Source organism: Perca flavescens, chromosome 22 (assembly GCF_004354835.1).
Source record: "Perca flavescens isolate YP-PL-M2 chromosome 22, PFLA_1.0, whole genome shotgun sequence".
Lineage (NCBI taxonomy): Eukaryota > Metazoa > Chordata > Actinopteri > Perciformes > Percidae > Perca > Perca flavescens.
In genome coordinates, this window is record NC_041352.1 from 3841826 (window position 1) to 3913914 (window position 72089).

General features: G+C 36.7%; 1 protein-coding gene and 15 non-coding genes across 16 annotated transcripts in view; all 16 read right to left on the bottom strand.

Annotated features, from left to right (window-relative positions):
• Positions 1-13323: 13323 nt before the first annotated feature.
• On the bottom strand, positions 13324-13405 carry trnas-gcu (transfer RNA serine (anticodon GCU)). Its single transcript has one exon. It is a non-coding gene; the product is annotated as a tRNA-Ser (tRNA).
• Positions 13406-15049: 1644 nt separating this feature from the next.
• Positions 15050-15131, bottom strand: trnas-gcu (transfer RNA serine (anticodon GCU)). The gene has a single exon. It is a non-coding gene; the product is annotated as a tRNA-Ser (tRNA).
• Positions 15132-19935: 4804 nt separating this feature from the next.
• Positions 19936-20015, bottom strand: trnas-gcu (transfer RNA serine (anticodon GCU)). Its single transcript has one exon. It is a non-coding gene; the product is annotated as a tRNA-Ser (tRNA).
• Positions 20016-25146: 5131 nt separating this feature from the next.
• On the bottom strand, positions 25147-25229 carry trnas-gcu (transfer RNA serine (anticodon GCU)). The gene has a single exon. It is a non-coding gene; the product is annotated as a tRNA-Ser (tRNA).
• A 1613-nt stretch (positions 25230-26842) lies between these two features.
• On the bottom strand, positions 26843-26925 carry trnas-gcu (transfer RNA serine (anticodon GCU)). The gene has a single exon. It is a non-coding gene; the product is annotated as a tRNA-Ser (tRNA).
• A 1615-nt stretch (positions 26926-28540) lies between these two features.
• On the bottom strand, positions 28541-28622 carry trnas-gcu (transfer RNA serine (anticodon GCU)). Its single transcript has one exon. It is a non-coding gene; the product is annotated as a tRNA-Ser (tRNA).
• A 3452-nt stretch (positions 28623-32074) lies between these two features.
• trnas-gcu (transfer RNA serine (anticodon GCU)) lies at positions 32075-32156 on the bottom strand. Its single transcript has one exon. It is a non-coding gene; the product is annotated as a tRNA-Ser (tRNA).
• Positions 32157-33765: 1609 nt separating this feature from the next.
• trnas-gcu (transfer RNA serine (anticodon GCU)) lies at positions 33766-33847 on the bottom strand. Its single transcript has one exon. It is a non-coding gene; the product is annotated as a tRNA-Ser (tRNA).
• Positions 33848-35161: 1314 nt separating this feature from the next.
• trnas-gcu (transfer RNA serine (anticodon GCU)) lies at positions 35162-35243 on the bottom strand. Its single transcript has one exon. It is a non-coding gene; the product is annotated as a tRNA-Ser (tRNA).
• Positions 35244-36884: 1641 nt separating this feature from the next.
• Positions 36885-36966, bottom strand: trnas-gcu (transfer RNA serine (anticodon GCU)). Its single transcript has one exon. It is a non-coding gene; the product is annotated as a tRNA-Ser (tRNA).
• Positions 36967-38784: 1818 nt separating this feature from the next.
• Positions 38785-38866, bottom strand: trnas-gcu (transfer RNA serine (anticodon GCU)). The gene has a single exon. It is a non-coding gene; the product is annotated as a tRNA-Ser (tRNA).
• Positions 38867-42328: 3462 nt separating this feature from the next.
• trnas-gcu (transfer RNA serine (anticodon GCU)) lies at positions 42329-42410 on the bottom strand. The gene has a single exon. It is a non-coding gene; the product is annotated as a tRNA-Ser (tRNA).
• A 1827-nt stretch (positions 42411-44237) lies between these two features.
• Positions 44238-44319, bottom strand: trnas-gcu (transfer RNA serine (anticodon GCU)). Its single transcript has one exon. It is a non-coding gene; the product is annotated as a tRNA-Ser (tRNA).
• A 3547-nt stretch (positions 44320-47866) lies between these two features.
• trnas-gcu (transfer RNA serine (anticodon GCU)) lies at positions 47867-47948 on the bottom strand. The gene has a single exon. It is a non-coding gene; the product is annotated as a tRNA-Ser (tRNA).
• Positions 47949-50160: 2212 nt separating this feature from the next.
• trnas-gcu (transfer RNA serine (anticodon GCU)) lies at positions 50161-50242 on the bottom strand. The gene has a single exon. It is a non-coding gene; the product is annotated as a tRNA-Ser (tRNA).
• A 17723-nt stretch (positions 50243-67965) lies between these two features.
• Positions 67966-72089, bottom strand: part of c1ql3a (complement component 1, q subcomponent-like 3a) — an 18859-nt gene continuing 14735 nt past the window's right edge. The window contains exon 2 of the mRNA XM_028569860.1: positions 67966-68478. Coding sequence (XP_028425661.1) covers positions 68299-68478 — 180 coding nt within the window. The 3' untranslated portion in view covers positions 67966-68298. The remainder of the gene's footprint in view (positions 68479-72089) is intronic.

Consider the following 72089-nt stretch of genomic DNA (forward strand, 5'->3'; position numbering starts at 1 on the left):
CTCAGAGTCAGGTACTGCCTTAGAATTGGCAGTATAGGGTTCTTTAAAAGTGTGAAAAGTCTTAGCACAAATGTAATGTTAAGAACAATTTTAATGAGGTAAACTATAGTTACCTATTCAAGTGGAAAAGTTTGAACAAATCTGCTGTTCCATAATATGTGATGTAGAATGACACGATGAGCTAAGTTGCTCTGCTGGAAGAGAGAGTGAGAAAGTAGAGCGAGCGAGAGAACGAAAGAGAGAGAGAGAGAGAGCGCGAGTGTGACAAATGTGCTTTTGCGATCAAGTGCCTGCTGAGCGAGATGAGTCTTTTTACACCCTGACAACAAATGGAGATATCACTGATATTAAAAGAGACAAGCCCCCCTTTAACCTACTTGGCACAATTTGCTTGGAGTTAATAGTCTGTTGTTGGAGATTTGATCAGCAGTGAGCCAAGTGGATCGCATCCAGTCCAACGAGTCCACAGTGGCTGTCACTTCTCATCACATCAGCACCACTGCTATACCAGGCTAACTTAGAGAGGAAAACTGCTGCTAAAGGAGGGAGTGTGACAGTGTGCGTGTGTGTGTGTGTGTGTGTGTGTGTGTGTGTGTGTGTTTTTTCAGGAAGGTCTGTATGTTTGTAACCCGATGTGTCAGACGGTTTGCAAAAGAAAATATCAATATATTATACAAATATAACTTTTCATTCATCCACGTGATGTTCACTACACTTTCAAACTAGGCCACACCCATTCAGGAGACAGGAAGTGTGTACCCTTTCGGACCACCGGCGCCGCTTGAAATTCATATTCATTATAATGACTTTACATGGTTAGAATATGTGAGTGTGTACTTGTTTTGGATATGTACACTCTATTTATTGTGGTTATTCTGTATTTATCTCTTGTATCAAGTTGTTTACATGAGATTTAGCAGATTGGCATCAAACGTTCATTCTGTGTGTTTGAAGGCGATGTGTACTGTGACAGTTCTGTCACCTTCCTGCAGGGCCTGAACACATCTCAGCTCCAGCTTATCTCCTGCACAGTGCAGTCATGTGCAGCTATTTTAAATTAGCAAACGACCTGTTGGAGGTAACATAATGCTGTATGTTTCAATTAGATATTCCTTCAGTATTTGTGTTGCTGCTAAAATGGTTAAGGCTCATTGTACATGTTGGTACATTTTTACTGATTTCCCAAAAAAAAATCCCTAGAATTTCTAAAAGGAGCCCCATAGTCAATAAAGTAAATATTTAACCTATTTTTCATGAGCCACATTCTGACACTAGCATGGCATTTGTCAGATGGACACATCAGAAGAAAATAAATTTTGTTCCAGACCCGTTTTCTGTCTCAGGACCAAACTCTCGCGAGATCTGCCGACACAGATAAGCTAACGTCCTAACATTCGCCAACAGCCCTAATAAAACAAATTTTTGCAATGCTAAATATGTCTTTTAGCTGTGTAAATATATAATGGTAGCAAAAGAAAATATCAATAACTTATTCAAATATAACTTTTCATTCATCCACATGACGTTCACTACACTTTTAAAAGTGGCCACACCTATTTAGGAGACAGGAAGTATGTACCATTTGGGAAACATTGGCGCAGCTTGAAATTCACACACATCTTAAGTTAGAGAGAATCTTGCTTGCATTTTTTTATTACATTTTGTTTTAAACACAGATAAACTACTGATTTAATATTTTATTACACTGTCCTTTTTAAGAAAGTATTCAAATGTCAAAGCCATCTAGCAGTCGTAGGAAATTTGATGGAACCACAGAGGGAGGTGACGAGGATGGGTTGGATGAATGGATCAGCAAAACATCAGGCTTTAACATGTGAAGCATGGTCATGAGTTTTCTATAACCTTAAAAGTAATAATCTGGCGGTTGGTTCGCCAGAAAGGGAAGGCGGAGCTAACTCAACAGACTCGGTCTTCAACTGTCAACTGGCTGACGTGGGAAGTGAGATCCAAAAAACACGTCTGCAGGTACCGCTTAGTTGCTGCCAGGGAGAACGAAACGGATATCTTCAAAATTGTAACTTTAACCCTGTGGTTACACATATCACATGTTTATCCCGTGTTGTACCTTTGCACATGTGAAAAATTTGGTTTTCAGATCACCAATTAACGGTTAGTCTTTATCCACGACGTTCAACTTTCGGGATTGCTCCGGTGCCACTGAAAATTCCGCCAGATGTCCTTTTTGGCCAGATGTCCGTCCCCTTCCTCTTTCTTTCAGTTGGTGTTCTAAATTCTGGTGGATTTCTGAGGACTATGGTTAACTGCTCCTCAATCTGAGTTTTCTGTTGCACGACTAAAACTGCTTTTGAACGTACACATGTTCCACCAAAACAAGTTCCTTCCCGAGACTATTTTGCAGCGGCACCGTTATTGTGTCCGGAGCTTAGTGCCGCCCAATACGATTGTGTTTGGTTTAAAGAAATGCTAATGAACCAGAGCATGTTTTTCTTCCATCCCAGAATGCTGTGTGGACTAGCCAGACTTTCCTTCACAGCGCTGCGGAGGAAGGTCTGGCAAAGCGAGACTATATAACAGTAAATCAAATACATCATGTTGAAACATCAATTTTATATATCACGTGATATTTCTCATGAAACATTCATTTCGTATGAGGTTTTTGCCATGAGTCCTCGATTCAGAGTTAAGAACTACATTCTTTCAGTTAGATTTTAGATACTCATTTTTGAAAGCACTCAACACAGATTTTGTACGTAGTGACCCAGTGAGATATCCAGTGGCCTCAATGCACAGTCTTGGAGCTGCCTTTGCAGGCAGATACAGGATGCCACACTCAAGAGCTTTCTTTCTCATGGATTCCCAGGTACACATAACAATACACAAAGTGGCAGGCCTATTATAAGCAGCACATCATCCATCACAGAAAAAAATCCCAATGTGGACCACCACGTGAAACCCTCAGACCAGATTTATGTGCATTTTAGAAGTGTGTCTCAGAGGGTCAGAAAGGCCCTTCTGTCTTGTATGTATCGCATTGTATGCTGGATTATCTCCAACTTTTATCTCATTATCAGCAGTTTAAAACGGTTGCCTTCTTGCTGTTTCACATATTTTACTTGCCACAGGATATGCAGCAACTATAAAAGATTTTGGCTTGCTCAAACCTTGTGTGCCAGCCCGTACCCCACAAAAACCTGTTTAGTTGAGGTGGTCCAATAATATAGTGAGTAATCTGAGAAACACGACCACTCCTTTTGTCAGGTGTTGGCTTTTTTGTCCAGGAAGGCTTTCATTCTATTTCCCACTTGCCAGGACGCCATTGTAAATAAGACAATGACTTGCCTGGGAAATAAAGGTGAAATAAAAAAAATAATAAAAACACTTGCACATTTTATGTCTCATTTGATCTGCTTAAGTTGTATCTAAGAATAGACGTGCACTAAACACTGTGCACCAAGTAGAGAGAAGTTTTTTTGGCCTCTATCTCGATCCAAGTTTTCTAAAATATTGGCTATCTACCAATACCAAATCCAAACCGACACTTTTTTACCTAAGTGTTGATTAAATATGTATCTTACATATTGAAATAACTGTAGCCTTCTAAATTATGCTTACCTTATTTTTCACAAGCTACTTCATCTTGGTTCAAAACTATCAAGTTAATCAACTTAACTTACAAATTTTAACTGGGAGAATGTGGCTCCTGAAACTGCTGTGATCCGATCTGCTAGAGGGACAATGTCTTACACTGTTTGAGTTGTTCGGAACTACAGAAACACTCTGGTTGTGTACTGTTACAGAGTGATGCCTTCGAAACAATCTTTGGCTAAGAGTGTCATTTCCGCCTGTTGCCCACTTACTCACTTGATTGGAAAATATTTTTCAGCTAGTGGGGTTATCATTGTCTAACTTCAGAGCATGTGAAATGAGTGAAGTTCCTGCAGTAATGGCTCAGTGGTGGCCAATGGCATCAATCACAAGTGCCTATGGCAGAATTCAGCATGCAGATGAGAGGGTACTTTGCACCGCCATTAAAATGGACTTCAGTACGTCCAAAAGTAACTGAATGCATCACCATTCATATAGTCTGGCATGGCCAGACCTTCCTCCACAGCGCTGAAGAGGAAGGTCTGGCTATTCCAACATACATGGAGGGGAGAAAAACTGCACTACTGTTCTCTATTCTTGTCACCAGTTGGGTCACAATTTGAGAGCAATTAATCAGGCAAAGTGAGTGTGACGAAACCAAATTTTAAAACTGGTGAGGATCCCTTTAGTTAGGCTAATGTAGTCTAGCATTCTGTGATGGGAGAAAAATGTGCTCTAGTTTATTGGCATTTCTTTAAACCAATTACAATCATCTTGGGCAGCGCTAAGCACCGGACGGAGCCACGGTGCCTCTTCAAAATAGCCTCGGGAAGGAACTTGTTTTGGTGGAACGTGTACGTTCAAAAGTTGTTTTAGTCATGCGAGAGAAAACTCAGATTGGACAGATAGTCTAGCTAGCTGTCTGGATTTACCCTGCAGAGATCTGAGGAGCAGTTAACCATAGTCCTCACAAATCCACCGGAGGTTAGAACGCCAACACAAAGAGAGAGGAAGGGGACGGACATCCGGCCAAAAATGAGGGACATCCAGCGGGAATTCCAGGCGGCAACGGCGCAATCCTGGAAATGAAACTTTGTCGATATTTAGACTACCATTCATACAGCTGCAATGCTCAGCGCTGATTCTGATTTGGACTGACTAAACTTTGAATGGAGGCGGGACGGTGAGAGGTATAGGGAGAGAGTGTAAAGAGAGATGGAAAGGTAAAAAAAGAAATAGAAGTTCAGAAGATAATTGGAGTTTCCTCTATGTTTTCTCCTCCTGTCTGGATTAGAGGAGGGAGTCAGGCAGGATTTGGGACACATGGTAATTATCCCATCTGAGATCCCATCTGCGCCCCCTCCCGTCCCCAGCCTCTTTTCTAAACCCTCCCCTGTCCTCTCAGCTTAAGCAGGATTGTCTTTCTCTGCTCCAGAGTCTCTGAGGTTGCTAAAAACAAGCCGGGCCTTTGTGTCACAACAACAAAGGATTCCAAATGGAGAAGCAGATACCTTTTAACTCCCTCTGAGAGGAGCAGCCACTTGTTTTGCCGCCTTAACAATTTCAGCAATGCTAGAGTTTTGTGTTTTGTGAGGGTTGTTGCTTGCCTGATGTACTTAAAGAAAAAAACCTGAATATGTAGTTTGACTCTTTAGTTTCCATATAGATGAAGATGAAGACTGAGAATCATTTGGGTATTTGAATCAACTACAACAATACAGTAGGTCTAGTTTTTTTTCTTTTCTTAAACTGATTAGGTTTTACAGGTTACCACACTGCTATTAACTCACTTTACTTACAGTAACATTCAAACTCACTGTAAAGAGAAGGACCGGATAATAAGAGACAACTGGATTTAAAACATAAAAGAAATATTGTAACAACTGGAATGTATGTTTATGTATACAATTGTTCAATAAACATAAAGTTGAAAAAAAAAAAAAAAAAAAAAAGATTCTCTTATCACATTTCAGCCTGTGTGTGGACACTACAGAAACCCTGCATTGCAAACTGGGGACATGAAGTTTAATTGACATGGGCATATATCCGTCAGGAAAGGTATATAATGAAATATGCTATTGAGTTGCGTAATGGGAATTGTAGAATCCAGTGACAGGACATCTCAGCCTCAGCTGTATAGATTCCAATCATTCTTTCATCTAATTTGTCTCATTCAAGTCCCCCAAATAAATGTAATACTAAATTGCTGGAGTCCTAACTTGAATCAAAAAAACTGATTGCAATAAATCCACAGTCAACCCAGGTAAAAGAAGGCTTGTGATTGGGGATGGGGATCGTTCATTTTTATTGATGTTGATACCATTTTTGAGACTGCCTAACGATCCGAGTCTTTATCAATACCATTATCGATCATTTTCTATTATTTGGTGGAAAGACGAGACGACAAATTCTTAATCTTAACGGAACTATTATTGCTTTTATTGCAAACACTGTGAGTCTGTGACTGATTTCTTCTCTCTGTCGCTGATGAAGTGGTCCACAGAGCGCTGCTCTCCGCAGCCAGTCCGACTATGCCTTGAATGATTTCCAGTGGGGGGGCTAGTCTTTACCCATGGTCTTCACGCACACACTGTGATTGTAAACAATTGTTCCGGTTCGCGCATGTATCTATTTTTAGACACCACGTCATATGATCCACTAGTCTCCATAGCAGTATCGATAAGCTCAGACCTTATTCATTTTCATGTTTTGTGAAATTTGGAACCAGGTCCTTTATAGAACCGGGTCTTGAGACCCATCCCTACTTGTGATAGGTTGACCCTATTGACCAAGAAATGCTTTATGTTTTCTCAAATCCACTTCAGGATCTGATGTTAGGACACTGATAGGGACACAGATGTTTGCTCCTAGAATGCTGTCGACAAACTGAAATGTGCTTACTGCATCTTTCTTTAATTATGCCTGTACCATGTTCCATGACTTCTCCATGTTTTGTAACAATATGTGTAAAACTGTCTGATTAAAGGTACGCTATACAGATGTGCCAAGTGGGAAGAAGAAGCTCTTATAATGTCTGGCTCCATTTTATTTTTTTTTTTTTTGTGATCAACATTTTTTTATTAGAAAAGATTGAAATGAATGTCTGTCTCCATGTTGTCGTTATTTATCCAGCTGCCAAGCCAGAGGCAGCAGGCTGCTTTCTGGGACATAGGAGTTGGAATCCAGGCTAGTGATGTCTGCCTCAAATATTCAGTTCATGCATCATACAGACACACTAAAATAGAACAAGTAACAGGTTCACTGTCAATACTGAGCTCTTTGTCTACTTCACACACTGCCATGTCTCCAACACTGACTTTTCTTCAAACAAAAAACTTCCCAACATGACCACAGTCTTCTGCTCGGGGGGAATTCATAAAAAAAAGTTGAACTATAGCCGATGTTTCTAGGAACAGTTTCTAGGCAAATAATAAAATACCTTCTAATTTAATAAGTTCGAAATTTCAAGACATTTCACTTTTTTTGAAAACATTGGATCGTGCAATAAAGCAGGCCTGCTTGATTCCTTCAGGGTTTTGTAAAGATTTACAAAGAATATGTTTGATTGGTTGGTGGGATTGCTGTGGACGAAGTACACACAGAGATACACTGGAGACAATGAGGTTTAACCATGTATCCAGCTAATTTAAATAGCTCACGTTACTGTATTGTGTGAACAGTTAACTTAATTTATGATTGTATGTGGCATTTTGTTTTGCGGCCAAAATGATTGTGATTGGTTTAAAGAAATGCAAACAACCCACACCTTCTTTTCTCCTATCCCAGAATGTATCTGGGGTGTAGCCTGACCTTATTCCACGGTGCTAAGGAGATAGGGCGGGTTATGTGAGACTAATAGCATTATGCAAACAGATTCTTAGCAAATAAATAGCAACATAAATGCATTTACAATAAATGTAATTATATGAATGAAGACTTTACCAACAAGCTAGTCTTTTATATCTGGAGGAAAACAATAAATGACCGCAGTGTAATTTGCTCCATACACTCTCTCTCTGCTCTACAGTCCACTCAGCTGAAACATTTATTCTCACATGCATATGTGTGTTTGTGTGCGACGTTCGAAGAATCCTTACCATTTATTTATGTGCACTGGGGTTATGGCCTCAAACAAATCTCAAGCACATGCACATGTACGTATATGTACTTGTACTTTTGGAAGAAACAAGGTATACGTGTCTGTAATCACCCCTCATAGAGAGAGAGTGTGTATGTGTGTGGGTGTGTGTGTGCATGTGTGTGATCTGATTGGTTTTTGCCTGTGAATACAGAACTTAGTTGTAGTTTTAAAGACTAAATCAGTATTTTTTCATGATTCAAGAGGTTTATTGTCATATGCACAGTAAAGACAACTTACACCATGCAATGAAAAGCTTTTTTGCCAGTCTTCCTTATACAATGTTGACTATATGCATTACAATAATATTCACTTGACTTACTCTTGACTTGCCATGCTACTGCAACACAGGGGAAGCTTACATGTAAGTGGTGGAGAGAGAGAAGGAGAGAGGAGAGAAAGAGAGAGAGATAACTTTCCTATGTGATAGTGACAGAGACAGACAGAGGGGTCTGAAAAGGGAGAGAGAGGTGAGCCTGTGAGTGAAAGAGAGCTAGAGTGTTAGGTGATGCGTGTCTCCTGGAGAGACAGTCTCAATAATATTGCACAGCACAGGGTGCACTAACTGTTCTCTATTCTTGTCACCAGTTGGGTCACAATTTGAGAGCAATTAATCAGGCAAAGTGAGTGTGACAAAACCAAATTTCAAAATTGGTCAGGATCCCTTTAGTTAGGCTACATGTAGTCTAGCATTAGTGTAGTCTAGCATAGTCTAGCAAAACTGCCACTTTTAATAAAATTGCCATCAAAGATATTATATATTAGAGTGCTGTTTTTGGTCAGACATGCATGTTTTCTACAGTTGATTTACTTTGTAAGCACTCTATATTGTTTTTTGTATAACTGTGTGTGTTGGTGTGTGAACAATGCATGATAAGGCCAAGAGAACATAACCCACTACATGTTTATTGGCTTTAGCAGAGACTCGCATAGTCTTTTCAAGTCAAATCAAGTCAAGTCAAGTTTATTTCATCCATAAAAAATGGAAATTACAGTGCTCATACCCGCCTTAATGCCCATTCGGCGTGTTTCTCAGCAGTTCTGCATTATAAACCTGTGTTCTGGGGGATGACAGGTGTTGGAGGGGGGATGGGCTGCATTTTCAGCAAAATGAGTTGTTCAACTTTACGCAGGCCCCTGTGCTGATGCGCTGTCAGCCGGGCCCCAGCCTCCATCTGGAGCACGACTGGAGGTGTGAACATTGTCTCCAGCAGTCTCCTTCACTGCCCTTCACCACTGGTTACAGATGCTATGTAGCTGTTATGGCAACTTTTCTCCCTCCTTGCTTTGGCCTTAGCGAGTTAGAACACCTAATGAACAAAATCCTTATCTTCGTCAACCAATCAATCAGTCAATCAATCAATCAATAAAAAATCAACCAATTGATTTTACTTGTCACATGAAATCGTACGAGGTACAATTCCATTTAGGTAGTCGTATCGTAGTGGCCTGAGGGTAGTGGCCCTTCCTGAGCGTCTCAGTGCTGGCTTGGTGTATCCTGTACCTTCTGCCCTACCTCAACAGATTCTCCTAGCCTTTTTCTTGCAGCGCCTGGTGTAAATATCCTTTAGGCAGTGTAGGGCACCGCCTATTGCATGTTCAGCCAAACAAACCACTGTTTGCACCTTCTTTAAACCAGTGGTTAGCACTGCGCCAACAGGCAACCAGCAAGTAGTCACTGCAGACTCTGACCCAGGTACAATTCCCAGTCCGGACAGGCCCTTTTAATGACTTATTTTGAAATACAAGACTATGACTTTATCACCTATTTCGACATACTATACAATGACTTCTTTTACATGCAATACGATGCCTTGTAAATCACTTTTTTAATTAACTATACTATGACTTATTTTGTATATTATACTATGATTTTTGTATGCTTTTTATGACTCTTTTATGTCTGTTTTTCAACATACAATACAATAACATGACATTTTCTCACTTTTCGACATACTATGCTATGACCATTTTTCATATACTATACTATGACTTTTTTCACATACTATACTATGACTGTTTTTGACATACAAACTGACTTCTTTATGATTTTTTTGACATACCATACTATGACTTTTTAATGGCATTTTTGACATAATTTCTTGTTGGCATAGTGGCCCAGTGGTTAGCACTGCACCAACAGGTAACCCCCAAGTAGCCACTGTGGTCTCTGACCAAGGTACGATTCTGGGCTGGCCATTTCCATGACATTCATGTGTGTGATTTTTTTACATACTATTACTTTTACTGAAACTTTGTTTCAACATACTGTCATATGAGTTTTTTATCCCTTTTTTTACATGATATACTGTACGATGGCCTTTAAATAACTTTGTATGACTTTTTTCAACATACTATGCCATTACTTTTTTTTATCACTTTTTGGACATACCATACTTTTTTTTCTTTTTTCAACATACTTTACTCTGACTTTGTTATCACTTTTTTTGACATGCTATACTGTCAAATTTTTTCGATAGACCATACTATGACTTTTATATCACTTTTTTTGACATACTATACTATGACTTTTTTATGTATTTTTTCAACATACAATACTTTGACTTTGGTATCACTTTTTTCAACATATGAATTCCCGTGGTTTGACCTCTGCCTGTTTTTGGATTACCCTGTTTGCCATTTACTATGGAGGCGCTCTTCACTACCGCCCTCTACGCTGGCAAATGCTTCACGTCTGGCATCGTCTGGTGAACAAAAACACTGTTTCTACCTGTCCCTCTCACCCTGTTTCTACAGAAACTCTCTCCTTCCCATGTTCTTCCTCTGTTTAGGTGGTGATTGTGGATTCAGGGGCGGATGCTAATTTCTGCTACCGTCCTCACTAGGGATCTATGCCTGGACTCATTGCCTCTTCCTACTCTGGCCACCACACCACCCCTGTGACTTAGCTTTCCTGACCAACACACTGAAACTATTGAATTTGATATTGTCAACTCTCCCTAACACCCGCATGTTCTCAGATTTCCCTGGCTTGTTAAGCAATTCAATTTAACTTGATTTATACTATCAAATTATAACAAGATTTATCTCAAGACACTTTACAGATCGAGTAGGTCTAGACCACACTATAATTTACAAAGACCCAACAATTCCAATAATTCCCCCAAGTGCAAGTATTTAGTGCAACAGTGATGAGGAAAAACTCCCTTTTAGGCAGAAACCTCAAGTGGTGAGGAAAACTTCCTTTTAGGGAGAAACCTGGCACAGACCCAGCCTCTTGGTAGGCGGTGTCTGACGGTGCCGGTTGGGGATGTGATGAACAGTGGCAATTATAGTAACAGTAAAGATAATGGAACTATGACAAGAAATAGTAGTTGTAGTAGTTCATGGCGTAGCAGGGCACTGCAGGGCATAGAAGGGCGTAGCGAGAAACTGCAGGGCGTAGCTGGGTGCTGCAGGGCATAGCAGAACGTCGAGCTGGACCACGGCAACAGCTGCAACCATGATTTTGGTGCCACCCTAATCCAAGGAAAACTGCGGGGCAAGAAAACATAAGGACTTCGGGGATTAAGCTCCCCAAAGCTTTCTGGGACATTAATGCACACAGATGGAAAGAGAGTGTGTGTCAAAGGAAGTCCCCTGGCAGTCCAAAACTATAACAGCATAACTAAGAGCTGGTCCACGGCAAACTTGAAGGTTGGTAGATAAATCTAACAACTATGAAGAGATGCAGAGAAGAAAAGGAGTGCTGTGTCCGCCGCAATTCACCCTCCCCCGTCGGCACAACCCTCAAATTAACTGGTCGTCAGGGGTTGTGAAGGGGTGGTGGGAGAACTGCGCCCAGACAGGTTTTCAGTCTGAAGGCCTGGACACATAGAGCCGATAATCAGCCGTTGGACATTCTGGCGAGTACAGTGAATAAAATCTGTTCAGTGTGTTCCGTTGAATAAATGTAAGTCTGTCTTTGAATTTCTGGAGAAAACAGACCCACGTGATGCGTTTGTCCAATCAGCTGCCGGTTTTCATTTTTTGGGCAAAAATACAGATTAGCGGCGCCTGCTGGTAACAACACTTCTGTTCCTGTTACTTTCTCTGTGAACACTGTGGTCACCGCCGAGAAAGACTTCCATGATCTCTACTGTGTTCCCTTCTGTTATCTGGATTTAACTTGTTTCCATGCTTTTTGGTCTAATCAGCATACCCAAATTAAAGGTGGTACAGCTCCTATATACTTTGACACTCTGTGGTGTCCTTGATATCATTGGAAAGGTAAAACTCAAGACAAGTTTTTTTTTAAGTTTAATCTGAAAGCCAAGTTTAAGCCATAGTATAGTATTCAGAAAAAAGTGATGAATGAAGCCATAGTATATTATTCAGAAAAAAGTGATGTTATATTATAGTAAATTAGGCTGATAAAACCAAGACACATTTGCAGGTTTGGTGCATACTATACTATGGCTTTTTGTCATTTTTTTCAACATACTATACAATGGCTTTATTCATCACTTTTTTTGATATACCATACAATGACTTTTTCAGTATATCAGCGTATAAGCCATAATATAGTATGATGAAAAAAGTACAAAAAGACATAGTACAGTATGTCGAAAAAAGTGATGAATGAAGCTACAGTATAGTATGGTAGTACAAAAAGTACAAAAAGACATAGTATAGTATGTTGAGAAAAGTGATGACTAAAGCCTTAGTATATTATGTCGCGAGAATGTATAAAGGCATAGTACACTATACTATACTAAGCCATAGTATAGTATGATGGAAAATTGACAAAAAGACATAGTATAGTATGTTGAGAAAAGTGATGTAAAAAGCCATAGTATAGTACGTCGCAAAAATTTATAAAGGCATAGTATACTATGTCAAAAAAGTGATGATGAAAGCCATAATATAGTATGATGAAAAAATTACAAAAAGCCATAATACAGTATTGTTAAAATATGTATAGTATGTATTGTATAGAATGTTGAAAACATCATAGTATAGTATCTTGAAAAAGTCATATTATAATATGTTGAAAAAGTCATAGTATAGTATGTTGGGAAAAGTGATGAATAAAGCCTTAGTATAGTATGTTGCAAGAATTTATAAAGGCATAGTATACTATACTATACCAAGCCATAATATAGTATGATGAAAAAAGTACAAAAAGAGATAGTACAGTATTCTGAAAAAAGTGATGAATGAAGCCATAGTATATTATTAAGAAAAAAGTGATGTTATATTATGGTAAATTAGGCTGATAAAACCAAGACACATTTGCAGGTTTGCTGCATACTATACTATGGCTTTTTGACATTTTTTTCAACATACTATACAATGGCTTTATGTCATTTTTTTCAACATACAATACAATGGCTTTATGTCATTTTTTTCAACATACTATACAATGGCTTTCTTCATCACTTTTTTTGACATACCATACTATGACTTTTTCAGTATATCAGAGTATGTCTTTTTTCGTCATACTATACTATGACCTTTTCAACGTACTATATTATGACTTTTTGCAACATACTCTACTAAATATATTTCATTGAGAAATTATCTGGCAGAAACTTACAACAATTTTTTAAGAGTGGCGTGACTGCAGCCAGTTTTGTTATCGAGAAGAAGTTGTTGCAGAAGAACAGACTATGGTTCAACAAGGATGGGATTCTAACCCACGCGTGCAGAGCACAATGGATTAGCAGTCCATCGCCTTAACCACTCGGCCACCTCGTCTGCAAGTGCCTTGTTTTTCAGATTAAAAACACAGATACAGTTCATGAAAGGAACGTTTCAATAGGCCTTTTAAGTCTAGAAAAGCATGGCATGGAGTGGATGAGGAAAACAGCATCTACACAGAGCTACACAAATAAATTTCATAGGGGAATTAGCTCAAATGGTAGAGTGCTTGCTTAGCATGCGAGAGGTAGCGGGATCGATGCCTGCATTCTCCAAAGGAGTTTACCTTCTTCTCTTCTACTTCTGCCACTGATTAAACACAAACCTGCAATTGTTTATCAGTTACAGTCTTGTTGAAATATCTATAGCATGTTGAAAACATCATAGTATAGTATCTTGAAAAAGTAATATACTATGTTGAAAAAGCCATAGTATAGAATGTTTAGAAAAGTGATGACTAAATCCTAGTATGTTGCAAGAATTTATAAAGGCATAGTATACTATACTATACTAAGCCATAGTATAGTATGATGGAAAAATGACAAAAAAACCTACTACTATATATACAATGGCTTTATTCATCACTTTTTTTGATATACCATACAATGACTTTTTCAGTATATCAGCGTATAAGCCATAATATAGTATGATGAAAAAAGTACAAAAAGACATAGTACAGTATGTCGAAAAAAGTGATGAATGAAGCCACAGTATAGTATGGTAGTACAAAAAGTACAAAAAGACATATTATAGTATGTTGAGAAAAGTGATGACTAAAGCCTTAGTATATTATGTCGCGAGAATGTATAAAGGCATAGTACACTATACTATACTAAGCCATAGTATAGTATGATGGAAAATTGACAAAAAGACATAGTATAGTATGTTGAGAAAAATGATGTAAAAAGCCATAGTATAGTACGTCGCAAAAATTTATAAAGGCATAGTATACTATGTCAAAAAAGTGATGATGAAAGCCATAATATAGTATGATGAAAAAATTACAAAAAGCCATAATACAGTATTGTTAAAATATATATAGTATGTATTGTATAGAATGTTGAAAACATCATAGTATAGTATCTTGAAAAAGTCATATTATAATATGTTGAAAAAGTCATAGTATAGTATGTTGGGAAAAGTGATGAATAAAGCCTTAGTATAGTATGTCGCAAGAATTTATAAAGGCATAGTATACTATACTATACTAAGCCATAATATAGTATGATGAAAAAAGTACAAAAAGAGATAGTACAGTATTCTGAAAAAAGTGATAAATGAAGCCATAGTATATTATTCAGAAAAAAGTGATATTATATTATAGTAAATTAGGCTGATAAAACCAAGACACATTTGCAGGTTTGCTGCATACTATACTATGGCTTTTTGACATTTTTTTCAACATACTATACAATGGCTTTATGTCATTTTTTTCAACATACGATACAATGGCTTTCTTCATCACTTTTTTTGACATACCATACTATGACTTTTTCAGTATATCAGAGTATGTCTTTTTTCGTCATACTATACTATGACCTTTTCAACGTACTATATTATGACTTTTTGCAACATACTCTACTAAATATATTTCATTGAGAAATTATCTGGCAGAAACTTACAACAATTTTTTAAGAGTGGCGTGACTGCAGCCAGTTTTGTTATCGAGAAGAAGTTGTTGCAGAAGAACAGACTATGGTTCAACAAGGATGGGATTCTAACCCACGCGTGCAGAGCACAATGGATTAGCAGTCCATCGCCTTAACCACTCGGCCACCTGCGTCTGCAAGTGCCTTGTTTTTCAGATTAAAAACACAGATACAGTTCATGAAAGGAACGTTTCAATAGGCCTTTAAGTCTAGAAAAGCATGGCATGGAGTGGATGAGGAAAACAGCATCTACACAGAGCTACACAAATAAATTTCATAGGGGAATTAGCTCAAATGGTAGAGTGCTTGCTTAGCATGCGAGAGGTAGCGGATCGATGCCTGCATTCTCCAAAGGAGTTTACCTTCTTCTCTTCTACTTCTGCCACTGATTAAACACAAACCTGCAATTGTTTATCAGTTACAGTCTTGTTGAAATATCTATAGCATGTTGAAAACATCATAGTATAGTATCTTGAAAAAGTAATATACTATGTTGAAAAAAGCCATAGTATAGAATGTTTAGAAAAGTGATGACTAAATCCTAGTATGTTGCAAGAATTTATAAAAGATAGTATACTATACTATACTAAGCCATAGTATAGTATGATGGAAAAATGACAAAAGTTTACTACTATATATACAATGGCTTTATTCATCACTTTTTTTTGATATACCATACAATGACTTTTTCAGTATATCAGCGTATAAGCCATAATATAGTATGATGAAAAAAGTACAAAAAGACATAGTACAGTATGTCGAAAAAAGTGATGAATGAAGCCACAGTATAGTATGGTAGTACAAAAAGTACAAAAAGACATATTATAGTATGTTGAGAAAAGTGATGACTAAAGCCTTAGTATATTATGTCGCGAGAATGTATAAAGGCATAGTACACTATACTATACTAAGCCATAGTATAGTATGATGGAAAATTGACAAAAAGACATAGTATAGTATGTTGAGAAAAGTGATGTAAAAAGCCATAGTATAGTACGTCGCAAAAATTTATAAAGGCATAGTATACTATGTCAAAAAAGTGATGATGAAAGCCATAATATAGTATGATGAAAAAATTACAAAAAGCCATAATACAGTATTGTTAAAATATGTATAGTATGTATTGTATAGAATGTTGAAAACATCATAGTATAGTATCTTGAAAAAGTCATATTATAATATGTTGAAAAAGTCATAGTATAGTATGTTGGGAAAAGTGATGAATAAAGCCTTAGTATAGTATGTCAAAAAAAAACCCAATGAAGAAGCAAGGTAGAGATGGAGTGACCCTGCCCGGAGGAAGCCCGGGGCCCCTGCCTGGAGCCAGGCCCAGACGGGCGGGCTCGCCGGGCGAGCGCCTGGTGGCCGGGTTTGCCACGGAGCCCGCCGGGCACAGCCCGAACAAGCTACGTGGGCTCCCATCTCCAGCCCATGGGCCCACCACCTGTGGGAGGAACCGTTGGGGGGGTGCGATGCCACATGGGTGGCAGTGAAGGTCAGGGGCTCGACGGACCAGACCCGGGCGGCAGACGCTGGCTCTGGGGACGTGGAACGCCACCTCTCTGTGGGGAAGGAGCCGGAACTGGTGCGGGAGGTGGAGCGCCACCGGTTAGATCTGGTGGGGCTTACCTCACGCACAGTCTCGGTTCTGGAACCATACTCCTGGATAGGGGTTGGACTCTTTTCTTCTCCGGAGTTGCCCAGGGTGTGAGGCGCCGGGCGGGTGGGGATACTCACAAGCCCCCCGCTGAGCGCCGCTGTGTTGGAGTTTACCCCGTGGACCAGAGGGTCGCCTCCCACGCCTGGGGGTTGTGGGGGAAAACTCTGACTGTTGTTTGTGCATATGCACCAAACAGGAGTTCGGAGTATTCGGCCTTCTTGAGACCTTGACTGGAGTCCTGCATGGGGCTCCAGTGGGGACTCCATTGTTCTGCTGGGGGACTTCAACGCACACGGCAATGATGGAGACACCTGGAGAGGCGTGATTGGGAGGAACGGCCTCCCTGATCTAAACCAGAGTGGTTGTTTGTTGTTGGACTTCTGTGCTAGTCATGGATTGTCTATAACGAACACCATGTTCGAACATAGGGATGCTCATAAGTGTACCTGGTACCAGAGCACCCTAGGGCCGAAGGTCAATGATCGATTTTATAATCGTTTCATCTGATCTGAGGCCGTATGTTTTGGACACTGGGTGAAGAGAGGGGCAGAGTTGTCAACCGATCACCATCTGGTGGTGAGTTGGGTCAGGGGTGGGGGAAGACTCTGACAGACCTGGTAAGCCCAAACGTGTAGTGCGGGTAAATTGGGAACGTCTGAGGAGGCCCCTGTCCGACAGACTTTCAACTCACACCTCCGGGCGGAGCTTTTCGTGCATCCCTGTGGAGGCTGGGGGCATTGAACCCGAGTGGACAATGTTCAAAGTTTCCATTGCTGAAGCTGCGGCGAGGAGCTGTGGTCTTAGGATCTTAGGTGCCTCAAGGGGCGGTAACCCACGAACACCGTGGTGGACACCAGTGGTCAGGGAAGCCGTCCGACTGAAGAAGGAGTCCTTCCGGGATATGTTATCTCGGAGGACTCCGGAGGCAGTTGCAGGGTACCGGCGGGCCGAAGGGCTGCAGCCTCTGCCGTGAAAGAGGCAAAGCAGCGGGTGTGGGAGAAGTTTGGAGAAGACATGGAGAAGGACTTCGGTCGGCACCAAAGTGTTTCTGGAAAACTGTTCGCCACCTCAGGGGGAAGGGGGAACCATCCAAGCTGTGTACAGTAAGGATGGGACACTGTTGACCTCCACTGAGGAGGTAATAGGGCGGTGGAGGGAGCACTTTGAGGAACTCCTGAATCCGACTAATACGCCCTCTATGTTAGAGGCAGAGCTGGAGGATAACGGGGATTGTCGTCGATTTCCCAGGCGGAAGTCACTGATGTAGTCAAACAACTACACAGTGGCAAAGCCCCGGGATTGATGAGATCCGTCCAGAAATGCTCAAGGCTCTGGGTGTGGAGGGGTTGTCCTGGTTGACACGCCTCTTCAACATTGCGTGGAAGTCTGGGACGGTGCCAAAGGAGTGGCAGACTGGGGTGGTGGTTCCTCTTTTTAAAAAGGGGGGGACCAGAGGGTGTGTGCCAATTATAGGGGTATCACACTTCTCAGCCTCCCTGGTAAAGTCTACTCCAAGGTGCTGGAAAGGAGGGTTCGGCCGATAGTCGAACCTCGGGTTGAGGAGGAACAATGCGGATTCCGTCCTGGTCGTGGAACAACGGACCAGCTCTTCACTCTCGCAAGGATCCTGGAGGAGCCTGGGAGTATGCCCAACCGGGTCTACATGTGTTTTGTGGATTTGGAGAAGGCGTATGACCGGGTCCCCCGGGAGATACTGTGGGAGGTGCTGCGGGAGTATGGGGTGAGGGGGTCTACCAGGGCCATCCAATCTCTGTATGACCAAAGTGAGAGCTGTGTCCGGGTTCTCGGTAGTAAGTCGGACTCGTTTCAGGTGAGGGTTGGCCTCCGCCAGGGCTGCGCTTTGTCACCAATCCTGTTTGTAATATTTATGGACAGGATATCGAGGCGTAGTCGGGTGGGGAGGGGTTGCAGTTTGGTGGGCTGGGGATCTCATCGCTGCTCTTTGCAGATGATGTGGTCCTGATGGCATCATCGGCCTGCGACCTTCAGCACTCACTGGATCGGTTCGCAACCGAGTGTGAAGCGGTTGGGATGAGGATCAGCACCTCTAAATCGGAGGCCATGGTTCTCAGCAGGAAACCGATGGAATGCCTTCTCCAGGTAGGGAATGAGTCCTTACCCCAAGTGAAGGAGTTCAAGTACCTTGGGGTTTTGTTCGCAGTGAGGGACAATGGAGCGGGAGATTGGTCGGAGAATCGGGCGCAGCGGGTGCGGTATTGCATTCCATCTATCGCACCGCTGTGACGAAAAGAGAGCTGAGCCAGAAGGCAAAGCTCTCGATCTACCGGTCAGTTTTCCTTCCTACCCTCACCTATGGTCATGAAGGCTGGGTCATGACCGAAAGAACGAGATCCAGGGTACAAGCGGCGAAATGGGTTTCCTCAGGAGGGTGGCTGGCGTCTCCCTTAGAGATAGGGTGAGAAGCTCAGTCATCCGTGAGGAGCTCGGAGAGCCGCTGCTCCTTTGGCGCCGAAGGAGCCAGTTGAGGTGGTTCGGGCATCTGGTAAGGATGCCCCTGGGCGCCTCCCTAGGGAGGTGTTCCAGGCACGCCCAGCTGGGAGGAGGCCTCGGGAAGACCCAGGACTAGGTGGAGGGATTATATCTCCAACCTGGCCTGGGAACTCCGATCCCCAGTCGGAGCTGGTTAATGTTGCTCGGGAAAGGGAAGTTTGGGGTCCCCTGCTGGAGCTGCTCCCCCCGCGACCCGACACCGGATAAGCGGACGAAGATGGATGGATGGATGGATGGATATAGTATGTCGCAAGAATTTATAAAGGCATAGTATACTATACTATACCAAGCCATAATATAGTATGATGAAAAAAGTACAAAAAGAGATAGTACAGTATTCTGAAAAAAAGTGATGAATGAAGCCATAGTATATTATTCAGAAAAAAGTGATGTTATATTATAGTAAATTAGGCTGATAAAACCAAGACACATTTGCAGGTTTGCTGCATAATATACTATGGCTTTTTGTCATTTTTTTCAACATACTATACAATGGCTTTATTCATCACTTTTTTTGACATACCATACTATGACTTTTTCAGTATATCAGAGTATGTCTTTTTTTTCACATACTATACTATGACCTTTTCAACGTACTATATTATGACTTTTTGCAACATACTCTACTAAATATATTTCATTGAGAAATTATCTGGCAGAAACTTAAAACAATTTTTTAAGAGCGGCGTGACTGCAGCCAGTTTTGTTATTGAGAAGAAGTTGTTGCAGAAGAACAGACAATGGTTCGACGAGGATGGGATTCGAACCAGCGTGCAGAGCACAATGGATTAGCAGTCCATCGCCTTAACCACTCGGCCACCTCGTCTGCAAGTGCCTTGTTTTTCAGATTAAAAACACAGATACAGTTCATGAAAGGAACGTTTCAATAGGCCTTTTAAGTCTAGAAAAGCATGGCATGGAGTGGATGAGGAAAACAGCATCTACACAGAGCTACACAAAGAAATTTCATAGGGGAATTAGCTCAAATGGTAGAGCGCTTGCTTAGCATGCGAGAGGTAGCGGGATCGATGCCTGCATTCTCCAAAGGAGTTTACCTTTTTCTCTTCTACTTCTGCCACTGATTAAACACAAACCTGCAATTGTTTATCAGTTACAGTCTTGTTGAAATATCTATAGCATGTTGAAAACATCATAGTATAGTATCTTGAAAAAGTAATATACTATGTTGAAAAAGCCATAGTATAGAATGTTTAGAAAAGTGATGACTAAATCCTTAGTATAGTATGTTGCAAGAATTTATAAAGGCATAGTATACTATACTATACTAAGCCATAGTATAGTATGATGGAAAAATGACAAAAAGCCTACTACTATACTATACAATGGCTTTATTCATCACTTTTTTTGATATACCATACAATGACTTTTTCAGTATATCAGCGTATAAGCCATAATATAGTATGATGAAAAAAGTACAAAAAGACATAGTACAGTATGTCGAAAAAAGTGATGAATGAAGCCACAGTATAGTATGGTAGTACAAAAAGTACAAAAAGACATAGTATAGTATGTTGAGAAAAGTGATGACTAAAGCCTTAGTATATTATGTTGCGAGAATGTATAAAGGCATAAAACCAATACACTATACTATACTAAGCCATAGTATAGTATGATGGAAAATTGACAAAAAGACATAGTATAGTATGTTGAGAAAAGTGATGTAAAAAGCCATAGTATAGTACGTCGCAAAAATTTATAAAGGCATAGTATGCTATGTCAAAAAAGTGATGATAAAAACCATAATATAGTATGATGAAAAAATTACAAAAAGCCATAATACAGTATTGTTAAAATATGTATAGTATGTATTGTATAGAATGTTGAAAACATCATAGTATATTATCTTGAAAAGTCATATTATAATATGTTGAAAAAGTCATAGTATAGTATGTTGGGAAAAGTGATGAATAAAGCCTTAGTATAGTATGTCGCAAGAATTTATAAAGGCATAGTATACTATACTATACTAAGCCATAATATAGTATGATGAAAAAAAGTACAAAAAGAGATAGTACAGTATTCAAAAAAAGTGATGAATGAAGCCATAGTATATTATTCAGAAAAAAGTGATGTTATATTATAGTAAATTAGGCTGATAAAACCAAGACACATTTGCAGGTTTGCTGCATACTATACTATGGCTTTTTGTCATTTTTTTTTTTCAACATACTATACAATGGCTTTATTCATCACTTTTTTGACATACCATACTATGTCTTTTCAGTATATCAGAGTATGTCCTTTTTGTCATACTATACTATGACCTTTTCAACGTACTATATTATGACTTTTGCAACATACTCTACTAAATATATTTCATTGAGAAATTATCTGGCAGAAACTTACAACAATTTTTTAAGAGTGGCGTGACTGCAGCCAGTTTTGTTATTGAGAAGAAGTTGTTGCAGAAGAACGGACAATGGTTCGACAAGGATGGGATTCAACCCACGCATGCAGAGCACAATGGATTAGCAGTCCATCGCCTTAACCACTCGCCACCTCGTCTGCAATTTCCTTGTTTTTCAGATTAAAAACACAGATACAGTTCATGAAAGGAACGTTTCAATAGGCCTTTTAAGTCTAGAAAAGCATGGCATGGAGTGGATGAGGAAAACAGCATCTACACAGAGCTACACAAAGAAATTTCATAGGGGAATTAGCTCAAATGGTAGAGCGCTTGCTTAGCATGCGAGAGGTAGCGGGATCGATGCCTGCATTCTCCAAAGGAGTTTACCTTCTTCTCTTCTACTTCTGCCACTGATTAAACACAAACCTGCAATTGTTTATCAGTTACAGTCTTGTTGAAATATCTATAGCATGTTGAAAACATCATAGTATAGTATCTTGAAAAAGTAATATACTATGTTTAAAAAGCCATAGTATAGAATGTTTAGAAAAGTGATGACTAAATCCTTAGTATAGTATGTTGCAAGAATTTATAAAGGCATAGTATACTATACTATACTAAGCCATAGTATAGTATGATGGAAAAATGACAAAAAGCCTACTACTATACTATACAATGGCTTTATTCATCACTTTTTTTAATATACCATACAATGACTTTTTCAGTATATCAGCGTATAAGCCATAATATAGTATGATGAAAAAAGTACAAAAGACATAGTACAGTATGTCGAAAAAAGTGATGAATGAAGCCACAGTATAGTATGGTAGTACAAAAAGTACAAAAAGACATAGTATAGTATGTTGAGAAAAGTGATGACTAAAGCCTTAGTATATTATGTTGCGAGAATGTATAAAGGCATAGTACACTATACTATACTAAGCCATAGTATAGTATGATGGAAAATTGACAAAAAGACATAGTATAGTATGTTGACAAAAGTGATGTAAAAAGCCATAGTATAATAAGTCGCAAAAATTTATAAAGGCATAGTATACTATGTCAAAAAAGTGATGATGAAAGCCATAATATAGTATGATGAAAAAATTACAAAAAGCCATAATACAGTATTGTTAAAATATGTATAGTATGTATTGTATAGAATGTTGAAAACATCATAGTATAGTATCTTGAAAAAGTCATATTATAATATGTTGAAAAAGTCATAGTATAGTATGTTGGGAAAAGTGATGAATAAAGCCTTAGTATAGTATGTCGCAAGAATTTATAAAGGCATAGTATACTATACTATACCAAGCCATAATATAGTATGATGGAAAAATGACAAAAGTACAAAAGAAAATGAGTACATTCATTTTTTTGAAAACCATACAATGATGAATATCAGCCATAAGCCATAATTATTCAGATGAAAAAAGTATGTTAAAGACATATACAGTAAATTAGTGATGAATGAAACCAAGACACATTTGGTAGGTTTGTACAAAAGACATAATATAGTATGATGGAAAATTTTTTTCAAAATACATAGTATATTATGTTGAGAAAAGTGATTTAAAAAGCCATAGTATAGTCTTTTTCAAAAATTTATAAAGGCATAGTATGCTATGTCAAAAAGTGATGATAAAAACCATAATATAGTATGATAAAAAATTACAAAAAGCCATAATACAGTATTGTTTGCATATGTATAGTATGTATTGTATTTCATGTTGAAAATCATAGTATAAATCTTGAAAAAATTTTTTATATTATGTTGAAAAAGCCAGTATTGTATGTTGAGAAAAAGTGATGAATAAAGAACTTAGATAATGGTTCGAAGAATTTATAAAGGCATAGATACTATACTATACTAACCCACGCTGCAGAGCACAATGGATTAGCAGTCCATCGCCTTAACCACTCGGTCACCTCATCTGCAATTTCCTTGTTTTTCAGATTAAAAACACAGATACAGTTCATGAAAGGAACGTTTCAATAGGCCTTTTAAGTCTAGAAAAGCATGGCATGGAGTGGATGAGGAAAACAGCATCTACACAGAGCTACACAAAGAAATTTCATAGGGGAATTAGCTCAAATGGTAGAGCGCTTGCTTAGCATCACGAGAGGCAGCGGATCAATGCCCGCATTCTCCAAAGGAGTTTACCTTCTTCTTTTCTACTTCTGCCAATGATTAAACACAAACCTGCAATTGTTTATCAGTTTCTACCAGTTACAGTCTTGTTGAAATATCTATAGCATGTTGAAAACATAATAGTATAGTATCTTGAAAAAGTAATATATTATGTTGAAAAAGCCATAGTATAGAGTTTAGAAAAGTGAGAAAAATCCTTAGTATGACTATGTTGCAAGAATTTATAAAGGCACAGTATACTATAATATACTAAGCCATAGTATAGTATGATAGAAAAATGACAAAAAGCCTACTACTATACTATACAATGGCTTTATTCATCACTTTTTTTGATATACCATACAATGACTTTTTCAGTATATCAGCGTATAAGCCATAATATAGTATGATGAAAAAAGTACAAAAAGACATAGTACAGTATGTCGAAAAAAGTGATGAATGAAGCCACATTATGGTATGGTAGTACAAAAAGTACAAAAAGACATAGTATAGTATGATGGAAAATTGACAAAAAGACATAGTATAGTATAGTATGTTGAGAAAAGTGATGACTAAAGCCTTAGTATAATATGTCGCAAGAATGTATAAAGGCATAGTACAATACTAAGCCATAGTATAGTATGATGGAAAATTGACAAAAGACATAGTATAGTATGTTGAGAAAAGTGATGTAAAAAGCCATAATATAGTACGTCGCAAAAATTTATAAAGGCATAGTATACTATGTCAAAAAAGTTATGATAAAAACCATAATATAGTATGATAAAAAATTACAAAAAGCCATAATACAGTATTGTTAAAATATGTATAGTATGTATTGTATAGAATGTTGAAAACATCATAGTATATTATCTTGAAAAAGTCATATTATATTATGTTGAAAAAGTCATAGTATAGTATGTTGAGAAAAGTGATGAATAAAGCCTTAGTATAGTATGTCGCAAGAATTTATAAAGGCATAGTATACTATACTATACTAAGCCATAATATAGTATGATGAAAAAAGTACAAAAAGAGATAGTACAGTATTCAGAAAAAAGTGATGAATGAAGCCATAGTATATTATTCAGAAAAAAGTGATGTTATATTATAGTAAATTAGGCTGATAAAACCAAGACACATTTGCAGGTTTGCTGCATACTATACTATGGCTTTTTGTCATTTTTTTCAACATACTATACAATGGCTTTATTCATCACTTTTTTTGACATACCATACTATGACTTTTACAGTATATCAGAGTATGTCATTTTTTGTCATTTTATACTATGACCTTTTCAACGTTGCTATATTATGACTTTTGCAACATACTCTACTAAATATATTTCATTGAGAAATTATCTGGCAGAAACTTACAACAATTTTTTAAGAGCAAGTGACTGCAGCCAGTTTTGTTATTGAGAAGAAGTTGTTGCAGAAGAACAGACAATGGTTCGACAAGGATGGGATTCGAACCCACGCTGCAGAGAGCACAATGGATTAGCAGTCCATCGCCTTAACCACTCGGCCACCTCATCTGCAAGTTTTGTTTTTCAGATTAAAAAACACAGATACAGTTCATGAAAGGAACGTTTCAATAGGCCTTTTAAGTCTAGAAAAGCATGGCATGGAGTGGATGAGGAAAACAGCATCTACACAGAGCTACACAAAGAAATTTCATAGGGGAATTAGCTCAAATGGTAGAGCGCTTGCTTAGCATGCGAGAGGTAGCGGGATCGATGCCTGCATTCTCCAAAGGAGTTTACCTTTTTCTCTTCTACTTCTGCCACTGATTAAACACAAACCTGCAATTGTTTATCAGTTACAGTCTTGTTGAAATATCTATAGCATGTTGAAAACATCATAGTATAGTATCTTGAAAAAGTAATATACTATGTTGAAAAAGCCATAGTATAGAATGTTTAGAAAAGTGATGACTAAATCCTTAGTATAGTATGTTGCAAGAATTTATAAAGGCATAGTATACTATACTATACTAAGCCATAGTATAGTATGATGAAAAATGACAAAAAGCCTACTACTATACTATACAATGGCTTTATTCATCACTTTTTTTGATATACCATACAATGACTTTTTCAGTATATCAGCGTATAAGCCATAATATAGTATGATGAAAAAAGTACAAAAAGACATAGTACAGTATGTCGAAAAAAAAGATGAATGAAGCCACATTATGGTATGGTAGTACAAAAAGTACAAAAAGACATAGTATAGTATGTTGAGAAAGTATAGATGACTAAAGCCTTAGTATATTATGTTGCAAGAATGTATAAAGGCATAGTACACTATACTATACTAAGCCATAGTATAGTATGATGGAAAATTGACAAAAAGACATAGTATAGTATGTTGAGAAAAGTGATGTAAAAAGCCATAGTATAGTACGTCGCAAAAATTTATAAAGGCATAGTATACTATGTCAAAAAGTGATGATAAAAACCATAATATAGTATGATGAAAAAAATTACAAAAAGCCATAATACAGTATTGTTAAAATATGTATAGTATGTATTGTATAGAATGTTGAAAACATCATAGTATATTATCTTGAAAAAAAAAGTCATATTATAATATGTTGAAAAAGTCATAGTATAGTATGTTGGGAAAAGTGATGAATAAAGCCTTAGTATAGTATGTCGCAAGAATTTATAAAGGCATAGTATACTATACTATACTAAGCCATAATATAGTATGATGAAAAAGTACAAAAAGAGATAGTACAGTATTCTGAAAAAGTGATGAATGAAGCCATAGTATATTATTCAGAAAAAGTGATGTTATATTATAGTAAATTAGGCTGATAAAACCAAGACACATTTGCAGGTTTGCTGCATACTATACTATGGCTTTTTGTCATTTTTTCAACATACTATACAATGGCTTTATTCATCACTTTTTTTGACATACCATACTATGACTTTTTTCAGTATATCAGAGTATGTCTTTTTTTCGTATACTATACTATGACCTTTTCAACGATATTATGACTTTTTTGCAACATACTCTACTAAATATATTTCATTGAGAAATTATCTGGCAGAAACTTACAACAATTTTTTAAGAGTGGCGTGACTGCAGCCAGTTTTGTTATTGAGAAGAAGTTGTTGCAGAAGAACAGACAATGGTTCGGCATAGGATGGGATTCGAACCCACGCGTGCAGAGCACAATGGATTAGCAGTCCATCGCCTTAACCACTCGGCCACCTCGACTGCAATTTCCTTGTTTTTCAGATTAAAAACACAGATACAGTTCATGAAAGGAACGTTTCAATAGGCCTTTTAAGTCTAGAAAAGCATGGCATGGAGTGGATGAGGAAAACAGCATCTACACAGAGCTACACAAAGAAATTTCATAGGGAATTAGCTCAAATGGTAGAGCGCTTGCTTAGCATGCGAGAGGTAGCGGGATCGATGCCTGCATTCTCCAAAGGAGTTTACCTTTTTCTCTTCTACTTCTGCCACTGATTAAACACAAACCTGCAATTGTTTATCAGTTACAGTCTTGTTGAAATATCTATAGCATGTTGAAAACATCATAGTATAGTATCTTGAAAAAGTAATATACTATGTTGAAAAAGCCATAGTATAGAATGTTTAGAAAAGTGATGACTAAATCCTTAGTATAGTATGTTGCAAGAATTTATAAAGGCATAGTATACTATACTATACTAAGCCATAGTATAGTATGATGGAAAATGACAAAAAAAGCCTACTACTATACTATACAATGGCTTTATTCATCACTTTTTTTGATATACCATACAATGACTTTTTCAGTATATCAGCATAGTATAAGCCATAATATAGTATGATGAAAAAGTACAAAAAGACATAGTACAGTATGTCGAAAAAGTGATGAATGAAGCCACATTATAGTATGGTAGTACAAAAAGTACAAAAGACATAGTATAGTATGTTGAGAAAAGTGATGACTAAAGCCTTAGTATAATATGTCGCAAGAATGTATAAAGGCATAGTACACTATACTATACTAAGCCATAGTATAGTATGATGGAAAATTGACAAAAAGACATAGTATAGTATGTTGAGAAAAGTGATGTAAAAAGCCATAGTATAGTACGTCGCAAAAATTTATAAAGGCATAGTATACTATGTCAAAAAAGTGATGATGAAAGCCATAATATAGTATGATGAAAAAATTACAAAAAGCCATAATACAGTATTGTTAAAATATGTATAGTATGTATTGTATAGAATGTTGAAAACATCATAGTATAGTATCTTGAAAAAGTCATATTATAATATGTTGAAAAAGTCATAGTATAGTATGTTGGGAAAAGTGATGAATAAAGCCTTAGTATAGTATGTCGCAAGAATTTATAAAGGCATAGTATACTATACTATACTAAGCCATAATATAGTATGATGAAAAAAGTACAAAAAGAGATAGTACAGTATTCTGAAAAAAGTGATGAATGAAGCCATAGTATATTATTCAGAAAAAAGTGATGTTATATTATAGTAAATTAGGCTGATAAAACCAAGACACATTTGCAGGTTTGCTGCATACTATACTATGGCTTTTTGTCATTTTTTTCAACATACTATACAATGGCTTTATTAATCACTGTTTTTGACATACCATACTATGTCTTTTTCAGTATATCAGAGTATGTCCTTTTTTGTCATACTATACTATGACCTTTTCAACGTACTATATTATGACTTTTTGCAACATACTCTACTAAATATATTTCATTGAGAAATTATCTGGCAGAAACTTACAACAATTTTTTAAGAGTGGCGTGACTGCAGCCAGTTTTGTTATTGAGAAGAAGTTGTTGCAGAAGAACGGACAATGGTTCGACAAGGATGGGATTCGAACCCACGCGTGCAGAGCACAATGGATTAGCAGTCCATCGCCTTAACCACTCGGCCACCTCGTCTGCAAGTTCCTTTGTTTTTCAGATTAAAAACACAGATACAGTTCATGAAAGGAACGTTTCAATAGGCCTTTAAGTCTAGAAAAGCATGGCATGGAGTGGATGAGGAAAACAGCATCTACACAGAGCTACACAAAGAAATTTCATAGGGGAATTAGCTCAAATGGTAGAGCGCTTGCTTAGCATGCGAGAGGTAGCGGGATCGATGCCTGCATTCTCCAAAGGAGTTTACCTTTTTCTCTTCTACTTCTGCCACTGATTAAACACAAACCTGCAATTGTTTATCAGTTACAGTCTTGTTGAAATATCTATAGCATGTTGAAAACATCATAGTATAGTATCTTGAAAAAGTAATATACTATGTTTAAAAAGCCATAGTATAGTATGTTTAGAAAAGTGATGACTAAATCCTTAGTATAGTATGTTGCAAGAATTTATAAAGGCATAGTATACTATACTATACTAAGCCATAGTATAGTATGATGGAAAAATGACAAAAAGCCTACTACTATACTATACAATGGCTTTATTCATCACTTTTTTTGATATACCATACAATGACTTTTTCAGTATATCAGCGTATAAGCCATAATATAGTATGATGAAAAAAGTACAAAAAGACATAGTACAGTATGTCGAAAAAAGTGATGAATGAAGCCACAGTATAGTATGGTAGTACAAAAAGTACAAAAAATTGACAAAGACATAGTATAGTATGTTGAGAAAAGTGATGACTAAAGCCTTAGTATATTATGTTGCGAGAATGTATAAAGGCATAGTACACTATACTATACTAAGCCATAGTATAGTATGATGGAAAATTGACAAAAAGACATAGTATAGTATGTTGAGAAAAGTGATGTAAAAAGCCATAGTATAGTACGTCGCAAAAATTTATGAAGGCATAATATACTATGTCAAAAAAGTGATGATGAAAACCATAATATAGTATGATAAAAAATTACAAAAAGCCATAATACAGTATTGTTAAAATATGTATAGTATGTATTGTATAGAATGTTGAAAACATCATAGTATATTATCTTGAAAAAGTCATATTATATTATGTTGAAAAAGTCATAGTATAGTATGTTGAGAAAAGTGATGAATAAAGCCTTAGTATAGTATGTCGCAAGAATTTATAAAGGCATAGTATACTATACTATACTAAGCCATAATATAGTATGATGGAAAAAAGTGACAAAAAGCCTAGACTATACATAAAATGTTTATTCATCAAAAAAGTGATGAATGAATGACATAGTATATCATTCAGAAAAAATATAGTGATGAAAAAATACAAAAAGACATAGTACAGTATAAAAAGTGATGAATGAAGCCACATTATGGTATGGTAGTACAAAATATAAAATGACATAATATAGTATGATGGAAAATTGACAAAAAGACATAGTATATTATGTTGAGAAAAGTTTTGTAAAAAGCCATAGTATAGTACGTTTTCATTTATAAAGGCATAGTATGCTATGTCAAAAAAGTGATGATAAAAACCATAATATAGTATGATAAAAAATTACAAAAAGCCATAATACAGTATTGTTAAAATATGTATAGTATGTATTGTATAGAATGTTGAAAACATCATAGTATATTATCTTGAAAAAATCATATTATATTATGTTGAAAAAGTCATAGTATAGTATGTTGAGAAAAGTGATGAATAAAGCCTTAGTATAGTATGTCGCAAGAATTTATAAAGGCATAGTATACTATACTATACTAACCCACGCGTGCAGAGCACAATGGATTAGCAGTCCATCGCCTTAACCACTCGGTCACCTCATCTGCAATTTCCTTGTTTTTCAGATTAAAAACACAGATACAGTTCATGAAAGGAACGTTTCAATAGGCCTTTTAAGTCGAGAAAAGCATGGCATGGAGTGGATGAGGAAAAGAGCATCTACACAGAGCTACACAAAGAAATTTCATAGGGGAATTAGCTCAAATGGTAGAGCGCTTGCTTCGCATGCGAGAGGCAGCGGGATCAATGCCCGCATTCTCCAAAGGAGTTTACCTTCTTCTTTTCTACTTCTGCCAATGATTAAACACAAACCTGCAATTGTTTATCAGTTTCTACCAGTTACAGTCTTGTTGAAATATCTATAGCATGTTGAAAACATAATAGTATAGTATCTTGAAAAAGTAATATATTATGTTGAAAAAGCCATAGTAGAGTACGTTGAGAAAAGTGATGACTATGTAGTATGTTGCAAGAATTTATAAAGGCACAGTATACTATAATATACTAAGCCATAGTATAGTATGATAGAAAAATGACAAAAAAAAAAGCACTACTATACTATACAATGGCTTTATTCATCACTTTTTTGATATACCATACAATGACTTTTTCAGTATATCAGCGTATATAAGCCATAATATAGTATGATGAAAAAGTACAAAAAGACATAGTACAGTATGTCGAAAAAAGTGATGAATGAAGCCACATTATGGTATGGTAGTACAAAAGTACAAAAACACATAGTATAGTATGATGGAAAATTGACAAAAGACATAGTATAGTATGTTGAGAAAAGTGATGACTAAAGCCTTAGTATAATATGTCGCAAGAATGTATAAAGGCATAGTACACTATACTATACTAAGCCATAGTATAGTATGATGGAAAATTGACAAAAAGACATAGTATAGTATGTTGAGAAAAGTGATGTAAAAAGCCATAATATAGTACGTCGCAAAAATTTATAAAGGCATAGTATACTATGTCAAAAAAGTTATGATAAAAACCATAATATAGTATGATAAAAAATTACAAAAAGCCATAATACAGTATTGTTAAAATATGTATAGTATGTATTGTATAGAATGTTGAAAACATCATAGTATATTATCTTGAAAAGTCATATTATATTATGTTGAAAAGTCATAGTATAGTATGTTGAGAAAAGTGATGAATAAAGCCTTAGTATAGTATGTCGCAAGAATTTATAAAGGCATAGTATACTATACTATACTAAGCCATAATATAGTATGATGAAAAAAGTACAAAAAGAGATAGTACAGTATTCTGAAAAAAAGTGATGAATGAAGCCATAGTATATTATTCAGAAAAAAGTGATGTTATATTATAGTAAATTAGGCTGATAAAACCAAGACACATTTGCAGGTTTGCTGCATAATATACTATGGCTTTTTGTCATTTTTTTCAACATACTATACAATGGCTTTATTCATCACTTTTTTTGACATACCATACTATGACTTTTTCAGTATATCAGAGTATGTCTTTTTTCGTCATACTATACTATGACCTTTTCAACGTACTATATTATGACTTTTTGCAACATACTCTACTAAATATATTTCATTGAGAAATTATCTGGCAGAAACTTAAAACAATTTTTTAAGAGCGGCGTGACTGCAGCCAGTTTTGTTATTGAGAAGAAGTTGTTGCAGAAGAACAGACAATGGTTCGACGAGGATGGGATTCGAACCCACGCGTGCAGAGCACAATGGATTAGCAGTCCATCGCCTTAACCACTCGGCCACCTCGTCTGCAAGTGCCTTGTTTTTCAGATTAAAAACACAGATACAGTTCATGAAAGGAACGTTTCAATAGGCCTTTTAAGTCTAGAAAAGCATGGCATGGAGTGGATGAGGAAAACAGCATCTACACAGAGCTACACAAAGAAATTTCATAGGGGAATTAGCTCAAATGGTAGAGCGCTTGCTTAGCATGCGAGAGGTAGCGGGATCGATGCCTGCATTCTCCAAAGGAGTTTACCTTTTTCTCTTCTACTTCTGCCACTGATTAAACACAAACCTGCAATTGTTTATCAGTTACAGTCTTGTTGAAATATCTATAGCATGTTGAAAACATCATAGTATAGTATCTTGAAAAAGTAATATACTATGTTGAAAAAGCCATAGTATAGAATGTTTAGAAAAGTGATGACTAAATCCTTAGTATAGTATGTTGCAAGAATTTATAAAGGCATAGTATACTATACTATACTAAGCCATAGTATAGTATGATGGAAAAATGACAAAAAGTTTACTACTATACTATACAATGGCTTTATTCATCACTTTTTTTGATATACCATACAATGACTTTTTCAGTATATCAGCGTATAAGCCATAATATAGTATGATGAAAAAAAGTACAAAAAGACATAGTACAGTATGTCGAAAAAAGTGATGAATGAAGCCACAGTATAGTATGGTAGTACAAAAAGTACAAAAAGACATAGTATAGTATGTTGAGAAAAGTGATGACTAAAGCCTTAGTATATTATGTTGCGTGTATAAAATAGTACACTATACTATACTAAGCCATAGTATAGTATGATGGAAAATTGACAAAAAGACATAGTATAGTATGTTGAGAAAAGTGATGTAAAAAGCCATAGTATAGTACGTCGCAAAAATTTATAAAGGCATAGTATACTATGTCAAAAAAGTGATGATGAAAGCCATAATATAGTATGATGAAAAAATGACAAAAAGCCATAATACAGTATTGTTAAAATATGTATAGTATGTATTGTATAGAATGTTGAAAACATCATAGTATAGTATCTTGAAAAAGTCATATTATAATATGTTGAAAAAGTCATAGTATAGTATGTTGGGAAAAGTGATGAATAAAGCCTTAGTATAGTATGTCGCAAGAATTTATAAAGGCATAGTATACTATACTATACTAAGCCATAATATAGTATGATGAAAAAAGTACAAAAAGAGATTGTACGGTATTCTGAAAAAAGTGATGAATGAAGCCATAGTATATTATTCAGAAAAAAGTGATGTTATATTATAGTAAATTAGGCTGATAAAACCAAGACACATTTGCAGGTTTGCTGCATACTATACTATGGCTTTTTGTCATTTTTTTCAACATACTATACAATGGCTTTATTCATCACTTTTTTTGACATACCATACTATGACTTTTTCAGTATATCAGAGTATGTCTTTTTTCGTCATACTATACTATGACCTTTTCAACGTACTATATTATGACTTTTTGCAACATACTCTACTAAATATATTTCATTGAGAAATTATCTGGCAGAAACTTAAAACAATTTTTTAAGAGCGGCGTGACTGCAGCCAGTTTTGTTATTGAGAAGAAGTTGTTGCAGAAGAACGGACAATGGTTCGACAAGGATGGGATTCGAACCCACGCGTGCAGAGCACAATGGATTAGCAGTCCATCGCCTTAACCACTCGGCCACCTCGTCTGCAATTTCCTTGTTTTTCAGATTAAAAACACAGATACAGTTCATGAAAGGAACGTTTCAATAGGCCTTTTAAGTCTAGAAAAGCATGGCATGGAGTGGATGAGGAAAACAGCATCTACACAGAGCTACACAAAGAACTTTCATAGGGGAATTAGCTCAAATGGTAGAGTGCTTGCTTAGCATGCGAGAGGTAGCAGGATCGATGCCTGCATTCTCCAAAGGAGTTTACCTTTTTCTTTCTACTTCTGCCACTGATTAAACACAAACCTGCAATTGTTTATCAGTTACAGTCTTGTTGAAATATCTATAGCATGTTGAAAACATCATAGTATAGTATCTTGAAAAAGTAATATACTATGTTTAAAGCCATAGTATAGTATGTTTAGAAAAGTGATGACTAAATCCTTAGTATAGTATGTTATGGATAGTATACTATACTATACTAAGCCATAAATGATGGAAAAATGACAAAAAGACTACTATATACAATGTATATATCATATAAAAAGACATAGTATGTTGATGGAAAATGGTGGCATAGTATAGTATGTTGAATAAAGCCATAGTATAGTATGATTTATAAAGGCATAATACTATGTCAAAAAACATAGTATAGTATGATAAAAAGCCATAATATAGTATGATAAAAAAAGTGATTAAATACAAAAAGCCATAATACAGTATTGTTAAAATATGTATAGTATGTATTGTATAGAATGTTGAAAACATCATAGTATATTATCTTGAAAAAGTCATATTATAATGTTGAAAAAGTCATAGTATAGTATGTTGAGAAAAAGTGATGAATAAAGCCTTAGTATAGTATGTCGAAGAATTTATAAAGGCATAGTATACTATACTATACTAAGCCATAATATAGTATGATGAAAAAGTACAAAAAGAGATAGTACAGTATTCTGAAAAAAGTGATGAATAAAGCCATAGTATATTATTCAGAAAAAGTGATGTTATATTATAGTAAATTAGGCTGATAAAACCAAGACACATTTGCAGGTTTGCTGCATACTATACTATGGCTTTTTGTCATTTTTTTTCAATACTATACAATGGCTTTATTATGACTTTTGACATACCATACTATGTAGTATAGTATCAGAGTATGTCCTTTTTTGTCATACTATACTAAAAGACCTTTTCAACGTACTATATTATGACTTTTTGCAACATACTCTACTAAATATATTTCATTGAGAAATTATCTGGCAGAAACTTACAACAATTTTTTAAGAGCAGCGTGACTGCAGCCAGTTTTGTTATTGAGAAGAAGTTGTTGCAGAAGAACAGACAATGGTTCGACAAGGATGGGATTCGAACCCACGCGTGCAGAGCACAATGGATTAGCAGTCCATCGCCTTAACCACTCGGCCACCTCGTCTGCAAGTGCCTTCTTTTTCAGATTAAAAACACAGATACAGTTCATGAAAGGAACGTTTCAATAGGCCTTTTAAGTCTAGAAAAGCATGGCATGGAGTGGATGAGGAAAACAGCATCTACACAGAGCTACACAAAGAACTTTCATAGGGGAATTAGCTCAAATGGTAGAGCGCTTGCTTAGCACGCGAGAGGTAGCGGGATCGATGCCTGCATTCTCCAAAGGAGTTTACCTTTTTCTCTTCTACTTCTGCCACTGATTAAACACAAACCTGCAATTGTTTATCAGTTACAGTCTTGTTGAAATATCTATAGCATGTTGAAAACATCATAGTATAGTATCTTGAAAAAGTAATATACTATGTTGAAAAAGCCATAGTATAGAATGTTTAGAAAAGTGATGACTAAATCCTTAGTATAGTATGTTGCAAGAATTTATAAAGGCATAGTATACTATACTATACTAAGCCATAGTATAGTATGATGGAAAAATGACAAAAAGCTACTACTATACTATACAATGGCTTTATTCATCACTTTTTTGATATACCATACAATGACTTTTTCAGTATATCAGCGTATAAGCCATAATATAGTATGATGAAAAAAAAGTACAAAAACATAGTACAGTATGTCGAAAAAGTATGAATGAAGCCACATTAAAAAGTGATGAATGAAGCCAAAAAGTATAGTATGGTATGATGGAAAAAGTACAAAAAGACATAGTATAGTATGTTGAGAAAAGTGATGACTAAAGCCTTAGTATATTATGTTGCGAGAATGTATAAAGGCATAGTACACTATACTATACTAAGCCATAGTATAGTATGATGGAAAATTGACAAAAACATAGTATAGTATGTTGAGAAAAGTGATGTAAAAAGCCATAGTATAGTACGTCGCAAAAATTTATAAAGGCATAGTATACTATGTCAAAAAAGTGATGATGAAAACCATAATATAGTATGATGAAAAATTACAAAAAGCCATAATACAGTATTGTTAAAATATGTATAGTATGTATTGTATAGAATGTTGAAAACATCATAGTATAGTATCTTGAAAAAGTCATATTATAATATGTTGAAAAAGTCATAGTATAGTATGTTGGGAAAAGTGATGAATAAAGCCTTAGTATAGTATGTCGCAAGAATTTATAAAGGCATAGTATACTATACTATACCAAGCCATAATATAGTATGATGAAAAAAGTACAAAAAGAGATAGTACAGTATTCTGAAAAAAGTGATGAATGAAGCCATAGTATATTATTCAGAAAAAAGTGATGTTATATTATAGTAAATTAGGCTGATAAAACCAAGACACATTTGCAGGTTTGCTGCATACTATACTATGGCTTTTTGTCATTTTTTTCAACATACTATACAATGGCTTTATTCATCACTTTTTTTGACATACCATACTATGACTTTTTCAGTATATCAGAGTATGTCTTTTTTTAAAAACCATACTATACTATGACCTTTTCAACGTACTATATTATGACTTTTTGCAACATACTCTACTAAATATATTTCATTGAGAAATTATCTGGCAGAAACTTACAACAATTTTTTAAGAGCGGCGTGACTGCAGCCAGTTTTGTTATTGAGAAGAAGTTGTTGCAGAAGAACGGACAATGGTTCGACGAGGATGGGATTCGAACCCACGCGTGCAGAGCACAATGGATTAGCAGTCCATCGCCTTAACCACTCGGCCACCTCGTCTGCAAGTGCCTTGTTTTTCAGATTAAAAACACAGATACAGTTCATGAAAGGAACGTTTCAATAGGCCTTTTAAGTCTAGAAAAGCATGGCATGGAGTGGATGAGGAAAACAGCATCTACACAGAGCTACACAAAGAAATTTCATAGGGGAATTAGCTCAAATGGTAGAGCGCTTGCTTAGCATGCGAGAGGTAGCGGGATCGATGCCTGCATTCTCCAAAGGAGTTTACCTTTTTCTCTTCTACTTCTGCCACTGATTAAACACAAACCTGCAATTGTTTATCAGTTACAGTCTTGTTGAAATATCTATAGCATGTTGAAAACATCATAGTATAGTATCTTGAAAAAGTAATATACTATGTTGAAAAAGCCATAGTATAGAATGTTTAGAAAAGTGATGACTAAATCCTTAGTATAGTATGTTGCAAGAATTTATAAAGGCATAGTATACTATACTATACTAAGCCATAGTATAGTATGATGGAAAAATGACAAAAAGCCTACTACTATACTATACAATGGCTTTATTCATCACTTTTTTTGATATACCATACAATGACTTTTTCAGTATATCAGCGTATAAGCCATAATATAGTATGATGAAAAAAGTACAAAAAGACATAGTACAGTATGTCGAAAAAAGTGATGAATGAAGCCACAGTATAGTATGGTAGTACAAAAAGTACAAAAAGACATAGTATAGTATGTTGAGAAAAAATGACTAAAGCCTTAGTATATTATGTTGCGAGAATGTATAAAGGCATATACTATAAAAAAATTGACAAAAAGACATAGTACAGTATGTCGAAAAAAGTGATGAATGAAGCCACATTATGGTATGGTAGTACAAAAAGTACAAAAAGACATAGTATAGTATGATGGAAAATTGACAAAAAGACATAGTATAGTATGTTGAAAAAGTGATGACCCTTAGTATAATATGTTGCAAGAATGTATAAAGGCATAGTACACTATACTATACTAAGCCATAGTATAGTATGATGGAAAATTGACAAAAAGACATAGTATAGTATGTTGAGAAAAGTGATGTAAAAAGCCATAATATAGTACGTCGCAAAAATTTATAAAGGCATAGTATACTATGTCAAAAAAGTTATGATAAAAACCATAATATAGTATGATAAAAAATTACAAAAAGCCATAATACAGTATTGTTAAAATATGTATAGTATGTATTGTATAGAATGTTGAAAACATCATAGTATATTATCTTGAAAAAGTCATATTATATTATGTTGAAAAAGTCATAGTATAGTATGTTGAGAAAAGTGATGAATAAAGCCTTAGTATAGTATGTCGCAAGAATTTATAAAGGCATAGTATACTATACTATACTAAGCCATAATATAGTATGATGAAAAAAGTACAAAAAGAGATAGTACAGTATTCTGAAAAAAAGTGATGAATGAAGCCATAGTATATTATTCAGAAAAAAGTGATGTTATATTATAGTAAATTAGGCTGATAAAACCAAGACACATTTGCAGGTTTGCTGCATACTATACTATGGCTTTTTGTCATTTTTTTTCAAAATACTATACAATGGCTTTATTAATCACTGTTTTTGACATACCATACTATGTCTTTTTTTCAGTATATCAGAGTATGTCCTTTTTTGTCATACTATACTATGACCTTTTCAACGTGCTATATTATGACTTTTTTGCAACATACTCTACTAAATATATTTCATTGAGAAATTATCTGGCAGAAACTTACAACAATGTTTTAAGAGTGGCGTGACTGCAGCCAGTTTTGTTATTGAGAAGAAGTTGTTGCAGAAGAACAGACAATGGTTCGACGAGGATGGGATTCGAACCCACGCGTGCAGAGCACAATGGATTAGCAGTCCATCGCCTTAACCACTCGGCCACCTCGACTGCAATTTCCTTGTTTTTCAGATTAAAAACACAGATACAGTTCATGAAAGGAACGTTTCAATAGGCCTTTTAAGTCTAGAAAAGCATGGCATGGAGTGGATGAGGAAAACAGCATCTACACAGAGCTACACAAAGAAATTTCATAGGGGAATTAGCTCAAATGGTAGAGCGCTTGCTTAGCATGCGAGAGGTAGCGGGATCGATGCCTGCATTCTCCAAAGGAGTTTACCTTTTTCTCTTCTACTTCTGCCACTGATTAAACACAAACCTGCAATTGTTTATCAGTTACAGTCTTGTTGAAATATCTATAGCATGTTGAAAACATCATAGTATAGTATCTTGAAAAAGTAATATACTATGTTTAAAAAGCCATAGTATAGTATGTTTAGAAAAGTGATGACTAAATCCTTAGTATAGTATGTTGCAAGAATTTATAAAGGCATAGTATACTATACTATACTAAGCCATAGTATAGTATGATGGAAAAATGACAAAAAGCCTACTACTATACTATACAATGGCTTTATTCATCACTTTTTTTGATATACCATACAATGACTTTTTCAGTATATCAGCGTATAAGCCATAATATAGTATGATGAAAAAAGTACAAAAAGACATAGTACAGTATGTCGAAAAAAGTGATGAATGAAGCCACAGTATAGTATGGTAGTACAAAAAGTACAAAAAGACATAGTATAGTATGTTGAGAAAAGTGATGACTAAAGCCTTAGTATATTATGTTGCGAGAATGTATAAAGGCATAGTACACTATACTATACTAAGCCATAGTATAGTATGATGGAAAATTGACAAAAAGACATAGTATAGTATGTTGAGAAAAGTGATGTAAAAAGCCATAGTATAGTACGTCGCAAAAATTTATAAAGGCATAGTATACTATGTCAAAAAAGTGATGATGAAAGCCATAATATAGTATGATGAAAAAATGACAAAAAGCCATAATACAGTATTGTTGATATATGTATAGTATGTATTGTATAGAATGTTGAAAACATCATAGTATAGTATCTTGAAAAAGTCATATTATAATATGTTGAAAAAGTCATAGTATAGTATGTTGAGAAAAGTGATGAATAAAGCCTTAGTATAGTATGTCGCAAGAATTTATAAAGGCATAGTATACTATACTATACTAAGCCATAGTATAGTATGATGGAAAAATGACAAAAAGCCTACCACTATACTATAAAATGGCTTTATTCATCACTTTTTTTGATATACCATACAATGACTTTTTCAGTATATCAGATAAGCCATAATATAGTATGATGAAAAAAAAAAAAGACATAGTACAGTATGTCGAAAAAAGTGATGAATGAAGCCACATTATGGTATGGTAGTACAAAAAGTACAAAAAGACATAATATAGTATGATGGAAAATTGACAAAAAGACATAGTATATTATGTTGAGAAAAGTGATGTAAAAAGCCATAGTATAGTACGTCGCAAAAATTTATAAAGGCATAGTATGCTATGTCAAAAAAGTGATGATAAAAACCATAATATAGTATGATAAAAAATTACAAAAAGCCATAATACAGTATTGTTAAAATATGTATAGTATGTATTGTATAGAATGTTGAAAACATCATAGTATATTATCTTGAAAAAGTCATATTATATTATGTTGAAAAAGTCATAGTATAGTATGTTGAGAAAAGTGATGAATAAAGCCTTAGTATAGTATGTCGCAAGAATTTATAAAGGCATAGTATACTATACTATACTAACCCACGCGTGCAGAGCACAATGGATTAGCAGTCCATCGCCTTAACCACTCGGTCACCTCATCTGCAATTTCCTTGTTTTTCAGATTAAAAACACAGATACAGTTCATGAAAGGAACGTTTCAATAGGCCTTTTAAGTCGAGAAAAGCATGGCATGGAGTGGATGAGGAAAAGAGCATCTACACAGAGCTACACAAAGAAATTTCATAGGGGAATTAGCTCAAATGGTAGAGCGCTTGCTTCGCATCACGAGAGGCAGCGGGATCAATGCCCGCATTCTCCAAAGGAGTTTACCTTCTTCTTTTCTACTTCTGCCACTGATTAAACACAAACCTGCAATTGTTTATCAGTTTCTACCAGTTACAGTCTTGTTGAAATATCTATAGCATGTTGAAAACATAATAGTATAGTATCTTGAAAAAGTAATATATTATGTTGAAAAAAGCCATAGTAGAATGTTTAGTTGAGAAAAATCCTGATGACTATGTTGCAAGAATTTATAAAGGCACAGTATACTATAATATACTAAGCCATAGTATAGTATGATGGAAAAATGACAAAAAGCCTACTACTATACTATACAATGGCTTTATTCATCACTTTTTTTGATATACCATACAATGACTTTTTCAGTATATCAGCGTATAAGCCATAATATAGTATGATGAAAAAAGTACAAAAAGACATAGTACAGTATGTCGAAAAAAGTGATGAATGAAGCCACATTATGGTATGGTAGTACAAAAAGTACAAAAAGACATAGTATAGTATGATGGAAAATTGACAAAAAGACATAGTATAGTATGTTGAGAAAAGTGATGACTAAAGCCTTAGTATAATATGTCGCAAGAATGTATAAAGGCATAGTACACTATACTATACTAAGCCATAGTATAGTATGATGGAAAATTGACAAAAAGACATAGTATAGTATGTTGAGAAAAGTGATGTAAAAAGCCATAATATAGTACGTCGCAAAAATTTATAAAGGCATAGTATACTATGTCAAAAAAGTTATGATAAAAACCATAATATAGTATGATAAAAAATTACAAAAAGCCATAATACAGTATTGTTAAAATATGTATAGTATGTATTGTATAGAATGTTGAAAACATCATAGTATATTATCTTGAAAAAGTCATATTATATTATGTTGAAAAAGTCATAGTATAGTATGTTGAGAAAAGTGATGAATAAAGCCTTAGTATAGTATGTCGCAAGAATTTATAAAGGCATAGTATACTATACTATACTAAGCCATAATATAGTATGATGAAAAAAGTACAAAAAGAGATAGTACAGTATTCAGAAAAAAGTGATGAATAAAGCCATAGTATATTATTCAGAAAAAAGTGATGTTACATTATAGTAAATTAGGCTGATAAAACCAAGACACATTTGCAGGTTTGCTGCATACTATACTATGGCTTTTTGTCATTTTTTTCAACATACTATACAATGGCTTTATTCATCACTTTTTTTGACATACCATACTATGACTTTTTCAGTATATCAGAGTGTCTTTTTTCGTTTTTCGTCTATGACCTTTTCAACGTACTATATTATGACTTTTTGCAACATACTCTACTAAATATATTTCATTGAGAAATTATCTGGCAGAAACTTACAACAATTTTTTAAGAGCGGCGTGACTGCAGCCAGTTTTGTTATTGAGAAGAAGTTGTTGCAGAAGAACGACAATGGTTCGACGAGGATGGGATTCGAACCCACGCGTGCAGAGCACAATGGATTAGCAGTCCATCGCCTTAACCACTCGGCCACCTCGTCTGCAAGTGCCTTGTTTTTCAGATTAAAAACACAGATACAGTTCATGAAAGGAACGTTTCAATAGGCCTTTTAAGTCTAGAAAAGCATGGCATGGAGTGGATGAGGAAAACAGCATCTACACAGAGCTACACAAAGAAATTTCATAGGGGAATTAGCTCAAATGGTAGAGTGCTTGCTTAGCATGCGAGAGGTAGCGGGATCGATGCCTGCATTCTCCAAAGGAGTTTACCTTTTTCTCTTCTACTTCTGCCACTGATTAAACACAAACCTGCAATTGTTTATCAGTTACAGTCTTGTTGAAATATCTATAGCATGTTGAAAACATCATAGTATAGTATCTTGAAAAAGTAATATACTATGTTGAAAAAGCCATAGTATAGAATGTTTAGAAAAGTGATGACTAAATCCTTAGTATAGTATGTTGCAAGAATTTATAAAGGCATAGTATACTATACTATACTAAGCCATAGTATAGTATGATGGAAAAATGACAAAAAGCCTACTACTATACTATACAATGGCTTTATTCATCACTTTTTTTGATATACCATACAATGACTTTTTCAGTATATCAGCGTATAAGCCATTTTATGATGAAAAAGTACAAAAAGACATAGTACAGTATGTCGAAAAAGTGATGAATGAAGCCACAGTATAGTATGGTAGTACAAAAAGTACAAAAAGACATAGTATAGTATGTTGAGAAAAGTGATGACTAAAGCCTTAGTATATTATGTTGCGAGAATGTATAAAGGCATAGTACACTATACTATACTAAGCCATAGTATAGTATGATGGAAAATTGACAAAAAGACATAGTACAGTATGTCGAAAAAAGTGATGAATGAAGCCACATTATGGTATGGTGACAAAAAGACATAATAGTATGATGGAAAATTGACAAAAGACATAGTATAGTATGTTGAGAAAAGTGATGACTAAAGCCTTAGTATAATATGTATAAGAATGTATAAAGGCATAGTACACTATACTATACTAAGCCATAGTATAGTATGATGGAAAATTGACAAAAAGACATAGTATAGTATGTTGAGAAAAGTGATGTAAAAAGCCATAATATAGTACGTCGCAAAAATTTATAAAGGCATAGTATACTATGTCAAAAAAGTTATGATAAAAAACCATAATATAGTATGATAAAAAATTACAAAAAGCCATAATACAGTATTGTTAAAATATGTATAGTATGTATTGTATAGAATGTTGAAAACATCATAGTATATTATCTTGAAAAAGTCATATTATATTATGTTGAAAAAGTCATAGTATAGTATGTTGAGAAAAGTGATGAATAAAGCCTTAGTATAGTATGTCGCAAGAATTTATAAAGGCATAGTATACTATACTATACTAAGCCATAATATAGTATGATGAAAAAAGTACAAAAAGAGATAGTACAGTATTCAGAAAAAAGTGATGAATAAAGCCATAGTATATTATTCAGAAAAAAGTGATGTTATATTATAGTAAATTAGGCTGATAAAACCAAGACACATTTGCAGGTTTGCTGCATACTATACTATGGCTTTTTGTCATTTTTTTCAAAATACTATACAATGGCTTTATTAATCACTGTTTTTGACATACCATACTATGTCTTTTTCAGTATATCAGAGTATGTCCTTTTTTGTCATACTATACTATGACCTTTTCAACGTACTATATTATGACTTTTTGCAACATACTCTACTAAATATATTTCATTGAGAAATTATCTGGCAGAAACTTACAATTTTTTAAGAGTGGCGTGACTGCAGCCAGTTTTGTTATTGAGAAGAAGTTGTTGCAGAAGAACGGACAATGGTTCGACAAGGATGGGATTCGAACCCACGCGTGCAGAGCACAATGGATTAGCAGTCCATCGCCTTAACCACTCGGCCACCTCGTCTACAATTTCCTTGTTTTTCAGATTAAAAACACAGATACAGTTCATGAAAGGAACGTTTCAATAGGCCTTTTAAGTCTAGAAAAGCATGGCATGGAGTGGATGAGGAAAACAGCATCTACACAGAGCTACACAAAGAACTTTCATAGGGGAATTAGCTCAAATGGTAGAGCGCTTGCTTAGCATGCGAGAGGTAGTGGGATCGATGCCTGCATTCTCCAAAGGAGTTTACCTTCTTCTCTTCTACTTCTGCCACTGATTAAACACAAACCTGCAATTGTTTATCAGTTACAGTCTTGTTGAAATATCTATAGCATGTTGAAAACATCATAGTATAGTATCTTGAAAAAGTAATATACTATGTTTAAAAAGCCATAGTATGTTTAGAAAAGTGATGACTAAATCCTTAGTATAGTATGTCGCAAGAATTTATAAAGGCATAGTATACTATACTATACTAAGCCATAGTATAGTATGATGGAAAAATGACAAAAAGCCTACTACTATACTATACAATGGCTTTATTCATCACTTTTTTTGATATACCATACAATGACTTTTTCAGTATATCAGCGTATAAGCCATTATATAGTATGATGAAAAAAGTACAAAAAGACATAGTACAGTATGTCGAAAAAAGTGATGAATGAAGCCACAGTATAGTATGGTAGTACAAAAAGTACAAAAAGACATAGTATAGTATGTTGAGAAAAGTGATGACTAAAGCCTTAGTATATTATGTCGCGAGAATGTATAATGGCATAGTACACTATACTATACTAAGCCATAGTATAGTATGATGGAAAATTGACAAAAAGACATAGTATAGTATGTTGAGAAAAGTGATGTAAAAAGCCATAGTATAGTACGTCGCAAAAATTTATAAAGGCATAGTATACTATGTCAAAAAAGTGATGATGAAAGCCATAATATAGTATGATGAAAAAATTACAAAAAGCCGTAATACAGTATTGTTGATATATGTATAGTATGTATTGTATAGAATGTTGAAAACATCATAGTATAGTATCTTGAAAAAGTCATATTATAATATGTTGAAAAAGTCATAGTATAGTATGTTGAGAAAAGTGATGAATAAAGCCTTAGTATAGTATGTCGCAAGAATTTATAAAGGCATAGTATACTATACTATACTAAGCCATAGTATAGTATGATGGAAAAATGACAAAAAGCCTACCACTATACTATAAAATGGCTTTATTCATCACTTTTTTTGATATACCATACAATGACTTTTTCAGTATATCAGCGTATAAGCCATAATATAGTATGATGAAAAAAGTACAAAAAGACATAGTACAGTATGTCGAAAAAAGTGATGAATGAAGCCACATTATGGTATGGTAGTACAAAAAGTACAAAAAGACATAGTATAGTATGTTGAGAAAAGTGATGACTAAAGCCTTAGTATATTATGTTGCGAGAATGTATAAAGGAAAACACTATAAAAAAGACATAGTATAGTATGATGGAAAATTGACAAAAAGACATAGTATAGTATGTTGAGAAAAGTGATGTAAAAAGCCATAGTATAGTACGTCGCAAAAATTTATGAAGGCATAATATACTATGTCAAAAAAGTGATGATGAAAACCATAATATAGTATGATAAAAAATTACAAAAAGCCATAATACAGTATTGTTAAAATATGTATAGTATGTATTGTATAGAATGTTGAAAACATCATAGTATATTATCTTGAAAAAGTCATATTATATTATGTTGAAAAAGTCATAGTATAGTATGTTGAGAAAAGTGATGAATAAAGCCTTAGTATAGTATGTCGCAAGAATTTATAAAGGCATAGTATACTATACTATACTAACCCACGCGTGCAGAGCACAATGGATTAGCAGTCCATCGCCTTAACCACTCGGTCACCTCATCTGCAATTTCCTTGTTTTTCAGATTAAAAACACAGATACAGTTCATGAAAGGAACGTTTCAATAGGCCTTTTAAGTCGAGAAAAGCATGGCATGGAGTGGATGAGGAAAAGAGCATCTACACAGAGCTACACAAAGAAAGTTCATAGGGGAATTAGCTCAAATGGTAGAGCGCTTGCTTCGCATGCGAGAGGCAGCGGGATCAATGCCCGCATTCTCCAAAGGAGTTTACCTTCTTCTTTTCTACTTCTGCCACTGATTAAACACAAACCTGCAATTGTTTATCAGTTTCTACCAGTTACAGTCTTGTTGAAATATCTATAGCATGTTGAAAACATAATAGTATAGTATCTTGAAAAAGTAATATATTATGTTGAAAAAGCCATAGTAGAGTACGTTGAGAAAAGTGATGACTATGTCGCAAGAATTTATAAAGGCACAGTATACTATAATATACTAAGCCATAGTATAGTATGATAGAAAAATGACAAAAAGCCTACTACTATACTATACAATGGCTTTATTCATCACTTTTTTTGATATACCATACAATGACTTTTTCAGTATATCAGCGTATAAGCCATAATATAGTATGATGAAAAAAGTACAAAAAGACATAGTACAGTATGTCGAAAAAAGTGATGAATGAAGCCACATTATGGTATGGTAGTACAAAAAGTACAAAAAGACATAGTATAGTATGATGGAAAATTGACAAAAAGACATAGTATAGTATGTTGAGAAAAGTGATGACTAAAGCCTTAGTATAATATGTCGCAAGAATGTATAAAGGCATAGTACACTATACTATACTAAGCCATAGTATAGTATGATGGAAAATTGACAAAAAGACATAGTATAGTATGTTGAGAAAAGTGATGTAAAAAGCCATAATATAGTACGTCGCAAAAATTTATAAAGGCATAGTATACTATGTCAAAAAAGTTATGATAAAAACCATAATATAGTATGATAAAAAATTACAAAAAGCCATAATACAGTATTGTTAAAATATGTATAGTATGTATTGTATAGAATGTTGAAAACATCATAGTATATTATCTTGAAAAAGTCATATTATATTATGTTGAAAAAGTCATAGTATAGTATGTTGAGAAAAGTGATGAATAAAGCCTTAGTATAGTATGTCGCAAGAATTTATAAAGGCATAGTATACTATACTATACTAAGCCATAATATAGTATGATGAAAAAAGTACAAAAAGAGATAGTACAGTATTCAGAAAAAAGTGATGAATAAAGCCATAGTATATTATTCAGAAAAAAGTGATGTTACATTATAGTAAATTAGGCTGATAAAACCAAGACACATTTGCAGGTTTGGTGCATACTATACTATGGCTTTTTGTCATTTTTTCAACATACTATACAATGGCTTTATTCATCACTTTTTTTGACATACCATACTATGACTTTTTCAGTATATCAGAGTATGTCTTTTTTCGTCATACTATACTATGACCTTTTCAACGTACTATATTATGACTTTTTGCAACATACTCTACTAAATATATTTCATTGAGAAATTATCTGGCAGAAACTTACAACAATGTTTTAAGAGTGGCGTGACTGCAGCCAGTTTTGTTATTGAGAAGAAGTTGTTGCAGAAGAACAGACAATGGTTCGACGAGGATGGGATTCGAACCCACGCGTGCAGAGCACAATGGATTAGCAGTCCATCGCCTTAACCACTCGGCCACCTCGACTGCAATTTCCTTGTTTTTCAGATTAAAAACACAGATACAGTTCATGAAAGGAACGTTTCAATAGGCCTTTTAAGTCTAGAAAAGCATGGCATGGAGTGGATGAGGAAAACAGCATCTACACAGAGCTACACAAAGAAATTTCATAGGGGAATTAGCTCAAATGGTAGAGCGCTTGCTTAGCATGCGAGAGGTAGCGGGATCAATGCCTGCATTCTCCAAAGGAGTTTACCTTTTTCTCTTCTACTTCTGCCACTGATTAAACACAAACCTGCAATTGTTTATCAGTTACAGTCTTGTTGAAATATCTATAGCATGTTGAAAACATCATAGTATAGTATCTTGAAAAAGTAATATACTATGTTTAAAAAGCCATAGTATGTTTAGAAAAGTGATGACTAAATCCTTAGTATAGTATGTCGCAAGAATTTATAAAGGCATAGTATACTATACTATACTAAGCCATAGTATAGTATGATGGAAAAATGACAAAAAGCCTACTACTATACTATACAATGGCTTTATTCATCACTTTTTTTGATATACCATACAATGACTTTTTCAGTATATCAGCGTATAAGCCATTATATAGTATGATGAAAAAAGTACAAAAAGACATAGTACAGTATGTCGAAAAAAAGTGATGAATGAAGCCACAGTATAGTATGGTAGTACAAAAAGTACAAAAAGACATAGTATAGTATGTTGAGAAAAGTGATGACTAAAGCCTTAGTATATTATGTTGCGAGAATGTATAAAGGCATAGTACACTATACTATACTAAGCCATAGTATAGTATGATGGAAAATTGACAAAAAGACATAGTATAGTATGTTGAGAAAAGTGATGTAAAAAGCCATAGTATAGTACGTCGCAAAAATTTATGAAGGCATAATATACTATGTCAAAAAAGTGATGATGAAAGCCATAATATAGTATGATGAAAAAATTACAAAAAGCCGTAATACAGTATTGTTGATATATGTATAGTATGTATTGTATAGAATGTTGAAAACATCATAGTATAGTATCTTGAAAAAGTCATATTATAATATGTTGAAAAAGTCATAGTATAGTATGTTGAGAAAAGTGATGAATAAAGCCTTAGTATAGTATGTCGCAAGAATTTATAAAGGCATAGTATACTATACTATACTAAGCCATAGTATAGTATGATGGAAAAATGACAAAAAGCCTACCACTATACTATAAAATGGCTTTATTCATCACTTTTTTTGATATACCATACAATGACTTTTTCAGTATATCAGCGTATAAGCCATAATATAGTATGATGAAAAAAGTACAAAAAGACATAGTACAGTATGTCGAAAAAAGTGATGAATGAAGCCACATTATGGTATGGTAGTACAAAAAGTACAAAAAGACATAGTATAGTATGATGGAAAATTGACAAAAAGACATAGTATATTATGTTGAGAAAAGTGATGTAAAAAGCCATAGTATAGTACGTCGCAAAAATTTATAAAGGCATAGTATGCTATGTCAAAAAAGTGATGATAAAAACCATAATATAGTATGATAAAAAATTACAAAAAGCCATAATACAGTATTGTTAAAATATGTATAGTATGTATTGTATAGAATGTTGAAAACATCATAGTATATTATCTTGAAAAAGTCATATTATATTATGTTGAAAAAGTCATAGTATAGTATGTTGGGAAAAGTGATGAATAAAGCCTTAGTATAGTATGTCGCAAGAATTTATAAAGGCATAGTATACTATACTATACTAAGCCATAATATAGTATGATGAAAAAAGTACAAAAAGAGATTGTACGGTATTCTGAAAAAAGTGATGAATGAAGCCATAGTATATTATTCCGAAAAAAGTGATGTTATATTATAGTAAATTAGGCTGATAAAACCAAGACACATTTGCAGGTTTGCTGCATACTATACTATGGCTTTTTGTCATTTTTTTCAACATACTATACAATGTCTTTATTAATCACTGTTTTTGACATACCATACTATGTCTTTTTCAGTATATCAGAGTATGTCCTTTTTTGTCATACTATACTATGACCTTTTCAACGTACTATATTATGACTTTTTGCAACATACTCTACTAAATATATTTCATTGAGAAATTATCTGGCAGAAACTTACAACAATTTTTTAAGAGTGGCGTGACTGCAGCCAGTTTTGTTATTGAGAAGAAGTTGTTGCAGAAGAACGGACAATGGTTCGACAAGGATGGGATTCGAACCCACGCGTGCAGAGCACAATGGATTAGCAGTCCATCGCCTTAACCACTCGGCCACCTCGTCTACAATTTCCTTGTTTTTCAGATTAAAAACACAGATACAGTTCATGAAAGGAACGTTTCAATAGGCCTTTTAAGTCTAGAAAAGCATGGCATGGAGTGGATGAGGAAAACAGCATCTACACAGAGCTACACAAAGAACTTTCATAGGGGAATTAGCTCAAATGGTAGAGCGCTTGCTTAGCATGCGAGAGGTAGTGGGATCGATGCCCTCCTTCTCCAAAGGAATTTACCTTTTTCTCTTCTACTTCTACCACTGATTAAATACAAACCTGCAATTGTTTATCAGTTACAGTCTTGTTGAAATATCTATAGCATGTTGAAAACATCATAGTATAGTATCTTGAAAAAGTCATATTATAATATGTTGAAAAAGTCATAGTATAGTATGTTTAGAAAAGTGATGAATAAAGCCTTAGTATAGTATGTCGCAAGAATTTATAAAGGCACAGTATACTATACTATACTAAGCCATAGTATAATATGATGAAAAAATTACAAAAAGACATAGTACAGTATTGTTAAAATATGTATAGTATGTATAGTATAGAATGTTGAAAACATCATAATATAGTATCTTGAAAAAGTCATATAATAATATGTTGAAAAAGTCTTAGTATAGTATGTTGAAACAAATGAAAAAAAGCCATAATATAGTATGATTAAAAAAAGTAATAGAATAGTATGTTGCTAAAATTGATAAATAAAGCCATATTATAGTAAGTTGAAAAAAAATCATAGTATAGAATATCGGAAAAAGTCATACTATAGTATGTCGTTAAAATTGATAAATAAATGCATAGTATAGTATGTCGACATAAGTGATGAAAAAAGTGATGTTATATTATAGTAGGTTAGATTGACAAAACCAAGACACGTTTGCAGGTTTGGTGCATACTATACTATAGCTTTTTGTCATTTTTTTCAACATACTAAACTATGACTTTTTCAACATACTATAATTTGACTTTTTCAACACACTATAATATGACTTTTTCAACATACTATTCTAAATATATTTTAACAAGAATTTATCTGGCAGAAACTGAAAAAAAAGTGGTATAAATGCAGCCAGTTTTGTTATTGAGATGTAGTTGTTGCAGAAGAATGGACCCGATGATGGGATTGGAACCCAATTCTATCCTCCCAAGAGTGCAGAGCACAATGGATCAGCAGTCCATCGCCCTAATTCTTACATAGCTTCTTTATACACAATTGTTATTATTGAACATTTCAATGAAATTCGTACAAATGTAAACCCACTTCTCCAACTTTTCTCACTACTTCACCTTCTTCTCACGCAATAATGCCAGCCAACTAGTTTAGCTTAAGAAATTAAGCTTTTCAACATTTACAAGCATTTACTGCAGGAATTGAAATTTCTTGTTAGAGTCTAAACTTTCAAACACAGTTTCAACCTCGCAATGATTCTTTTTTCAATTATGAATTGGACATATTCATACCATACCCTGCTGCCTGCTTAGAGAGATCTAAAAGATCGGCTCAATCCTAGTAGTCCCGTGGAACAGATCGCAACTGAGAGAACCAGAGAATGCCCGAGAGCTCCAGGAGTGGCCCAGACGACAATCAGCTGCCCCAGCCCCTCTAGCTTAACTTGTCCCCTGGCCATCGGAAAAGCCAGCTGAAACTTTACTTCTCCTGTGATATTGGGATTGATGTTATCAGTTACCAAGAGTAATTAAAGCTGCGAGCAGCGATGAACGGGCCCTCGCGCCTCTGCGTGCGTCGGGGTTACCGGCAGACGGCGCTCCTTGCGACCGTGCATTTGCGTGGCACTCAGACACCACAAATCGTCAACAATGAAAAGGGAACTCCCTGCCGAGTTCAACGATAGCTCACACAAGACTCTACGTCATACGGTTCATTAGCTGTGAAAAGGGGCGTGGCAAAAGCGTAGGGGGCGGGTCAAACCATCACCAATTAAAAAGGAAGTCTGTGCTGAGTTCAATGATACCTCACACAAGACTCTACCTTAAACGGGTCAAAAGTTATGAAAGGGGCGTGGCATAACCATAGGGGGCGGGTCAAACCATCACCAATTAAAAAGGAACTATCTGCTGAATTCAATTATACCTCACACAAGACTCTACCTTAGATAGGTAAGGTTTTATGAATGGGGGGGTGGCTTAATTATAGGGGTGGGCCAAACCATCACCACTGAATAAGGAAGTCTGTGCTGAGTTCAATGACACCTCAAACAAGGGTATACCTTAAACGGTTCAAATGTTATGAAAGGGGGCGGGGCTAAAGCTTAGGGGGCGGATAAAACCATCACCAATGAAGAATGAAGTCTCTGCTGAGTTCAATGACACCTCACATGAGACTCTACCTTAAACGGTTCAAATGTTATGGATGGGGGCGGGGCCTGAGTAAGTGGGCGTGGTTAAAGTATAGGGGCGGCTCAGTATCACATGTAGACCACACATTCTGAGTTTCATGTAAATCGGATGATGTTTGTCATATAAGGCAGATTTCCTGATGCCAGCGGGGGCGCTATGACCAAAAGTCAATTTTGGGCTGTAGGTGTCCTCAGGCCTGGACCCTTGTCAATCGGGAGAAATTTCGGGCAGATACGACAACGTACACTCAAGTTACAACAACTTCTTTGTTCATCGCTAAACACTCAAAATGGCCGCCACGCCACGCCCACACCGTCTGACGAAAAGTTTTTCTTTTAATAACTTTTCATCGTTAAGGTGTTGGGATGGTACAGACCAAGTTTGAAGTCCATCGGATGAAATCTCTGGGAGGAGTTCGTTAAAGTATAGCACCTTGACTTTTAGGCCTACTTCCTGTTGCCACTAGGGGGCGCTATGACTTTAAGTAAATATCGGCCTTTATTTGTCCTCAGGGTTGGACTCTTATGAATTCTGAAAAGTTTTCAGGTAATCAGACAACATACACTCGAGTTACATCCACTTCCTGTTTTGGCGGCAAAACACACAAAATGGCCGCCCTGCCGCGGCCACGCCCTATGACGAAAAGTTTTTCTTTTAGCAACTTTTCATCTTTAACTTCTTAAGATGGTACAGACTGTGTTTGAAGTTGATCGGATGAAATCTCTAGGAGGAGTTCGTGGCCAAATGGCCAAAATCGCACTAATTTCGAACATTTAATTCAAAATGGCGGACTTCCTGTTGGGTTTAGGGTATGGCTCTAATGAAGTTCTTTGTACATCTTGACATGTTACATATGTGTACCAAGTTTCGTGAGTCTACTTTAAACGCACTGCAGGGGCTCAATTTTCTTAACTTTCTAGGGGGCGCTAGCGAGCCATTTTTGTTCACCTATTCCCGAAACCCTTAAAATACGTACATTTTCACCAGAATTGATGCGACCGCCAAATTTGGTGAGTTTTTGAATATATTAAGCCCCTCAAAAAGCCAATTTATTTGACGGGAAAATAATAGAAAGAAACAATAATTCCTTCAGTTTCAATAGGGCCTTCGCCGCTGTCGGCGCTCGGGCCCTAATTAAGAAGAGTTAGGTCATTAGTAGAATCTCCCATCAATATAGTAATGATACTGAATTGATTCAGGTGTTTACCTTGTGCTTTCCAATCTCTCAGCTAAATGGAGCATTAAGTTAATTAGGGCCCGAGCGCCGACAGCTCACCAAATTTGGCGGTCGCATCAAGTCTGGTGAAACTTTACGTATTTTAAGGGTTTCGGGAATAGGCGCACAAAAATGGCTCACTAGCGCCCCCTAGAAAGTTAAGAAAATTGAGCCCCTGCAGTGGGTTTAAAGGGGTGATAGAATGATTATATAGGGTATTTTACACCTTAAGGTCTCCTAATGGGGTATGTAACATTGGTTGGGCTGAAAATTGCCCGAATGCTATTTTATTAGGCCCTTATCTACCCTGTGAATATGGCTCTATTTGGAACAAGAGTTTTTCTTCCAAATATGGTATGCTCATGAATATTCAGAATGAGCTACGCGCTGATTGGTTTGAGCAAACTACATAGAAACACATGGGAGACTCGACAGCAGGTCTCATTGCAAAGTTTTACATTGTTTGTCGGGCTATTACGTTATTAAATTCACTTCTGAGACTTTTTTAAGCGAGAAATCAACTACATAAAGCTCAAATATGGGCCGTTTTACGAAAATTGATGGCTTATTGCAAATTTGGTAAGACTGTGTGTCGGAGTTCAGCTGCCGGTGCTGCCTGTGTTGCTGCCTCGCTGCACGGCCTGCCTTCCTCCACAGACCCCGGCCTGCAACTCCCCTCTTCCTGCTAGCTAAACGGCCCGTGTGTGAGAGTGATAGCGCGGTCAGCGAGCTTGTTACACCAGCAATCTCTTACAGCAATCAGTTCCAGTTAATCTTGGCTGGCTGTCAGCATAACTAGCTATATTTACAGTTTGAATTTTGTCACGCCACTTATACAACATATCTCTAAAGGTCTTATAAAGCTAACAACGGTGTCCAATTTCAAGTTAATGAATTTTTGTGAACAGTGGGGGTTTCGTTAGCTATGACTGTCCCTTCAATCCTAGCTATGTGTAGCTAGCTACAAATCACGGATAGTTAGCTTCATTTTTGGCGTAATTCCCGTATATTTACAGTTTGAATTTCATCACGCCACTTATACAAGATCTCCCTAAATGTCTTATAAAGCTAACACGGTGTCCGATTTCAAGTTAATGAATATTTGTGAATTTCAGAGGAATTCTAGGAGGAGCTAGCTCTCATTGATAGAGCTACATCCAGCCGCAGGCTCTATCAATGAGCCTCGCGGACAAGCGGCGTTTATTTCCCCAAACGTTTGTTTAAATAATTCAACACATTATAATTACACACATTAAAAGATTAACTGGAACCTGTTGTAACAGATTGCTGGCGTAACAAGCTCGCTGACCGTGCTCTCACTCACATACACCGGGCATTTAGCTAGCAGGAAGAGGGGAGCTGCAAGGCCCTGGAGCTCTGTCAGAGCACCAGCGTTTAGTAGTCCATTATCCTAAAACCGGTGAATTTGCGCGGGTATGGAGTGCTGTGGGCTGCCAGTCGTGACGGAGCTCCAAGTACCTCAGAGCAGGCCGGGGTGTGTGAAGGAAGGCAGGTTGGGCGGCGAGGCAGCAACACAGGCAGCACCGGCGCTGAACTCCGACACACAGTCGGACAAAATTTGCAATTAGCCATCCATTTTCGTAAAATGGCCCATATTTGAGCCTTACATAGTTGATTTCTCGCATAAAAAAGTTTCAGAAGTGAATTTTGTAATGGAATAGCAGAGATCTGCGCGACCTAGATTCAGAAGACTACCTGATCTCAGGTCAGTTGTGTAGCCTATGTAAATGTTGGGGCGTGACCGTTCTCTTAATACACCCATGGGCTGACAAAGGTTCCGGTTTTTGGGAGGTTGATGTCAACTTCCAGCTTTGTTGGGATTCGCCCGTTTTCAGTGGCAGTTTCAAAATATGAAATTTTCATAGTAAAAGGGTGTCAGTGGGACTTTGAGCTTCTATGTATGTCCTATTTACCCACCAAACTGTCGTTATTCAACTATGACAGGGTAAAATCGGTTTTGCATTCTATCACCCCTTTAACGTAGACTCACGAAATTTGGTACACATATGTATCATGTCAAGACGTACAATAAACTTCATTAGAGCCATACCCTAAACCCAACAGGAAGTCCGCCATTTTGAACTGAAAGTTCGAAATTAGTGCGATTTTGGCCATTTCCACATGTCGTACTTTAACGAACTCCTCCTAGAGATTTCATCCGATCAACTTCAAACTCGGTCTTTACCATCTTAAGACGTTAAAGATGAAAAGTTGTTAAAAGAAAAACTTTTTGTCATAGGGCGTGGCCCTGGCTGGGCGGCCATTTTGTGCGTTTCGCCGCCGAAACAGGAAGTGGGTGTAACTCGAGTGTACAGTGTCCGATTACTTCGAAACTTTTTAGGATTCATAAGAGTCCAACCCTGAGGACAAATAAAGGCAGATATTTACTTAAAGTCATAGCACCCCCTAGTGGCAACAGGAAGTAGGCCTAAAAGTCAAGGTGCTGTACTTTAACGAACTCCTCCTAGAGATTTCATCCGATGGACTTCAAACTTGGTCTGTACCATCCCAACACCTTAACGATAAAATGTATTAAAAGAAAAACTTTTCGTCAGACGGTGTGGGCGTGGCGGCCATTTTGAGTGTTTAGCGATGAACAAAGAAGTTGTTGTAACTTGATTGTACGTTGTCGTATCTGCCCGAAATTTCTCACGATTGACAAGGGTCCAGGCCTGAGGACACATACAGGCCAAAATTGACTTTTGGTCATAGCGCCCCCCGCTGGCAACAGAAAATCTGCCTTATATGACAAACATCATCCGATTTGCATGAAACTCAGAATGTGTGGTCTACGTGTGATACTGAGCCGCCCCCTATAATATGGCCACGCCCACTTACTCAGGGCACGCCCCCTTTCATAACATTTGAACCGTTTAAGGTAGAGTCTTGTGTGAGGTGTCATTGAACTCAGCAGATACTTTGTTTTTAATTGGTCATGGTTTGACCCGCCCCCTATGCTTAAGCCCCGCCCTCTTTCATACAATTTGAACCATTTAAGATAGACCCTTGTGTGAGGTATCAATGAACTCAGCAGAGACTTCCTGCTTCATTGGTGATGGTTTGGCCCGCCCCCTATGTTGAAGCCACGCCCTTTTGAATAAATGCTGACCCATGTAAGGTAGATTCTTGTGTGAGGTATCATTGAACTCAGCAGAGACTTCCTGCTTCATTGGTGATGGTTTGACCCGCCCCCTACGCTTTTGCCACGCCCCTTTTCACAGCTAATGTACCGTATGACGTAGAGTCTTGTGTGAGCTATCGTTGTACTCGGCGGGGAGTTCCCTTTTCATTGTTGACGATTCGCGGCATCTGAGTGCCGCGCAAATGCGCGGTCGCAAGGAGCGGCGTCCGCCGGTAACCCCGACGCGCGCAGAGGCGCGAGGGCCCGTCCATTGCTGCTCGCAGCTTTAATCTAATTTTAAGTTAGATGTCTGTCTGCGTCCTGCTGCGTCTTGCTGCGTCCACTGCATCCACCCATGCTCTGCTGTGCCACGTTACATCCTGCAACGCTCTTCTGTGCCCTGCTATGACATGAACTACAACGACTACCATTGTAGTCACATCACAGTTCCATTATCTTTATTATGACTATTATTGCCACTGTTTATCACACCCCCAACCGGCCCCGTCAGACACCGCCTATCAAGAGTCTGGGTCTGCCGAGGTTTCTTAGTAAAAGGGAGATTTTCCTCGTTACTGTCGCAATAGCCTCTGCTAATGCTTGCTCTTGGGAGAATTATTGGAATTGTTGGGGCTTTGGAAATTATAGAGTGTTGTCTAGACCAAGGGGGTAAGCTTCGCTTCAGAACTCGAACCTCCGATAGCGCCATTTTGTTGCTATAAAGGTATCACCTCTTGTTAGCATTCCACTGACCGCCATTTTTTTTTTTTTTTTTTTTACGTCACTTGACTGTGAATAACTTTACATCTGAAGCGTTTAAAGACTCTATTTGTCCATTGTTTATTTCTAAAGAAACACGACAATGTATAAAAGGCTCCACTACCTTGTACCTCACGTTATGGCTCCGTAGCAGACGTTTTTGTAAAAATCGGCTAACGTTTGTGTCATAACCAAGTGCCTTACTGTCGCACAGTAGAGGAATTACCGTATAGTACAGGAGAAGCTCGCAGGCAGTTTCGACTTACATTAGCTGTTTAGGTTTAATTACTAATGTTAACTAGCATGTTAGTTAGCAATAATTAGCCTGTGCTTATGTTATCTCCTTACATATACCTACACTCTCTGTAAGATTGGAAATTATTAAGATTTCTCTTGGCACAGCTACCAGAAGACTTACAACTTTCAGACACGTTGCTCACATCACATTTACGTTGTCTCTTTCAGTTGGAAGCTGCGGAGTAAAGGAAGAGATCACCAGAAAAGTGCTTCTAATAGCCTTCACTGGTCTCCGTCCAGAGCAACAGGATCTATTGGTCCATTTTATATATGTCAATGGTCTAGACCTACTCTATCTATAAAATGTCTCGAGATAACTCTTGTTATGATTTGATACTATGAATAAAATTTAATTGTAAATTGAATTGAATTAGTGGCCTTCTGTATTTACACGCGTTAATCCATTTTACCAACATATCATTCACTGCTTTATCTGGTAGACAGCGGTCCTCCTTCAGTCATTAATTGTTCCTTGTTGGATTCATTCACTATTGACTTTAATCATGGCTGCATTTATTCATTCATTTGTATGTCTAGTTGTTAGTTAGTTGTATGGTTAGCTAGTAGTTCAATAAATCTGTCATTTATAAAGAAGTTGAGTGGTTTATGTGCATTAAGTATTACTGCCACTGCTGACAATCTGGTTGCACGTTGGTGCAGTGGTTAGCACTGTCATCGCTCAGCAAGAGGGTTCCCGGTCGGCTTGGGCCCTTCCTTGTGGAGTTTGCATGTTCTCCCTGTGTTAGAATGGGTTCGGTTAATTATCTAAAATTGCCTGTAGATGTGATTGTGAGCGGAAAAGGTTGTCTGTCTCTGTGTCAGCCCTGTGATTTATTGGTATCCTGTCCAGTCCCGAAGGGTATTGCCCCCCAAGGGAGGTGAATTTAATGCTAGGTAAATTATATCACTCAATATGAATACTGATTATTTCTGATAGCCCAAATTCACTCTACTTCATCTTTTGTACCAATTAATGTGTTTACAATTCATATTCTTGGTGACCTTTTCTGAGGGCCTATAGCTCATATTAACTACATATTAGTTTCTTTTGCTTATTAATTATCATTAAATAAGTTGGTACCCCTTTTGCCTGACGATGAATATATACAGTTGTGTATGTGTACACCAGCTCTCTAGCTATTATATGTGTGCACGCATGTACTGTACACAGAGGTGTCAAAAGTATTCACATTCATTATTTAAGTAGAAGTATATATATTATGGTTTGAAAAGACTTCTGTAGAAGTTGAAGTATCAGCTCAAGCTTTTTACTCAAGTAAAAGTGTAAAAGTACTGGTTTCAAAACTACTTAAAGTATAAAAGTAAAAGTAATTAAGGGAAAAAATGCCATTAAAGACAAAAGCTTAGCCCCCACAGGGGCCTATAGGGCACTACCCCACCTCCACAAAAAAAGGAAGCACCTTGTTCAATTGTACAGAATATGTCTGTTCTGTATGTTCAAAAATATAAAAAAATCAAAAAAACTTGATCTAAAAAAAAGTAGAAGTAAAAAGTCTGCTGTAAAATAATTACTCCAGTAAAGTATAGATACCCAAAATTTCTACTTAAGTAAGGTAACAAAGTATTTGTACTTGACACTTCTGACTGTACACACAAATTGTAATTGCAAAGATTTGTTGTTTTGGTATTAAAGATTTGTTTTGGGGCCCTTTATTATGTAGTGACAGTGGATAGATATGAAAGGGGAAGAGAGATGGGGGATGACACGCAGCAAAGGGCAGCCGGTCAGATTTGAAATCTTGCCGCTGCAGGACCCTAACATGGGGCAAACACTCTTACTGGGTGAGCTAGAGGCTGCTGATCACAAAGATTTTTATTATTTTTCTGGAACTAAAAGTGTCACGCAGATTTTTTTCCGGAAATCCTGAAATGTGCAAAACCTACTTTTCTAAATCCTCCTGGGGTTTTTGGACAATCTGCCTGACACTTTGCATATAGCATCTCTGGAAAGACCTGACAATAAATTATCTACATGTAAATCATTTTGCTGGGTTCAAAAGTGCGCAAATTACCTCTTTTTGTAGCTAGCGAACAAAACACACACATTTGCATATCTCGTCCAACGTAAAATGCTGTACAACCGAAACTTAGGATTCTTGTTTGCCATGCCAATCTGAAGCGCTCGACCAAATTTGTTGAACACTGGCCATTAGGGGGCGCCGCCTGTATGAAAAATGTATAGCTCACGAAGGGCTCATACGATTTTTACGACATTTGGAGGCTACGATCTAGGCCCACTCCTGAGGCCAAGCCTACAATGTTGCACTGATTAGTCAAATGCATTGATGCTTTTAGAATGGATGTATAAAATGAATGTAAAGGGGAAGTCTACATTTTAAATTTTCAAATTACCTTGCAGCTCACAGGTATATTTCCTGCTGTTTGCCTCACCGTCTTCCCGCTTTGGGTTCGACTTACGCGGACTCCACGGGTCATCAGGAGGGACTTGCACGGAGGCTTGGACCCCATCATGTTGGCTTGCAGTTCTAGTTCAACATATATTAGCATATAAAACTGGCTGTTTAGCATGGAAGCTGTTTGTGTTTGGTGTTTTAAGCTTCCGACGTCGGCTTCAAGGCAGCACTGCCTGGAAGGCACTAGGATTAGGCAAATGTTAGGGTTATGGGCAAGGGGTTTTTTACCAAGAAGGGCACTTTTTGATGGGTTAGGATAACGCAGTTCTGAGGGCCAATAAGAACCCCCCTTACATTAAATAAAGGTTTCTAACTTTTTATATATACCCCTCTGTGTGCATATACTCTTCTGATATGGTGTTTTTTTTTTTTTTTTTTGCACATCCTGATAGATGACATGCTGACAAACACGGGCATGTATAATATTTTGCATTTTTTATGTTTTATTGCTGAGATATGGGCAATTATGTCCCAGAATTGCAAGCACAAAGTATGATGGGAAATGGTTAACCTTTTGCACTGTATCTTTAGAAGGGAAGCTGCTAGAGCGATGAAACTTTGACCTACCCACCCACTCGTCTCTACGAGCTTCTGGTTCCAAGCTACATCACTTTTTTTTGTCAAAACGTCTCTGGGACAAGTTAGGGTTAGGGGGTTAGAGGTTAGGTAAAGGGGGTTAGGTTTAGGGGGTTAAGTAATGAGAAAGATATCTCGATGATTCCCCCCGCTTCATCCGACGACTGGGCAGTTAGATAGGGAATCAAAGGCAAGGGCATGAGCCGGCGCACGTCGGTCAAAAGTTCTCCATTCCTGCATTTCCCACACCTATTTATTTTTACACTGCAATTGCATAAACCTGCTTGTTGGTTTAGAAAATCTGAACACGATGTAGTAATTATCTTGACCTTAGGCATTTTCAGCCCGACATAAAAACATCAGAGAAGCAGAGGTAAACTCTTTGCGGCAGCCAAGCTGACAGCGTCCCGATATTCACTATGTTCATTAGTTTGCTTTCTGGAGTTGGGGCTGTGTGTTTCTGTTTGAAATGCATAATCATTCTTGTACGTTTATTAAACAGTTTTGCATAGTCATGCTTCTAGGCTTTGAAGTCTGTTTTAAGCCTGTTTGTTTATTGAACGGTTTCTTTAAAATGCATAGTCATGCTTTTACGCTTTGGAGTCTGTTTTAAGCCTGTTTCTGTATCTGTGATCTGGATTTTGTTTTGTCTTTATTTTGTTTGAAATTGTTGCATAGTCTTTTTGCATAGATTTTATTCTAAATTTCATTCTAAATTTTAGGACACATTGTCATTAGTGAACTTTGGAATCATCAGGTGTTTCGGCCATTACCAACTAGACACCTTCCAAGGGTTACGGTCTATTTTGGAGTCTATTAGGATCTATTCCGAGGTATATTTATTTCTATGTGTTTAATAGTTGAAAATGTGCATTGTGTGACACAACAGTATTATAATATTCTAGGTAAAAGCATCATTGATTTTATTTAAAACCACACTAATTATTATTTCAATATTATATTTAAAAATAAACATTAATATAAATAAAATATTATTTTCTAAATAAAAATATCTGACTTACCATTTGGCCAACGTGGATGTCTGTTAACAGCACAAGCTAGAACCATTCAATGTCAGCCAGGCCTGAGGATCTGGAAGTCCCAGTACGGTATCCCAAGTTCCTTTGCTCCATACACCACTCATCTAAAGGAAGCACTGTCTACAATAGAACGGGAATGGATAGTCTGCACTCCTGGAGTCTTCATTTGCACCAGTCCGTTGTGTCATGGTTTTAGACCTTAAAACATGGAAAATACTTTGCAGTGTGAAAAGAACACTACGAAGGAAGTGCAGGATTTTCTGGAACTCCCTTCCTGAAGGTTGTATAGGTTTAAGATAAAGTTACAGTTAAACTATTACTTTTATTGTATTCAGCCATGCCAGTCATCCATTTCTATGATAACAGGAAGTGGGCGAAATTTCACTTCCTGGTTAGATTTGCTGCCATTTTCCCATGAAGAACGTGCCTGGGAGTGTAGTTTCTATTTTCTATCCACTGTTATTTAACTAGTTAGGGTTAGGTAATAAAACGAGTGGTTGGGGTTAGGGTTTGGATGCGTTTTTAAACTACATTTATTTAAGTGGTTAGGGTTAGGGAAAAAAACAAGTGGTTGGGGTTAGGGAGATGGTAGAGTGAGAGAGTGAGAGATGGTGGAGCGTGGGAGACAGGGCTAAGGAGAGGAGCTTGGTCGGGTTTAGAGTTAGGGTTAAGGTTTGGTGCCTTGAAGTTGACGGTCGCAGTGCTGCCTTTAAGTCAACTTTGGGGGCTTAAAATACCTTTGAGCGGAGCAGTTGAACATCTTGTTACTGGTACATTTCCATAAATATGTCTCCAATAATACCATTACATTCATTTTACTTGATAAAGAAGAAGCTCATTTGTAATATGGAGGCTCACCGTCATAAACCTCCTGGGGATGTTTGAACAATAAACAAATCAAACAGTTAAGACACAGACACAGTGTTACATCTGTCCATTTAATGGAGACATTGTTGAGCTAACAGTACATAGGTGACTGTTGTAAGAGAGAAGAAGAATGAAGTTATTATAATATTGCACACACCTGACACTATCTACCATACATATGCCTTTCACACCAATACACTGTTGACGCTATAACTTCAAGACAATCAGTGATGACTGAATTATTGATTGATTGTTTGATTAATCAAGTATTTAAAATCATTTCCTCTCTTCTAGCATTCTGTACATGGGATATGCAGAAAAAATATGAACAGTTTGTATCACTACAGTATTTACATATAATTCTAGTGAACCACAATTTTTATCTTTAAGATACATGACACTGTAAATTGATACATTGTTATTCTCTACTTCTGCATAGTGCTTTCAGTTCACATTGCAAATTTGGTCAGGCTGAAGTAGGATGAGCATGCACCAGGGCTGAGACACAAGCCAATCAAGAAAACAACTTACATAAACATCTTTGACATGACACATTGGAGCCACTCAGCCATGGTGGTTGCTGCTTGGTTGGAACTGGTAAAACACTTATTCGTTTGCCATATTTGTGGTGATGCCATGTGAAGAAACTCCTAAATGTGGAAACTCAGTTTGTATTTTCTACATTTCTAGCCAGTTTCAACCAGACATATAATTTCTGTGATATACTGTAACAAGATCATGTATAATGGTCGCCAGCATTTTATGGAACATCTTACTTGCTGACATTTGTGCAGTCACTACACAATGGGCAAAAAGAGAATATGTTCACATGCAGTCTATTGCTTTGGCAGCCTCTGTGTGTGCTTTCCCAAGGCTCCAACCACTACTGTCAATGACCAACAGCCTTTTGACATATTTGGCTTTCACTAACTCACCAATGAATCTCAGGAAGCACTGAGATAACGCAGCTTACATATTAACATAACTCAGTGCACAGTAGTTCACAAATATTGAATATGGTATGTGGATGTGGGACATCTTGGGAAACACACTTGTTTTAGCCACCGTGGCATGTGAAGGTATGATGTATTTAGTCTAGTTTAGCACAAAGACTTGAATCGTTACTTGAAACTGTTACCGTGTTAATAGATGATTGCGGCCTTCTGAACCTACAAGTGTGGCAGTAGAAGGCCCTCTAAACCATATCTAAAGCTCATAACAACTGAGATGGCCCATTCAATCGAAAGCACTGGAAACAGTCTAGCTGAATTAAAAGGGAAAGATGCATCCTTGTAACAATTTTATAGATGTCTTCTACATGTTGAATCTAGTTGTGATGCAACATGTAAAGAATGTGCACCAGTTGTGTCACTTGGGCTTTGTTCATTGTTAAACCAGTTGAAAAACTGCAAAACCTAGAACGCTAAACTTTGTGCTAAGATAGACTGTACGTGTGCCGTAGACATATGTGCTTGATGCAGAGACGTCAAACTGATTTTTTCATCTGACTCTGTGGAGACTGCAAACAAACAAGCTGTATTCACAGCCATAATACCAAGGTTATGAGTCAAAAGTCTTCTAATGAAACCCACCTCTCCTAATCCTCCGAAATGTATCTCCCAATATGTTGGTATATATTATATTTTTCAAAAGATATATTGAGTCCAAAGAAATATAACTAACATTAAGGGCATGAGCTCTGTGTCTTCAATGGTAACACAAAGCTAATACATGTATCTCTACCCTGTACTTGTTTATGTCACAAAAATATGTATTCATATCTGTTTTCTGATTATACCAGGACTGGGTCCGGCTAATACCAGATCTAGACTGCTTAATTTACTAAATTAAATATTGTTTTTTGATATTCATAAGATTATTTATTTTTGAATCCCACTGTCCAAACTATGTTTAAATAATAGCTGTGTAACTGTTGATGGTCAAAGGTTGAGTTTTTAAACAAAAAATACAAGTCAGAACTGCATCAGGTCATATTGCATGATATTCTTTGAAAACCTGGAGGTTGTGTATATAATGAGTGGAGGCCAGACACCACTCTAATGTTGAATACCGGAGCCCCCCAGGGCTGTGTGCTCAGCCCCCTCCTGTTCACGCTGTACACCAACAAATGCAACTCCAACATGGAGAGTCTGTTTAACAACGACATAGTCCCGCATTTCCAGACCTATCTCCACAGCACTGCACAGGAAGGTCTGGCTAGTCCACACAGCATTCCTGAATAGGAAGAAAACTCTGCTCTGGTTGATTGCCATTTCTTTATCCCAATCACAATTGTCTTGGGCAGCAGTAAGTGCCGGACGTAGCAAAGGCGCCTCTGTAAAATAGCCTCTGGAAGGAACCTATTTTGGTGGAACATGTGCACGCAGGGAGGCGAGCTCTGGAATTAAAATGGCTTTTGAGCGTGTGATGAAAATTGTACTTAAAAAAAGATAAATATAGTTTGACTGTCGGTTCTAGCTCAGAGGATTTCCCGAATCGGTCAGAGTTTAGAATGCCACCACAAAGAAAGTGAAAAGTGAGGGACATCCGGCGGAACTGGAACAATCACGTAAAGGAAATGTCACCGATATAACGACACTACCATCATCGGCATGATTACAAAAAACGATGAGACTTCATATCAAGAGGAAATCATCTTGCAGAGTGGTGCCCAGAGAACATTGTGCTACTTAACAAACTTAGTAAAACCAAGGAGATGATTGTTGATTTTTTTTTTTTATTATTTGTTTGCACCCTAAGAAGCTACTCTCTCGGCTGGATTTCCTAAAATGTTGACTGTTTCTAGAAGTAGGTCGAGTGTAGTGCAGTGGGATGGGTAGTTAGGTGTGCGTATACTAACACTTTGGCAAGTAGTCAAGTGCCCATTTGTGTGATGTGATTTTGAGTATTAAGACCATGAGCACATCAGAGCCCACTGGGGCACGCTTGATTAAAAAGGACATCCCATTACTCATGCAAATACTGTACATGGCACAGTTGGGCTCAGATGTTTTGTTGGAACAAGTAAGTAGGATCAACCATCCAGTATTACATAAAAACACACTTTCAGGAGCTGAGAAGAGTAATACAATTAATAAGGCAAATTAAGCCAAGTTATCTAGAACCAGTCACGTCTGCTGTACATAAAACAATATTATTTTTATGTATAAGTAAGGAACTTATTATGCAAAACATATATATCGATAAAAGGATATGATACTTAAAATGTATGTTAACAGTGCCAGTTATGCAAAATCAATCTTATCAGTCCAATCAGGAAGATCAAATTGTTAATATAAACGAGTCCATCCAGTGTGATGTGACCGGCTCACAAAACTTGGACCAAGTTGTTAAACAAGGCAGGCATTTGTAAAATAAAAACAAAATTCAGCTGTATCTAGCCTATTTTTCGCATAAAATGTTTTTAAGAAATGGATTTTGGTGGATTGTTAAAACAGAATAACAGAAAATGTATAAACAAGCCACGATGTTGTTTCCCGCCTTTAACCAGCGAGCAGAGAGCGTGTTAATCCAATCAGTAAGTCCTTAAAGCAACATTATGTAACTTTTCCCGCTTCGGTCCCCCTACAGGTTGGAAGCAGGATTGTCCATTACATTACATTGTCCAGTTCATTCTACTACTACAAATCCACTACCGAGCTGGCAAACTTGCATAATGTAATGTAACGGACAATTCCGATTCCAACCTGTAGGGGGACCAAAGCAGGAAAAGTTACCTATTGTTGCTTTGAGGTCAAACAAACAAGTGTCGAGTGCAAGTTTTGCAAAAACATTTGTAAAGCAAAGAATTTTAAATCCAACATTGTTAACATCCATGTTTACTAGCATGCAGTCTTATTCCCTGCCTTTGGTCACACATTGCAGCATATCGTGTAAGCCCTACCTGTAGATCAGAAGAGGAGTGTGAATCCATTGGCAGGAATGCGTACCACATTACTTGTCTGCGTGTGCGTGTGCATGTCTGCGCATCGTCATTCTAACAAAACACTGATCCACTGATAGAAAGGAACTGCTCCATAGAGCTAGCGGTGTCAAACTGCACAGAGAACTATTAAGCGCTCAAGACTGCAAGTGTAGGTAATAACAACCGCCGTATGAAGTTTAACATGGCCGCCCACACTTTCCTATTGCACCAAATGTTTCCCTGAACGCCCCCCAGCAGGCATCACAAAAAAAGTCATCAGGGGCCTCCGTTACAATCATGTTTTTCAGATTTATTTTGACCAAACATTCTTCCTCTCTAAAGCGTGACATAAATCACGTTCCCTTCTCTTTTCTGGACAAAACACATCATGGGTAAATAAGGCTAAAATTCTCATATCTGCATTTATGAAAGCATTTGAACAAAACTTTAGAGGAAGTGGTGCTACAAACCGATGCTGAGGAATCACATTATTAGAGCATGATTAAAATTAAAATCAGAACATGAGAATGTAAACAAATCACATAAAAATTTTTTGTTTGATTACATGTAATTATTGATTCTGTTCTATAAAAGAGGCAATTATGTTAATAATGGGAAATATAATCTGTTGTCAGTGTATCTTAATGCACTTCAAGTGTTGCCAGCTTTACCTTGCTATCTACATGATATCAAAAAAGAAAGAAATAAACCACAAATGCTGACTGAGGGCTTTCTCGTTAATTATCACCATGGATATAGTTTATTATACTAAGTATTGCACAAAATCCTCCACAGTCAGTTTGTACAACTGCCCACTAGCTGCTGCATTTCTATCAGATTTGTATCTTTTCCACTTACTTCTAGACAGACAGCTCGATTTGTTGACAGGCAGCTTGTGGCCCAATCAGATTTAAGAGTGACGATGACAACTCATTCCTCTTAATGATGTCTCTACAAACACCTAATCCTGGACCTATAACTCAAATAACAGCACCAGGCTACATGTAGGCTACATCTTACTGATGTTTAGTGTATCTGTGCCACCCCCTGCCCCCCCTGCCCCCCCCCCCACACACACACACATGCACAAACACACTCCTCCCTCTCATTTCCTACCTACCACCATCACTCGGTGACACGACTACATCAACACAAAGACATCAGCTGTAAGTTATGTGTAATGGTATGAAGAGAGGATATGGTTTGATCCCACAATTCAACCATTTCACTGATGCTTTTGTCCAAAGTCACTTGCAACTTAGGACAGTGATGTTAGCAGGATGTAGAAAAATGAAATAATATGCAGGTTATGAAGGCTGATTTTGGATATTGGTTTGTCCACACGGGTTTAAAAGAGGAAGTGTGAGCGTCTGATTGGTAGAAGGTTACATTTGTAGAAGGACTGAGGCCTGTAATAGCTGAGGGCTGAGCACGTGTTGCTGTCTAGTCGGCGTAGATGATGAATCCGGAGAAGGTGCTGTACTTGTTGTTGTTGCCGCCATGCGCTTTGCCTCCGTCGAGTTTGATGTAGACCTCGTCTCCTGGCTCCAGATGCAGCACAGCGCTGTTACTGGCATAGTCATAGTTTTGGTCTGCATCCTGGGCGATGGCACTGGCACGCACCTGCAGGAATGCACACACAGACAAACACACGCGCGCACATACGTTAAGTAAACATCTCATAAGCACAAACAGTCTGAAGCCCCGTTTATGTCCATTTGGAGCTGATATATTCAGTGTTGCACCCTGTTTACCCAAGCCACTCTCACTCCCAAGCCACTCTCACTCCCAACTGGTCAAATACTGACGCTTGGTCAGTGTCTCTCAGCGTCAGATACCAACATAAATATCACCCTTTAGCTTCTGTATGGACGGCGCTGTAAGATGACGTAGTATTAAGAGCGACAACGGTAGATAGTATGAAAGACCGAAAATCCGTACAAGGAGGTTGGTTGGGAACAACACAGGACTTTCACCCAGGAGACCGGGGTTTGGGTCCTGTTCTTGTCCTGTGTGTCACTTAAACATCCATTTTGTAACCCCCCCACCATCTTTTCCTAAAACTGTCCCATTATTCTGCAGCATGTCAGTCAAACGCGCATTTAAAAACAAAAGAGAAACAAGGTCCTCACAAGGCAATCGTGAAAAGCCTTTATTTAAATGGCTATTCTATATCAAAATCTTACATAAAAACTAAAACTGGGCAGCAACCCACGCGTATCGTAAAATGGCCTTCATCGGGGTGTTTTGTGTTCCCTTTCCAAAAGAGCTTTTTTTAAATCTGTCAAATCGGTCCCAAACCAGAGCGTCAAAAAAGTAATGCCAAGAATCCCAACCAAGCACGTCGTAAAATGACGCCAAAAGGGAAGCCCCACTTCATCTGACGGAGACACTAAATGCAAAAAGAGATTTTTTGCGTCAGTAACAAACACCAAAGGCACCTGACCATGCGTCAATTTTTGACAGCAAGCGGTTCTGACCAAGCGCTTTTAATCCGTAGGTTGATGGCTTGGAAGCGATAATGTGTTGGTCTACCCCCGGACCATCTTAGCCCTTTTTTTCAGTCATTCATTCGTCCAACAGATGTATGCCAGGTCCCAAAACATCTCGCCAAAGGACTAGAGTTCAAAACTAGCCAGCTGGCAAACACTGGCACATTTACAGAAATCTTGAATAAATGTGTGTTGTCCTTACAAATCAAATACATTAAAATGCATGCAAGTACACAGACTGAGAGTTAAGGCCATGTATGCAGTCATAAAGCCTGATTGACAGTAGTATACGGCTGAGCATGTGCACCAGACAATGACGACTACTCACGCGGAGTGGACAAGGTCATCAACAAGTAAAATGGAAATGGAAATAGAAAAGGGTTCTGGGGGATCAGTAAATGGCTCCCAATCAGCCCATTAGATCTTGATATTTTTGTGTACAATAAATAGGAGGATTTTGACATGACGGTGGTGCTGGAGGAAATGTCAGGTGATCAATACAGATATAAAAATTCCATTTCAGGTGACATCATGTTTATGACACAGCATATAACTGTCTGGGGAGCTTAGCTGTATGTTGTATATTCTCCCCATGTTTCCTGTCTGTTTCCCAGCTGTCACTATCAAAAAAGGCAAAATACCAAAATAAATAATACAGGAATGAAGAAATACATCTTCACAATCTTGTCAGTAGTTGACAGACATGAATTGTGAGAATTCACTTCCTTCCACACATAAAATACAAGACTGGTCATTTTCAAATACAGACACATTAACAGTTTCTCTACCTAAGGTAAGGGATCGAATCCGGCAGCTATGAGTAATGAGTAAGTTGGCAACACACACACACACACACACACACACACACACACACACACACACACACACACACACACACACACACAGTGAACTTAGCAAAACCAACAGTACCAACACACACACACACACACACACACACACACACACACAGTGAACTTAGCAAAATCAACAGTACCAAAGAGGTAGCTGCAGCAGTAAATACTTTAAAATACCTGTCCTGGTCTAACGGCCAGTGTTGTAGTCAAGACCACGTAAACTGAGACAGAGTTAAGACCAAGACCAAGGCAGGGTAAGACCGAGTCAAGACCGAGACCAGACCAGTGCCAGAAAACAAGAGCTTCTCCTGTCTCCCGCATTCACTCTATCTTGGGAGTGTGTGCAGAGACAGTAACAAATTTCTAATTAGAAATGACTCAAGTTATTGGTTGCATTTGAAGCAAGAAGTTTTACATCCAATCACGATAACAATGTTAACACATAAAATTACAGTTGAAACCAGATATTTACATACACTTCAGAAAAAAACACAAAAACTTATTTCTTTACTGTCATACATACAATCAGAGTAAACTTTTTCTGTTTTAGATGAATAAATATATAAATAAATATAAATATCAGAATCGAGCGAGGGAGAATTTTTATGTATATTTTTTTATCACTTTCATCAAAGTCAGAAGTATACATACACTTCCTTAGTATTTGGTAGAATTGCCCCGAAACTGTTTCACTTGGGCCAAACGTTTTGGGTATCCTTCCACAAGCTTTCTACAATAGTTTGCTGGAATTTTGGCCCACTCCTCTTGACAGAACTGGTGTAACTGGGTCAGGTTTGTAGGCCTTCTTGCTCGCACTCGCCTTTTCAGTGCCGGCCACAAATGTTCTATAGGATTGAGATCAGGGCTTTGTGATGGCCACTCCAATACCTTGACTTTGTTGTCCTTAAGCCACTTTGTAATAATTTAGTAATTAGTAATCTAATTTGGAGGTATGCTTGGGGTCATTGTCCATTTGGAAGACCCATTTGCGCTCCCAAGCTTTAACTTCCTGGCTGATGTCTTCAGATGTTTGTTGTATTTTGTGAAGTGCACCAGTCCCTTCTGCAGCAAAGCAGCCCCACAACATTATACTACCACCCCCATACTTCACAGTTGGGATGGTGTTCTGAGGCTTCAAAGCTTCGCCCTTTTTCCTCCAAATATACTGTTTATCATTATGGCCAAACAGTTCAATTTTTGTTTCGTCGGACCACAGGACATGTCTCCAGATTTTTGTCCCCATGTGCAGTTGCAAACTGTAGTCTGGCGTTTTTTATGGTGGTTTTGAAGTAATGGCTTTCTTCTCCCAGGGTAACCTTTTAGCTCATGGTGGGAAAGGACTCGTTTTACTGTGGATAATGACACTGTCTTACGAGTTTCAGCTAGCATCTTCACAAGGTCTTTTGCTGTCCTGGGATTGATTCGCACATTTTGCACCAAAAAATGTTCCTCTCTGGGACTCAGAATCCGTCTCCTTCCTGAGCGGTATGATGGTTGTACATTCCCATTTGCGTATTATTGTCTGAACAGATGAACGTGGGATGTTCATGCATCTGGACATTGCACCTAAGGATGAGCCACACTGTGGAGGTCCACAATTATTTTTCTGATGTCTTGGTTGATTTCTCTTGATTTTCCCATGATGTCAAAGAAAGAGGCTATGTGTTTGAGGTGTGCCTTTATATGTATCCACAGGTGTGCCACCAATTAACTCAAATGGAATCAATTAAACTATCAGAAGCTTCTTAAGCTCAGAATGGAATCATCTGGAGTTTTCTTAGTGTATGTATACTTCTGACTTTGATGAAAGTGATAGAAAAATACATAAAATTCTCCCTCGCTCGATTCTGACATTTAACAAATACAAAAAATATGTTAATATTTATTG